Genomic DNA, 72,089 nt, shown 5'->3' with positions numbered 1-72,089 from the left:
GTAAAAGAAGCAGAGCTAGATGTAAAGAAATACCGTCCTGATAATAATATATATTGAATTTCAGATCCAGCTGTGTTTTAAGCTAGCTTTTCCTGGACTTCTTTATTACATGGGGTAAATAATTTTGTGCATTATTCCCTTTATAAAAGTCTAGTAAGAATTAGGATCTCTCATCATTCTTGACTAAAAACTAATTTGTCAACCATATGATACCAAGTTTCCTAATAAAGAATACAGAACTATGAATATCCAAATAATTCTTTCTACAGACTGTGCCCAAAGTGAATATCAATAATATTTTTAATATGCTTGCTAAAAAATAATTTATAAAAGCTTTAAAATTAGAAATTGAGGAGACAAATTTTCAATGCTTCTACCTCTATATACGGGCAAGTTCACTTTCATTTTTTTCCTATGAAATATTATAGTATAAAGTATTTGTGTTGAAGAGAAGGCACTATGAAAGAATATAGAAAGTCCATTCCTATCAAAATGCCAACAGCATTTTTCACAGAACTAGAACAAACAATTCCAAAATTTGTATGGATCTACAAAAGACCACAAACAGCCAAAGCAATTTTGAAAAAGAAAAGCAAAGCTGGAGGCATCACAATTCCAGATTTCCAGATACCACAAAGTTGTAGTAATCAAAACAATATGGTACTGGCACAGAAACAGACACATAGATCAACAGAACAGAATAGAAAGCCCAGAAATAAACAAATGATGATATGACCAATTAATCTTTAACAAAGGAGGCAAGAATAGGCAACGGGAAAACACTGTCTCTTCAACAAATGGTGCTGGGAAAACTGGACAGCTACATGCAAAAGAATGAAACTGGACCACTTTCTTACACCATACACAAAAATAAACTCTAAAGGGATTAAGGACCTAAATGTGAGATCTGAAATCACAGAAATCCTAGGGGAGAGCACAGCCAGTAAGTTCTCTGACATCAGCCATAGCAACATTTTTCTAGATGTCTCCTAAGGCAAGGGAAACAAAAGCAAAAATAAACTACCGGGACTACATCTAAATAAAAAGCTTCTGCACAGGGGACACCCAGGTGGCTCAGTCAGTTAAGCGACTATCTTCAGTTCAGGTCATGATCCCAGGATCCTGGGATCCAGTCCCGCATGGGGCTCCCTGCTCAGCAGGGAGCCGCTTCTCCCTCTCCCTCTGTGCCTCCTCCCCCACCACTCGTGCTCTCTCTCTCAAGTAAATAAATACAATCTCTAAAAAGCAAAACAAAAAAAAAAAAAGCTTCTGAACAGCAAAGGAAACAACAAAACTAAAAGATGACTGGGAGAAGATATTTGCAAATGACATATCCAATAAAGGGTTAGTATACAAACATAAAACTTGTACAACTCAACACCAAAAATAAATAAATAATCCAATTTAAAAAAAGGGCAGATTACGTGAACAGACATTTCTCCAAAGAAGAGATACTGATGGCCAACAGAAACATGAAAAGATGCTCATCATCACTGCTCACCATCAGGAAAATGCAAATCGAAACCACAACTAAAAAACTCACATACCACTGTATGTTGACTATACTGGAATTAAAAAAAAAAAAAAAAAGAAAGAAAGAAAAGAGGATATAGAAAGGCCATAATGAAAAATAAAGTCCATCAACAACAACAAAAATATTACAGTAAAGTTAGATGTAAACTTTACGGCACACAAAATGATATGAACACAGATCTAGTCATTTCTATTATACATACATATATAGCACACGATTCTCTTTAAAAATAGTTTGTTATTTCATCTTTGTATAATAGTAATTAAATCTATTGATACCATATAATATCATAAGTACCGCCAACTTTTTCGTTACTCTCAATTTCCTAGTGTGATGCTTTTATAATTTTCATGGTATTTTGCAATAATAATAAAAACCAACAACCTCTTCTCTATCTCTGACCCACTGAAACTACACTCACCTCCAAAACCAAGCCAGTACTATCAGGAAAAACTGTTAATTCAGTTTGGGCTTTTACATGTGCCCATTTTAAGTATTTTCTAGTCTTAGTAACACAATTTTTAAATTTTTGATTTTCACAAAAAATCCAAAACTTAATTACTCAATTCACATCTCTGTTTCACAGTTGTTTTAAGTCAGGGTCCCTAGAGGCCACCTCAGACAAAAATGTGTGAGCAGCCCATTTGCTAAGAAAGTGCTTCTGAGAGGCGGCAGTCAGGCGAAGCGGACTTGGAAGCGGTGGCAACAGCGCACGGACGGGATACCGGGCTCCAGCACCGGCTCCGCAAGATAAATTTGACTCAGAGTTTGTTCCACCCTAACACGAAGGGGTCAGGCTCCAGAACAACTTACCTCCCAGACTCTTCTGCCTGCTGCTCGGAAGAGGAAGAGTAGGTGAGACCCTTCGAGGGACAAGCACACCGAGGACGACCCGGAAATGGTAAAGGAATCCTGGCGGATATGGGCGGAGCACCGACAGGGTCCCACGCGGTGAAATTTAAAATCTCCAACGTTTCCCTTTGTTAAGTGAGATGCGTGAAATGGATGAACTAGAAGCCTAAGTCAAATGTACTAATTAGAAAGTGATAAAGTCAATACAATACCTATTAATTATTTAAACATTCAATTAAATCAAACAAAATGTAATCAAGTGATATAACATGGGCATTTTCTTGAATTTAAGTGAATGAATTTTATATGCATCTACGTCTAATCATTTAAATGGTAACAGATTCCTAAAAAATATGTACGTACTTTTTTTTAAGTGGCTAGTAGTTATTAAGCCAGATATTCATGGCTGTTAATTCATTTTAATTGTTTTTCACTCCTCTGTCTTTTTCTTTCTCTTCGCCCTCTTCCCTTTTTCTTATTCTCCAATCTTTCTTTTCTTCATTCTCCTTTTACTTCCGTCTTTTATTCCACACAAAATTACTAAACTATTCCTATTAGTAGTAGCACTACTACTACCACCATCACCAAAATCATCAAATAAAATTAGTTTGACACTTCACATATTAAAAATCATCAAATATTACTTAAAAATATTGCCACTATATCTCATAAACACACACACACACACACACACACACACAACACTAAGAGCTGTGATGTAATTAATGTGGGTGTAGATCTGTCCTTACATAACTGTGAAACCAAACTTGGGCTTAGTAGAAATGGAAGCATAGGGGGAATGTAGGTGAAGTTAGCTTTAAACATATATTTAATAATATGGATCAATAGGGTCTAAGAGATCTGTAACATTCAGAGATACAGAGGGAGGTTTGCCTTAGGCATGTCTCAGACTAATTTTGGTAGAGATATATTTTAATTATGTACACATGTCTACATTGAGGCGTTGGCTCCAATGCTTTGAAAAATAAAATAGTAAATAACTATAAGAATAGCAAGAAATCAACATAAGATCAAAGACATTGCTTTTTAAAGTATGAGTAAATGTACCAGCAGCTTAAAGATTTATATATGAGGTTTTGTTTGGTCATGAATTGCAGGAACACAAACTCTAATATTAAGTTAATTGCTGTGGGCTTAATTCATTACTTTAGATCAGGTCAAGTCCTACATTTATAAATTTCTCCTTTGCCTTTTATAATTAGTTCATCTGGAGAATTTAAATGCATTCTTTTTTTTTTAAATTTTTTATCATGTTATGGTAGTCACCATACAGTACATCATTAGTTTTTAATGTAGTGTTTCATGATTCATTGTTTGCATATAACACCCAGGGCTTCATGCAATAATTCGTCCCCTCCTTAATACCCATCACTGGCCTAGCCCAGTGCCCCACCCCCCTCCCCTCTGAAACCCTCAATTTGTTTCCCAGAGTCCATAATCTCTTGTGGTTCATTCCCCCTTCTGTTTATCCCCCCTTCATTCTTCCCTTCCTTCTCCTACTGATCTCCCTGCTATTCCTTATGTTCTACAAATGAGTGAAACCATATGATAATTGTCTTTCTCTGCTTGGCTTATTTCACTTAGCATAATCTCCTCCAGTCCCGTCCACGTTGCCGCAAATGTTGGGTAATCATTCTTTCTGATAGCTGAGTAATATTCCATTGTATATATGGACCACATCTTCTTTATCCATTCATCTGTTGAAGGGCATCTCAGCTCCTTTCAGAGTTTAGCTTTTGTGGACAATGCTGCTATGAACATTGGGGTGCACATGGCCCTTCTCTTCACTACATCTCTATCTTTGGGGTAAATACCCAGTGGTGCAATTGCATTCTTATCAATTTCAACAGTAAGAGAGATATTGGGAAAGTCCTAAAAGCTTGGCTTTCTAAATGTGGCTGAATATTTTAATGTTATGAGATGGTTGCCATAATAATTATGAAATTTATTTTATTTCTCATTTTTAAAATATTTTGGCATTATTATATTGTTCTGTTATGTAGCTATACTTTTATTTGGTTTTGGCACTGTAGTGTGTTAAAGGAATTGTCAACCAAAATTATAATGATAAGAAAACAAACATCTTTGAGGTATGCCAGAAATATCTAATTTATATGTAGAAAATAAATTGCTTATCTTCAGTTGCAATATTTTTCCTTATAGTTAACTCACTGAAAAGGAAATAAGCAAATGATTCAAAACATAATTTGAGAAGTAATGAAGTTTGTCTGAATTTACTTTTTATTTAAGCCATGGCTAAGTAGATTCAAAACAAAATATATAAATCTGCTTTTGAGTTTATAATACAAAGATTTCTTATCAAATTTCCAGATGGATAATTTATTTTTCATGCACGAATGAGAATTCCAACTTAAAAACATCAGATAATTCACCCAGGACCATTTTTAAAATCAGATAATTGGCTTGCACTTATTTTGGCCTGTATACTGAACCAAGATGCATCTCTTCAATTTATAGAGAAACAGAAGGTACAGGCCTTTTGGCAATTGTATCTTGTAGATATACTAGGCTTTTAACTATTGTGTTGTTAAAGGTGAACTAGTTCTTATTTTTCTATTTCATTTAAAACTTCAAAGCAATTGGAACAGTGAGAAAGCTGTATCAATTTGCAATCTAAAAGCCCTTACCCAGCTGCCTTCTGGGGCATATTTTAACATTCCAGCAATAGAGAGAGCTTGTTATATAATTTGTGGCTCCCCATAAACATAAAATTAGAGAGGTGTCTAATGATCCATATCTGCCCCACAAGTGTGGGAGAAGTAGGTGTTTTAATGACAATTATCTGATTTAAGAGTGAATAAAATATATATAGTAAGAGAAAAACTAATATTATGTACCTGTTTATGCTTTTCTGACCTGACCACATGTAGACCATATTTGCTCGAAGAGGGACCAAATTTGAGGGAGCATAATTAATGAAGAATTACTTAAAAGTAGGAGACAATTATGTACACATGCAATTTAAAGAGACAAAAGGTAGACTTATAAACAGACTCCCTCATTACCTCTGCCACTCTGGTGACCAGAACAGGACATTAAACACAGTAGCTACTCAATAAACATCTGTTGACTGAATGCATCATGGCAGGGGAGACTAAGATATGAACAACAGAGATGACGGAGGCAAACACTACTTCTTGGACTAATGGTGGCCTTAAAACTTTCTAGCTTCATTTAACTTCAACAAATGAAATAAGATGAGCTTCATTTTCCTCAATGGTAAGATGGGGTGAGGATATCTATTAGGAGAAGGTTGTTGGGATATTAATTGACACAGAACACAGAATACTTAGCAGAGTAGTTACTTAGTAATAGTTTCCTTCCTCATTAGGGTCTCAATTATTTAAAAAAATAATTTTCATCTTTGTTAGTATGCATTTGTAAGCATTTTGAAATCTCTATAAAATGGTAGAAATATAGAATATTCCAAAGTGCTCTAAGATGTTTTAAAATACAATATAGAAAATAGAATGCTCTCAAAGCATCTATTTGCTTTTTTGAGGATTGCTTTATTTATTTTTTTAGCTTGCTTTCTCTGATTTACTGAGAAAAAAAGATAAACATAAAAGGGAATTCCTCACGTCTTAGCATTTAAAGAGGGGAGTTATACTATGTCATAAATTTGATCATATTTCTGTCATAAATTCAATCACTTTTTACCAGAAAAAAAATAATTCCATTGAGAAGTTTTTCTCATTGTTTTCATACTAACATTCTTTGTATCCAAGTTCCTTACGAGGAAATAAAATAAATGTTCATTTTTTCTGAAACCGCATAACAACCCAGATTTTATCTCTTTTATTTTATTTAATCTGAAACATTATTTAATTGATTTGGGAGGGGGGGAAGAAGTACCTGTACAATTACAAATGGGACAATAAGAAATAATATATACTACTGAAAATATTTCTGGTGCAGTAAATAATGGACTGATCAACAGTGTAAGTGATTTTTTTCCCAATGTAGACTATAACAGAACTTTTATATAGAAACATCCATATATGGTAGACATCCTTTAAGTTTTTATGCAACCATCATTTCTAGAGAAATGCATTCTCTAGAGTTGTCAGAACTCTTGTGAAGCCCAGACAGAAAGAATATAAACACCTATGAGGAAACTACTCAGTCAGAGGAAGGGTGTACCATTGTAAAGAACTGGAAAACAGAAGAAAAAAGAGACAGATTAGAAATATATATTCATGGTCATATATTTTAAATTTTGGACACAATTACCTGAAGTCCTTTTAGGTCCAAAATCATTGCCATCATACAAAAAAGATAGGGAGCCAAAACATTACTTCATGTGGGTGTCAGTGGGTTAATGGCCCCTTATTAGCTATAACTTTAGATCTTTAGGTTCAAAACTCTGATTTGTCCGTCAGAGGAAGGTTTTCCTGAGTTAAAGTAGATAGAGCGCAGAAGGGATATGAAAATTACTTCCACATATTCTTTTTTTGAGGCTCAAAAATCACTTCCTTCTGAAAAGGGGAAGTAGAGACTGCTTTGCTTCACTCCAGCCCACAGTAATTCATTCCTTGAATCATTAATTCATTCAAAATATATTTTTCAAGCACTATGATTGATAAGCAGAGGAAATTTAGTACCAAGCAAAAGAAATCCTGTCCCTCATGGAAGTTACTAAAGACTGGAGATATAAAACACAGAACACATTAAACAAAAGTTATGTCTTGTGTTTTGAAAAGAAACATGCAATATGCTATCAGATGCATATTTGCATAGGAATACAATTGCAAGTGGAACATACTGGAAAGCCTCTATGGGAAAGTGATATTTAAGTAAATCCTTAGGCACAAGTAGGAGTTTTTCAGAACAGCATGAGTGTTGTTAAAAGTCCTACGGAAGGAAAGAACTGGTAGGACTTTTACTCTCTCTTTCCCCCACTTCATGTGTTGGAAGCTGAGTTAATCATAATCTTTCAGTTTATGGCACATTGTTATTACTGATCCTCAAAAAGCCCCTCTCTTGTTTTATTGATTCTTTCCTTTATTTGGATTCCCAACTCCAAAACTCCAGATTATATGCAGATGTTCTAAGGGGCTTGATGTTTCCTCTTTTGTTTACATGTTGTATTTTAAAGTGTTCATTGATATTTTATAAGCCCATCTCAATTTACATAAATCATATTTTATTTTGTATTACATACACTAGTATATCATTATTTTACTTTTTTGTCCCACTTGGCACTTTATTTTATAATCCATGTTGCTTCCTTAAATTGTAGTTTGATATTCCTTATTTCTACATAGAACTCAATGGTAACCTCTCTATTTTGCTTTTCTTTCCTCCAGTGATATCTTGATTATCTTTAATGCTTTGATGAAGTTCTCTCATCTCTCCCTTATTTTCTATGTTGCATAGCAGATTGCCTAACAACCATGACAGCAACACAAATTTATCCTCTTGCAGTTTCTGTAGGCTCTGCAAGGCTGGATTCTCTGCTCAAGGTCTCTCTGGGCTAAGGTCAAAATGTTGACAAGGGCTGTAGTTCTCCTCTGGGACTCTGGGCTCTTTTTCATCCTTGCTGGTTGTTGGCAGAATTCATTTCCTTGTGGTTTTAGGGCTAAAATCCACAGCTTCTTGCAGACCATCAACCAGGCTCCTAGGTGGCTCCTCGAGGCTGCCTCTAACAGTTCAAAACACCCATGTTTGCTTTCTTTCAGGACAGCAGAAGGGACTCTCTGACTTCCTCTTTTCTGACCAATCGGGAAAAATCTCTGCTTTTAGAAGGCTCAGGTGATCAGGTCAGGCCCACCCAGATTATTTAAGATCAACCTTGCCAAAAGCATAATGTAATCGAAGTAGTGACTCCATCTAATTCACAGATCTGGGGATTATGCAGGCATATATATTAAAGGAGGGGTGGGAAATCTTAGGGACCATTTTAGAATTCTGCCTATGACTGAGTTCTTTTGTATATGTTTTGTATATGTTTTGTTGTATATGTTTTGTATATACCTATGTAAGAGTTCTTTTGTATATACGACTAAGAGAGAAACTTCAGGGTCAAATGGTATGTGAATTCCAGATTTGCTTAAGAGCTGCGTGGATAGTTTGAGGATAGCCATTGTGACTACAGCATAGCGACCAACAGGAGAACATAAAAGACCAGGCTGGGGAGGAAGGCAGGAAACAAATTCCCTGTAACTTTTTACAACTATATTAAAGACTTCAGTAATTACTTCTTTTTTTAAAAAAGTACTTAAATTATATTTCTTAGTTCATTCTATAACTCATGCATTTATTCATTCATTTTACCATCAGGCTTTTGGTGAACACTAGAGAATGAAGGCAAATAATGATGATTATTTCCCCCAGTGCCTATTCATTTCTTTGCAATTTAAAATTGGCAGGTGCAGTGAATGCCATATTTAGCTATCTTTCCTTTTCCTCCCTTATTTCTCTTTTTTTCCTGCAAACTCCTGAAAAAAATGAAAGTAAAGGCGTCTTTTCATTGAGTCTACTAATATTCATCAGTCTCCACCTTTTCTCTAACCAGATATTTTTCCGTCCGTTTTTGTGTCTTCATAACATTTAGCTAAGAATGATTGAAAAGTGGCTTAAAATATCTGGTTTTAAAAGAAATCTAATTTTTAAGTTGACTTTAGGTACAAATTCTGTGGCAATATGAGAAACAACTGTCAAGAAAGGATATATTCAATTACTTGTGAATATCTAGTGTAGTGGTTCAATCATGACTTTTTATTTGTGTGTGTGTTTTGCTGTTTTATCTTTTGTTCAGGACATGGAAAATGACACAGATGGGTAGTTTAATTTGTGAACAGTGTAGAGTAACTTAACATAATTTACTGAAAACTTTCTAAAATTCTCAAGAAGAACCAAAGGAAACGTTGCCCACAAAAGCATGTTTAGTCAAAGACTATTGCAGAAAGAAATGTATTTCATACTTGTAAAATGTATGTACAGTAGTCTGCAAAGACTACCAAATTCTATATACACTATGGTTTTTTATGTACTTATAATAAACTTTAGTTTATAAATTAGGCACCATAAGAAATTAACAACTAATAAAATAGAACAATTATAATGATATACTGTAATAAAAGTTATGTGAATGTGGTCCTCACTTTCTCAAAATATCTTCTCTCTCTAAATACCTTCTTGTACTGTACTCACCTTCCTTTTTCTAATGACATGAAATGAAAAAATACCTATGTGATTAGATGAAATGAAGTGAATGATACAGGCATTGTGACATAATAGTGTTAAGCTACTGTTGACCTGCTGACCATATGTCAGAAGGAAAATATCTGCTTCCAGACTATTATTACCCTCAGATGAAACTGTGGTAGGTGAAACCACAGATAAGAGGGAACTACTATATTGCAATCATTTTTCGTTTAACACAAGTCTGTATTGAAATGTATTAATACTTGCTCCCAAATTAATTTATTTTCTGCTTCTTATGGTTTTGCACAATGAATTTGAAAAGAAACTTCCCCTTATTCCCACCCTGACTCCATGTCTCATAGTAGCTCTTCCCGTGGTCTTCAGGTACCATGTCACTCGTTGCACATTGAGACAGGTGACATATTAGTAACATCTTCATTGACAAATATACTACTGTTCTGGTATCAGGCTCATTGTTTCCCAAGCACAACTACATTACAATCAGAGCTTTATATCTTCATTTTCCTCAGGCATCTTATGTGAAAATTTTCAAATGTAGCATAAATCTTTTAATAAAAACTTACTGGCTAGATGCCTGTCCAGGGCTCAACTAAGCTGCAGAGAGCTGAAGCTGAGCTGCCAGGTATTGGAAAAGCCGTGAAGACAACAAGCCACAATGAAAATAACCGTCAAAACTTTAATCACTTACCGCAATGATATAAGCACGTGGCTAAACTGGAGACAGTGCTGATTCCATTCCCCACATTCCATTTTTCCAACAGCATAGCTCTAGTCAAGGTTCAGTTGGATCAGCACAAACAGATATGGATTTCCTCTCACTGCAGAGGAAACCCCAAACGAAAGGCTCCTAAGGTTTCATGGACCTGGAGGCCAGAAAAAGGGCAAGGGGGAAAGACTAGGAATAGAAAACTGCTAAGTACTGAGTCAGCATGGAGAAGTGTCTTCAAAGTTCTCTTCTCTCTCTCTAAGGTCGCTTGCATAAGGGCTCCTTACCCCACTAAGGAAGCCTCCAAGTAGGAGTGCCTGAGTGGCTCGGTCAGTTAAGCATCTGACTCTTGATTTCAGCTCAGGTCATGATTTCAGAGTTGTGAGATTGAGCCCTGGGCCGGGCTCCTGTCTGGAGCCTGATTAAGATTCTCTGTCTCTCCCTCTATCCCTCCCACCACCACCATCCCCCCTCACACTATCCACTCCCATGCACGCCCACTTTCTCTCTCTCAAAAAAAAAAAAAAAAAAAAAAAAAAAAAGGCCTCCAAATGGATGCTCCTGGGTTAGGAATGAAAATATTCATAGGAGCATGGCCAGCCAGAGGCCCCTGAGTCCTTGAGGGCAACTCCCTTCAGACACTACGGTGCACTGCCTGTGTATCAAACCTAGTGTGCGGAGGGCAGCTATCTCCTCTGAAGCCTGGCAGGTAAAGGCTTTGTAATTGCCTAAGGTATTTAGTCAGGAGCCAGACTCCTCAGGGCCTTAAAATTATGATGCCTAGACTCTTAGAAGTCTTAATTCTTGATCACCCTCTGAACTGGTCAACCTACTCCTCTTTCTAGGTAGAAATTTACTGCTTATGGTATCTAGCATTGTAAAATTTCACTATCTGATACCTTGCCTTCGCTCAATGTCTTTTTCTCTTTCTATCCATACCCAAACAACTTTAACTAACTTACTTTGAATACATAAACCAATAAACTGTTATACGTTAGACTTATTTTACCACATAGAAACAGGAAAAAATTTTTCACAAATAACTTTAAAATATCAACTCAAGTCTTATTTTAGGCTATTTGATACAACTAATTGGTTTCAGTGTGTTAGAATCTGTGCCAGTATTATATTAGCAATATTACACATATTATGTAACATATGTTAATATATTAACATATATTGTAATAATGCTCAATTTATATGTTTTACATAATTTTTATATCATTCTCTGAAATCATGAAGCACTTATATAATTTTTATTAAAATATTTTAATCATAAATTTCTGTCTTTATTATGAGATTTTTATGAATAATGTCCTCATTTTAATGTACTATTATGTTATCCTTCAATAAATAACCCACTGGTAAAAATTATTAATGAAAAATAGCTTGGAGAAATCATATTATCTTTTTTGGGGGGTCATTATCTTATTTCCAACCTCACTTATGGGGTTAATAACCCGTTAGAAGATTTTTTTGGATGACAATTTCTTGTAGTGGTCATTCAGAATTTGCTGAATTTGCTTTTTAGGTTTATAAATATTTTATAAATGGCGGCACCAGTGAGTCTGATTATAATGCGTACCAAAAGATAAGAAGAAGCAAGTCATATCCTCTTGAATAAAATATATATCCTTTTAAATATCACAAATGACATTGTTTCAATCAAGAAAATTGAGATCTTATTGGAGTAATACTCAGCATACTCTAGGCAAAAAATTGAAAACTTGAAAATATTTCAAGTCACATCATGAAAGTCTAGGTAGTTTCTGGAATGCTTTTGATTAATTTCAGTCTTTTGGGGGAAAAAAACTTCCTGTAAGACTTCAAAATTTTTCTTATCAATATTTCTATTTAGAAATGAGGAATAAAATACATATTTTCAGAGAGTTACAAAATATGAATAGAGAAATGATACTAAGTTTTATGAAAATAAGACTTCGTGTATTGGGCTCCATTCAATTGTCTATATTCTGAAAACAAGCACTATGTATATCTATTCTAATTTAGCATGTATTCTGACATTTAACTTAATATTGGAATTTCAAGACTTTCATGTTTTTCTTATATAAATCTTGATTCTATGCTTTTCCCATTAGTCATGATATATGGTTAAGTTGATTAAAAGTCTTATCTGAGAATATAATTGCAATTTCAAAATCATGTTCTAAGCACATGCCATTGCCTTTGAAAAGAGAGAAAATTAGATTCACACGTAAAGAGTCAGAGTTATAGTAGATAGAGGTGGTGTCAAAAGCCACCAATGAAGCATTATGTACTCTAATGGTTTCTGGGCTACAGAAATTAAGAATCCTAGATTTGAATAATAGTTATATGCAATACTACACATTTTATAGTTTATGTTAATAGGAATATTTATAATAAAACGATACATCTAGATGTTCCCAAACAAAATTCCTTTACCTAAGTTGTCAATAAACTCTTCAGACATGGGAATAGCATGAGCTAACCTTTGGGTGAGTCATAGCCAGAAACATTTTTACAGTCACACTTATTTGCCTATTTGGGTAAGACCTTAGAGACTTAATCAGGTCTATGCAGGAAGAGCAGATACCTAGATTCAGCTTTTGTCTACAAACTCATACAGAATACAAATACAAGATACTCCATTAAAACTGAGAGCTTTTTTCATTAGAAACTTGCTCACGAATTTTAAGTCAGATCTACATCCCTGGGAATTCTGAGCTGAAAAGTTTCATAAAGATTCTCTAATCTCATGTCATCTTTTCACAGATAAAAAATTAATGTTTAGAGAGTTTAAGACTCATCAAAATTTATGCATGATGACTCATCAAGTGGGTGTGATGGGACTTATGTAGCTAATGAAACTACAAAGCACTCCCAGAATCTGGATTTCTCCATTCCCTGTAACTGAATCTTGCTATGACACAATATTGATCAAAATTTTAATATTGCATGGATTTTACATCATCTCCTGAGATTGTGATTAATAAAGATATAATGGATATTTTTTATTCTTTTGTTATTTTTTCAACATTACCAGGTATTAACAATGAAGCTGGAGGAAATACTGATATGAAAGGAGTAAGTTTGTTTTACTGTCTTCCAATATATAATATCCTCTTTATGGATTACTGAATATGTTTTTCAGTGAATTATTTTGTTTTAGGCTATAAAGACCAGAATTTGCACAAAAACAAGTGATTGTGAGCATTCACTTGGATATGTTATACTAGATGATTTCTAAATTCTTCTCCAAGTGTAGTACTGTTTTATGATTTCACCAGTATATTTATTTAACATTGATTTGCAAGATCTTCATTTTAATACATGCTAGTATAACCAATTTATTTGCTGTTTTACTGTATTACTGAAAAACAATAACTTTCTTTGCCTGACACAGTTTGTAGACAGGACAAATTGTGGCAAATAATTAACTATAGGCTTCTTTACCTTTGTGTTCAAGTCTTTCTATTAATATATATTGCAAACATATAAATAAGCATACACATAAATATATAACTATATAAAAGTGTATATATGCAAATAAATATATAAATATGTAATAGAAATGCAGAAACCTGCTTGATCATACTTTTGATTTAGTATGTGTTAATTAGCAGTAAGCATGACTTATATATGCCTAACACAAATTAGTCATAAAACAAAATTTCTTTTCTGAGTACAAAGTTTCTTCTTTTCTCCAGAAAGAATCTTCAAACTGTGTAAATATTGCATCTTACCTACTGGATATTCCATCACACTTAGTGTTTCAAATAAAGATTTAACTGAGATTTAATTGGACACTTATAGAGTGTTATTGCTAATTGAAAATGGTACTTAAAGCATTTAATGTGAAGGACTGCTGATTTCTCTGATTAAAAATCTATCTCTGTGTAGACATAAGATCATATTATAAACTGTCTTATGTATTCAACATCAAGTTATCCCTTAGTTAAATGAGAGCACCTATGTAACCATAGGAGTTTGATACTAAGATTCATATTTCCATCTTTATTTTGAGGAAGTGATTTTCAAACATTTAATCTTTAACTCCTAAGAACTTCAAGATTCTTTTTAGTACTGTCTACTTGAATATTTTATGTTTATAATAACAAGTAAAGGCCACTTAATGATAGTGTTATCTCTAGTTTACAGAGACAACAAATAATGTAGTACAAATAACTTTCAATATGGAGGTTAGAATATTCTTTCCCAGCATTTTTCATTTCAGGTAACCAGGGACAAGGAAAGTAGTTTCTTTCAGTCTAGCACAGGGTTCACAGAGTATAGCCTACAAGACAAATTTAGCCTGCTGCATGTTTTGTGTAGTCTGAGAACTTAAAAGATTTTGACATTTTAAAAGTATAGTAATTTTTTTCTATAATTTTTAAATAATTTTTAATTTAATAATTTTCTAATAATTTTTTTAAAAATTGTTTTTATTTTTATTTTTAAAATTTTATTTATTTGTTTCATTTTTATTCTTTATTTTTTACATCCACATGTAGACATTATGCTCAGATTTAATCCAAAGCCATGCTGGGTTTTTTTATTTTTAAGTTTTTAGTTAAATTCCAGTTAGTTAACATACAGTGTAGTATTAGTTTCAGGTGTACAATTTAGTGATTCAATACTTCCATACAATACCCGGTGCTCAACACAGGTGCCCTCCTTAATCCCCATCACCTATTTAACCCATCCTCCTGCCTCCCCTCTGGTAACCAAAAGTTCGTTCTCAACGTTTAGGAGTCCATTTCTTGGTTTGCCTCTCTCTCTCTCTTTTTTCCCTTTGCTCGTTTGTTCTGTTTCTTAAATTCCACATATGAGTGAAATCATATGGTGTTTGTCTTTCTCTGACTGGCTTATTTTGCTTAGCATAATGCTCTCTAGCTCCATCCACAGCATTGCAAATGTCAAGATTTCATTCTTCTTTATGGCTGAGTAATATCCCTTTGTGTATATATACCACCTTCCTTATCCATTCATCAGTCAATGAACACTTGGGCTACTGTAGATTATACTGCTATAAACATTGTGTTGTATCCTTTGGGTATATAACTAGTATTGCAATTGCTGGATCATAGGATAGTTCTCTTTTTAACTTTTTTTAAAAAAGATTTTATTTATTTATTTGAGAGAGAGAGAGAGAGAGAGCACATGAGCAGTGGGGAGGGATCCTGATGCAGAGCTCAATCCCAGGACTCTGAGATCATGACCTGAGCTGAAGGCAAATGCTTAATGGACTTAGCCACCCAGGTGCCCTTATTTTTAACTTTTTGAGGAATCTCCATACTGTTTCCCACAGCGACTACACCAGTTTGCATTCCTACCAACAGTGCAAGAGGGTTCCTCATTCTCCTCATCCTTGCCAACATCTGTTATTTCCTGTGTTGTTGATTTTAGCTATTCTGAAAGGTGTGAGGTGTTATCTCATTGTAGTTTTGATTGGTATTTTCCTGATGATGAGTGATGTTGAGCATCTTTTTGCGTGTCCTATTGGCCATCTGTATGTATTCTTTGGAAAAATGTTTATTCATGTCTTCTGCCCACTTTTAATTGCATTATTCATTGTTTGGGAGTTGAGTTTTATAAGTTCTTTATATATTTTGGATACAAACCCTTTATCAGATATGTCATTTGCAAATATCTTCTGCCATTCCATAGGTTGCCTTTTAGTGTTGTTGATTGTTACCCACTGTGCAGAAGCTTTTTATTTTGATGTGATCTCAATAGTCTATTTTTGCTTTTGTTTCCCCTGTCTCAGGAGACGTATCTAGAAAGAAGTTGCTATGGCCAATGTCAAAGAAGTTACTGCCTGTATTCTCCTCTAGGATGTTAATGGTTTTCTGTCTTGTATTTAGGTCTTCAATCAATTTTAAGTTTATTTTTGTGTATGATTATAAGAAAGTGGTCCAGTTTCCTACTTCTGCATGCTGCTGTCCAGTTTTCCCAACACAGTTTGTTGAAGAGACTGTCTCTTTTCCATTAGATATTCTTTCCTGCTTTGTTGAAAATTAATTGACCATATAGTTATGGGTTCATATCTGGATTTTCTATTCCGTTCCGTTGATCTGTGTGTCCATTTTTGTGCCAGTACCATACTGTTTTGATCACTACCACTTTGTAATATAACTTGAAGTCTGGAATTGTGATGCCTCCAGGTTTGCTTTTCTTTTTCAAGATTGCTGTGGCTTTTTGGGATCTTTGGTGGTTCCACACACATTTTAAGATTTGTTTGTTCTAGCTCTGTCAAAAATGCTACTGATGGTTTGATAGGGATTGCATTAAATGTGTAGATTGCTTTTGGTAATATAGACATTTTAACAATATTTGTTCTTCCAATCCATAAGCATGGAATATTTTTCCATTTCTTTGTGTCATCTTCAATTCTTTCTTCATTGTTTATAGTTTTCAGAGTACAGGTCTTTCACCTCTTGGGTTAGGTTTAGTCCTAGATATCCTATGGTTTTTGGTGCATTGTAAATGGAATTGATTCCTTAATTTCTCTTTCTGCTGCTTCATTATCGATGTAAAGAAATGCCACAGATTTAATGTACAGCGATTTTGTATCCTGTGACTTTACTGAATTCATTTATTAGTTCTAGCAGGGTTTTTTTTATAATTTTTATTTTGTTATATTAGTCACCATACAGTACATCCCCAGTTTTTGATGTAGTGTTCCATGATTCATTACTGGCGTATAACACCCAGTGAACCATGCAATATGTGCCCTCCTTAATACCCATCACCGGCCTATCCCAATCCCTCTGAAGCCCTCAGTTTGTTTCCCAGAGTCCACAGTCTCTCATGGTTCATTCCCCCTTCTGTTTACCCCCCTTCATTCTTCCCTTCCTTCCTCTACCAATCTTCCTGCTGTTTCTTATGTTCCATAAATGAGTGAAACCATATGATAATTGTCTTTCTCTGCTTGACTTATTTCACTTAGCATAATCTAGTTCTAGCAGTTTTTTGGTGGAGTCTTTCAAGTTTTCTGTATAGAGTATCTTGTCATCTGGAAATAGTGAAAATTTTACTTCTTACTTGCTGATTTGGATGCCTTTTGCTTCTTTTTGTTTGATTACTGTGAGTAGGACTTCCAACACTATGTTAAATCAGTGGTGAAAGTCTACATCTATCTCTTATTCCTGACCAGAGGGGAAAAGCTCTCGTTTTTTCCCCCCATTTAGGATGATATTAGCTGCAGGTTTTTCATAAATGTCCTCTATTTTGTTGAGGTATATTCCCTATTTTGATGAAGGTTTTCATCATGAATGGATGTCCTACTTTGTCAAGTGCTTTTTCTGCACCTGTTGTAAAGATCATATGGTTTTTACCCTTTCTTGTACTAATGTGGTATGGCACGTTGATTGACTTGCAAATATTGAACCACTCTTGCAACCCAGGAATAAAACCCATTTGATCATGGTGACTGATTCTTTTAATATACTGTTAAATTAGGTTTGTTAGTATTTTATTAGGAATATTTGCATCCATGTTTATCAGGGATATTGGCCTGTAGCTCTCTTTTTTTAATGGAGTATTTATCTGCTTTTGGTATCAGAGTAATATTGGCCTCATAGAATGGATTTGGAAGTTTTCCTTCCTTTTCTATTTTTTGGAATAGTTTAAGAAGAACAGGTATTAACTCTTCCTTAAATGTTTGGTAAAATTCACGTGTGAAGCCATTTGGCCCTAGACTTTTGTTTTTGGGAGATTTTTTTATTACTGATTCAATTTCTTTGCTGGCTATTGTTCTCTTCAAGGTTTTTATTTCTTCCTGTTTCAGTTTTGTTAGTTTATACGTTTCTAAGAATTTATCCATTTCTTCCAGGTTGTCCAATTTTTTGGCATATAGCAGTCTCTTACAATTGTTTGTATTTCTTGGTAATAGTTGTTATTTCTCCTCTCTCATTTGTGAGAGCAGAAATAAATGATATGAAAACTAAAATAGCACAATAGAACAGATCAATGAAATCAGGAGCTGGTTCTTTGAAAAAGTTAATAAAGTTGATAAACTCCTAGTCAGATTTACCAAATGTTAACTGAACTGATGTTAGCTAGTTCAGTTAACTGATTACCTGATGTTAACTGAAATATAGTACTGCCACTCACAAACAGAAAGAAAAACGAACAAAATTAACCAAAAATTTACTTTACTCTCTGGCTTCCCTAAGTTTCCTTGCTTCCATGTTTTGTTTTGTTTTGTTTTGTTTTGTTGTTGTTGTTGTTATGTTTTTTTCTTGCTCTTTTCACAGTACTGAATGACCTTCTTATGGTCTCCAAATGTACAAAAGGCATTGCCTCACCATCTTTCCAGCCTGACTTAAATGTCCCTTTTTTTTCTCTTTATGTTTTACTTTCTTGCCTATATGGGATAAAATCTTTCTTTCCTTCATTCCTTTCCATTCTAACATATTTCAGTTTCTATCTAATGTGACAAGTGTTTGTGTTTGGATCTTATTTATTCTACTAGATAGAAAAAAATATTGAAAAAAACATATTTGGGCAGCAGCATTTGGCACACTAGCAAGTATGCTAAACACATGGGTATAGCAAATATTCAATGATTATTTGACGAATGAAAAAGTTCTAGCAATTTGATGAGTATTATCATATTATCACATAAATACCACCCAATTGATATTTACTCTTACATTTTACAGATAAACTATGTTAATTGAGTGTTCATTTGATTTTATGTGATCCTGATTTTATTCACTATGTGACCACACACACACATGCACACACATACACACGTGTTTTCTTCATCTTTGATTTCATATTTGTATTTCACTAATTTGGGTGGCACTTTCATAATCTGCATACATAGCTGAAATAAGTTGCATTAACAAACTATGTAAAGGCTGCTGCTTGCGGTTTCTCCATTCTGGGTATTGAGATCTTTACTAGAATATATGGCTTTCTTGGACTAGCTGATATAGTTAACCATCATTCGAAAGGTTTTTAATCTTGGGATTTGTACATATCCCAAAACAGTTGGTTGAAAAAGACTAGAAACATTCCTGTAATGAGAAATAACATTTTATATTAAGGAATTAAAAAAATATATTGAGTTCTGATATCAGTCTCTATTTACAACAGTAGCAGCATAGTGATAATCCTTAACCACAGTTTCCTGACTTATTCTTTTTTTTTTTAAAGATTTTATTTATTTATCTGACAGAGATAGAGACAGCCAGCGAGAGAGGGAACACAAGCAGAGGGAGTGGGAGAGGAAGAAGCAGGCTCCTAGCAGAGGAGCCTGATGTGGGGCTCGATCCCAGAACGCCGGGATCACGCTCTGAGCCGAAGGCAGACGCTTAACCGCTGTGCCACCCAGGCGCCCCATCCTGACTTATTCTTGAGCTAATCATTAAAACTATGCCATTCGCTATCCCTTTCACTTTTCAGTATGCCATTATTATTTAAGACTCTTGATCTATCTATGCTGTGTCTGTTTAAAAACTTAGAACAGTTTTAAATTAATGAATATTTAACACTGATTCATACAGAATTCTCTTCTATTTGTATATATGTTATTTTTATATTTGGTCCCCTTCTTTATTAAAATAACTCTGATTTTGTAGCTCTGTTCCCTTAACCTATAGACTTTATTCCTATATGTCTTTTATTCTCTGTCTTCTTTTAAACACATATTCTTCTGTGCGTTGTAGGGACTGGGAGTGATTTTTTAAATATTGTTTGGCTGGAAGAGTCACATTGTACGTTGATTACAGGTGAAAACTGATTTCTCCCTTGCTACACCATGTCAATATTCATGTGACACCACAAAGCATCCCAAACAAGTAATTAATTAATGGTATTATCAATTAATGACATCAATCACAATTTTATGCAAAAGTTCAATACAAATCATAATGTCATATGGTGATTACTAGTTTTTATGATAATGCATATAAGGATTAAACATTTGATCCTTGTTTTAGTCAACTCAGACTGCTATAACAAAATACCATAGACTGGGTGGTACAAACAACAGAGGCTTATTTTTCACAATTCTGGAGACTGGGAAGTGGAAGATCAAGATGACAGCACATTCACTGTCTGATAAGAAGCCTCTTCTTGGCTTGTAGATGGCTTTCTTCTTCCTGTTATTTTCATGTGGTAGAGAGGAAGAATACTCTGATTTGTCTTCCTCTTTTTATAAAGGCAGTAATACCATTAAGGGGACTCCACCCTCCTTACCTCCTTTAATGCTAATTACTTCCCAATGACCCACCTTCTTATACTATCATATTGGGAGTTAGAGTCTTAATTTACGAAATTGGAGAGTTAACATTCAGTCCATAACAATTATCATTGGAAGCGTACATATAAGAAAGTGAATTGCAGTCAACCCTGAAAGCTGCCAGCTGATCTGGGACTAAAGCGAGGCTATGATGTTCTCCTGCCCAGCATAAAAAGAACTTCACAGAGCATCAGATGAAAACACAAGATTGTGGTATAAGCATGTCCCTTCATATACAAAAACAGAAACCCTTTGCAAACCACACATATGAGTAAAAGTCTTCTTTTTCCAGCTAATTTTTTGGTTACTTCTTAACGGATTACAGCTTTAACCTAGCTCCATTTCTCCCATCTACTGAACGAAACTCAAATACCTGATGATAGACGTATCCTTCCTTTCTGAAAACATCCAATTCAGAAAACAAAAAGCAAAAAAAAAAACAAAAAAAACAAAAAAAAAACCCCAAAATCAAAAAACATCGCTTTCTTGAACCATCTCCAAAATCCACCTACCACAGGCTCAAATCCTTTTAAGAAACAGCATGGAAGCCTCTCAGTAATATCCCTCCCTATTCCCTATGGCATTCCTTCTCCTTGGAGAAAGTCATCAATCCAACTGTATCTGGCTAACTGTGTGATCCTAGTGGTCTTTAGCTGACGGACACAACACTGATAAGTAAATAATTTATTACGTATAATTATGTTGTATTATGTTAAATTTAGTCCAATATAAAAACAATTAAAGCATTCTTATACTTGTTCTCATATTGATGTTATATGACGACAGAATTAACTGGTTGGGAGAAGGTCATGTAAAGCTCATGTAAAGTGAAACAGCTTCAAGCCATTAGAAAATATATGCTGCTGCTGCTTCTTCTTCTTCTTCTTCTTCTTCTTCTTCTTCTTCTTCTTCTTCTTCTTCTTCAGTTTACCCTAAAAAAAATCAATGTTCATTTTAAAACAATGAATTGTGATTTTTTATTATGATATAAGGCTTGAAAACAATGAACCATATGCATAATCCCCCTTTTAAGAAACTATAAAATAAAACAGCATAGTTCAACAGTATATTGCATTCAAGGCCATTTGAAATATATTGTCCTGTGAAAAATATTTTCTTTTTAAAATTCTAGTAGCTAAGACATTAAACTGACACAAATAAATAGCTTATTTGTCTCAAGTGTCCAAATGAACTATATAGAAAATCAATTTTGGCTAAACAAAAAACAGATGGTAAATAATGTGATTACATTAAAATGACTATGATGGTCGTCGCCACATAAAAATAAGCAGTAGGCTTCATTTTCTCAAGTATGAATGCTGTAGACTAGAGAAAAGAATTATCACAAGGGAATGAGAGTAAGTCTCATGTAATTTCCTTTTATTACCCTCAGAGAAACCAGCATTATCATTATCATAAGCAGATGAGTAAAATAGAGCTCTACAATAAGTCATAATAGAAGAAGATCATTTAGAGAAAGCAGTAACATTGTCATTTTCTTTGAAATCCTTGAATGTGAATGAAAACAAAGGAAGTCTAATGAATATTTTAAATGAATAGCTTATTTAGTTACCTGAACACAAAAGATCTATTATCCAATGGCTTAATTGACTGTGTGTGCGTGTATGTTTTTTAACAACCCTGCTTATTGCTATATTGCTGCAAGCATTCTTCTGCAGAGTTTAAGTTGTATTTCTGATAGTCCTTTGATTTGATTCAAGCTCACCAATGTCTCACAACTCTGAGCAGAAAAATAACTATTTCTCAGTGGAACAAAATGAATACAAGACAAAATATTGTCACAATATTTATAATAATATGCTTTTCTATATTCTCATAGTTGCTTAGGGGATTATTTGGGAAAAGAATTTAACAAAATTTTCAATTATCCTGAGCAGTCAAAAATCATGATGTTCTTTCATATTTATATCAAATTGGTAATATATTCCTAGATTTCTGATTTCTAGTTACCTTTGATTATATCAATTCTTTCTTTTTCACCTTTTGCCTCTTTTACTCCTAAAAAAAATAATAATAAAATAAAAGAAGAAGAAGAGGACAAAGAAGATGAAGAAGAGAAAGAAAAATAAAAGAAGAATAATAAGGAATCTAAAGAATAATGAAGCAATTTCCTTTACAAAAATTTAAGAATAAACTAAGTAGTAAGACTTACATAGAAAAATAAAATTATGTATTGTATATCTTTCTCAGTTGTGCAAAGCTACCATCAACAAAAAAAAGATACAATCTTTCATTTGATTTATAATAAAAAATTTGCAATTAAAAAAATTCAAAACACCAAAGAAACAGCAAATTTATCATTGTCATTCCAAGGTTTTGTATAGTGAGGAATACCAAAAATACAATATATCTGGTTATAATGGTAAACAAAAATGGAAGAGGAGAAGTTGGAAATGCCAATCAGAGCAAGACAAAAATGAAGAACAAAAGAAAGTTATGTCCTCACTTATAATTTGACTACCCCTCCTGATTCTTTTTTTTGTCATTTTTCTGTGCTTAAATCAAGAATTATTTGCTTATTTGTTTTTTACTTCTCTTATATAAACATCTTCTCAAACTACTTTTTCCAAATATGTAATTTTTTCCTTGACTACTTTTCAGGAAGAATCTTTGCTTCAAATACATCAGCACAACACCTTCTCTTCATACATTTTCACATTCACTTTTTTGTATCTTTCCAATTTAAAGTCATTTCCTTCCTTTTGTTACTTGCTTCATAATGCCAGTTATTGCTATAAAACTCTTCTGTCTCATCTATTCTGAATATCTATTTCCCTGATTCTTCTTCACTTCATATAAAAATAACATAATAACAGAGCAGCTAGCTGTTAACTAAACTATGAAGGCAGAAAAAAAGCTGTATTTAGTACTGTTCACTCTCAAACACTCTTCCAATCTAAGTATCCCAAGTTTCAAATTATCTTTTGCAGAGTTGTTGAAGGGTAGTGATGAGGGAGCAGAAGGCTAGCTGAGGACAGGCAGAAGCTGACACCCCACAACAGAGATCATAATCCTGCAAGGGTCTCCCTCAGTTTACAAATATCTTAGCAATTTACAAGAACAAACCATTTCTACCAATGGCCTAGCTTCCAGAAAGGAATGTAGATACAATTAAATGTCCTTATAATCTGCAGCTAAATGACAGATACTTGAAGAGGGTAAAGTGTTATGTTCCTCCAGGAAGCTCCCAACTATCTTACTGTTAATGCCTTACTAGAAGGAAAAACCACCTTAACTTGACAAGGGCAAGGCCTCTGGTATCTTGTAGTTCCTCTTTAGCATATGAAAATTCTTTTGAAAACCTCCCTTTTCCTTACCTCCCCCAACTCCCAAGTATATAATCAGCCACCCTTCACAACCCTGGGGCAGCAGCTCTTTCTGCCCACCTCTCCTGTCCCTGTGCTTTAATAAACCACCATTTTGCACCAAAGCAGTCTCAAGAATTCTTTCTGGGTCGTTAGCTCCAATCTTACCTCACCGAACTTCACCCATATTCTAAAACCCCATCAGGTAGCATGGAAGTTCTTTTATAATAAACCCGTATGATCTGTAATAAAGTGATCTATTCAGTCACAGATCGAGTGTAAATGTCATATTGCTATGATATGCAAACCTCTTCAGGGAGTATCTATATTTGATGGGAGGAAGCAGATGATATGATAAAACCATGAAGGGTAATTTCTTCCTCACTTTATGTATCTTTGTAGTTTGGCTAATCAGTCTCCCATTTCCATGTTCTGGGCCGAGGAAACAGCCACAAATTGGATTATTGCAGAAAAGAAAAAAAAAAAAAAAAAACGGCGATTCATGTCTGGTTCCTAAAGCTTCCACGAGGAAGAATCATATTTCGTGGGTGCTTAACATTTTATTAACTAAAGCAAGCTATAGGTCTGTCTAACTTCAATGGGGGAACTATAATCCCATCACTTCTAAAATAAAGGTTTTGAAATATGTGGCATGCAGCAAATACTTAGAGCTTTATAAAGCCCCTTCTATAGTTAAAATTTTCTTGATGTGAGGCAATTTAAGTATACATCTAAGAAATTTTGTTCTGTACAAATCTAGATAATATGTTTAGGACAGTTAACATAAATATAGCCACTAAGATGTGGCACCTGGGTGGCTCAGTCTGTTAAGTGTCCGACTCTTGGTTTCAGCTCAGGCTCAAGTCATGATCTCAGTGTGGTGAGATCAAGCCCTGTGTGGGGCTCCATGCTCAATAGGAAGTCTGTTTGGGATTCCCTCCGTCTCCGTCCCCCTTCCATGTGTGGTCTCTCTCTAAAATAAATAAATAAATAAATAAAATCTTTAAAAAAATAGCTACGAGGAAAACCCTCCTTTTTGTTTGTTAGTAATAAATGCCCACTTAAAAGAAATTTAGAAAGACAAAAATATATAAATATGAATGCGAAGATCACTCATAATTTCATAACAAAAAAAAGATGTTAACATTTTGATATTCTATTCTGTGATTAAATATTCTAGAATTTTTAACATATGCATTTTCATATATTTCTCATTAATGGCCTCAAACTTTCCATACTGTTTTTGGGGTTCTTTTTACCTACTTTTATTCAAAGACATCTTTCCATGCTGCATAGAATTCTTTCAATAGCTATAAAATGGCTAAGCTTTTGTCGTTTAGATGGATTCCAATAATAATAAATTACGAAGCAGCAAAAAAATCTAACCCCTAATGTGATGGTATTAGGAGGTGGGGCCTTTGGTAGGTGAATAGGTAATAAGGCAGGCCTCTATGAATGGCATTAGTACCCTTAAAAAAGAGACCCCAGAGAGCTCCCTTGCCCCTTCCCATGTGAGGACACAGTGCATCCAGGAAGTATGCTGTCGCTAGACACTGAAACTGCTTGCACCTTCATCTTAGATTTCCCAGCCACCAAATATGAGAAATAGATCTCTGTTGTTTATAAGTCACCAGATCTATATATCCTGTTACAGCAGCCTGAGTGGACTAAGACAAAGTCTATGTCTGGACTTTCTAATCTGTTCCTTTGATCTCTAACTACATGAAAACCACACTTCCTTGATTACTGTAGCTTTGTAAAAAGTCTCGAAATTAGGTAAAGTGAGTTCTCCAATTCAACTCTTTTTTTTTTTCCATATCAGCTTGTCCAGTATAGTATATTGTCTTTTCATATAAATTTAGAAGTAATTTGTTGAAAAAAGTCCTGGCATTTTTTTTTATTATGTTCAATTAGCCAACATATAGTGCATCATTAGTTTTTGATGTAATGTTCAACTATTCATTAGATGCATATAACACCCAGTGCTCATCACAACAATGCCCTCCTTAATACCCCTCACCTGGTTACCCCATCCCCCACCCCTCTCCCTTCTGTAACCCTCAGTTTGGTTCCCGGAGTCAAGAGTCTATCATGGTTTGTCTCCCTCTATGAATTCCTCCCATTCAGTTTTCACTCCCTTCCCTTATGGTCTTCTGCACTGTTTCTTAGGTTCCACACATGAATGAAACCATATAATTGTCTTTCTCTGCTTGACTTATTTCACTTAGCATAATACCCTCCAGTCCTGGCATTTTGATTGTGCTTGTGCTGACTCTTCAAGGCTCTTCATTGCTAGAGACAGATCAAGGAGGGCAGTAACCACCCTGGCAGAGGTAAATGTGTTCGATCATCAGGATAAAGTAAGGTTAATGTTACATAAAGGGATAGAGAAAAATTTGTTTGGTATCTATGTAGCCCATGGAATACCTCTTGTCATTTTACTAACCAATTTTGATGGTTAATGAGCAACTGTGCCAGCTAAACCTGAGAAAGGGATGGTGACCAGGGGCTTAGATCCCACATAAGCCACCTAAACTAGTCAACGTGCTAGTTGAGGTTGAGGGACATCTGGAATGGGTAATAAAACAGAAAGATAATAAATGTTACTTACATTTTCCTGCTAGCTGCTGACACTGAGGCTATAGTTTGTCTCACTATTCTTCCCCATGTAAATTTCCCCAGGTAAGAGATAAACCAGAATTTTAAAGACCTGTGCCCAAGGCCAGCTTACTATATGAAGTGTTGCTGCATGAAGCCGAGGCTGTATTAATTGCTCTGGTATACCACAAAGATCCTCCTTTAAGGATCAAGGTGGATCCCAGTTACTGGGAATGTTGCCAGCTAAAGTTTTACAATTTTGTTTCCCCCCGGGAATTACTCTCAGCCAGAGGGATCTGCCTGTCCCAAAGTCAGCCCCATCTGAAAACTGATTCATATGGGGGATAAAAAGACCTGGCCCCATTGCTTTAGCTTTGAACTTATTTGAATGGCTGGCTATTCTTGCTTTACAGACACGTGCCATAAGTCTTGGTTGCAAATGCGTCACGGTTCAAACTCTTTTGTAACCTAATCCTGCTGTCCATATTCTGTATTTCTTTTTATGTGTGTTGTTCCTTGAAGCATTTTGTAACAAACTCCTTCTATGTATATCTTGATCTCAAACTATTTTACAGGGATTAGGATCTGATAAAAATCTTCCTGTCACAGTTTTTTTGAGGACTTAGCCAAAACGTGCCAGGAGTAAGATAATTAGCACATTTCTAGCATACAGGAGTCATGAAGGAGATAGTAGCTAGTATGAAAAAGCTATACAAACACACACACACCACATGCATATGTAAACTTAATTAACTTTCATTAATTTTATTCATACTTTTACCCAGATATATTATTTAAACCTCTCAACAATATCTGAAAAGTTACTATTTCTGTAAAATCAGATGATTGCTACTGCTTCCTTTAAGTTCAAGTGTCTTATTTTATAGATTACATTGCAACCGGACATTTATCAAGAGCCAACATTTATAAACTTTCTCCACATTTGAAGACATTTACAAATGTAAATCCATATGCCTTAACAATGACCCTATGAGGTAGGATCAATACTGCTCCCATTTTACAGATGATGAAACTGGGACACAAAGAGTTTTGAGCAACTTACCTAAGGACACGCACTTAGTAAGGAGTCTGATCTTGAAACAGCACACTAGATCAGGAATCAGCAAATTTTTTTGTAAAGGACCATACAATAAATATTTGAGATTTTGCGAGCCACATGCAAACTCTGTCACATAGTCTTTTAAAAAAATTTTTTTTACTACATTTTAAATCAAAACAGTATGGTACTGGCACAAAAATAGACACATAGATCAATAGAACAGAATAGAAAACCCAGACATGAACCTATAACCATATGGTCAATTAATCTTCAACAAAGCAGGAAAGAGTATCTAATGGGAAAAAAGACAATCTCTTCAACAAATGGTGTTGGGAAAACTGGACAGCCACGTGCAGAAGAATGAAACTGGACCACTTTCTTACACCATACCCAAAAGTAAATTCAAAACAGATGAAGGACTTAAATATGATACAGGAAACCATTAAAATCTTAGAGAAGAATACAGGCAGCAGCCTCTTTGACATCTGCCATAGCAATCTCTTACTAGATACATCTCCAGAGGCAAGGGAAACAAAAGCAAAAATGAACTGTTAGGACTTCATTAAAATAAAAAGCTTCTGCGTGACAAAGGAAACAATCAACAAAACTATAAAGCAAACTATGGAATGGGAGAAGATATTTGCAAAAGACATATCCAATAAAGGGTTAGAATCCAAAATCTATAAAGAACTTATCAAACTCAACACCCAAAAAATGAACACTGTAATGAAAAAATAGCAGAAGACATGACGTTTTTCCAAAGAAGACACACTGAGGCCAACAGACACATGAAAAAATCTTTAACATCACTCATCATCAGGGAAATACTAATCAAAACTACGATGAGATATCACCTCACACCTGTCAGAATGGCTAAAATCAACAATGCAGGAAACAACAGGTATTGGCAAGGATGGGGAGAAAGGGGAACCCTCATGCACTGTTGGAATGAAAACTGGTGCAGCCACTCTAGGAAACAGTATGAAGTTTCCTCAAAAAGTTATAAATAGAATTACCCTATGATCCTGCAATTGCACTAGTAGGTATTTACCCAGAGAATACAAAAATACTAATTTGAAGAGATACATGCACCCCAATGTTTACAGCACTATTATCTACAACAGCCAAATTATGGAAAGAGCCCAAATATCCACTGACTAATACATAGATAAAGAAAAGATTCCACTCATATGTGGAATTTAAGAAACAGATCAAACGAGAAAAGGGAGAAGATAAAGACAAACCAAGAAACAGATTCTTAACTATAGAGAACAAACATAGCTACCAGAAGGGACATGGGTGGGGAAATGGGTAAATAGGTGATGGGGCTTAAGGAGGGCACTTGTGATGAACACCGGGTATTGTATGGAAATTGTGCATCACTAAACTGTACACCTGAAATTAATATTACACTGTATGTTAACGAACTGGAATTTAAATAAAAACTTTAAAAAATACACTCAAGGTATTTGGAGTCAGACATTCTAGATTTGAATTCTTGCTTCTGCAAATTAATACTGATATGACCTCAGTTAACATTGCAATGTCTGTGTTTGCTTTTGTGTAAAAGATACATAATTCTGTGTGAAAGGCAGAATTCTAAGATGGCCCAGGTTTTCCACCCCTTGATTTGCATGCCTTGTGTAATCCTGTCCCCTTGAGTAGGGATTGAATAAGTGAATAAGATGGGATAACATTCCTTTGATTTTATGTTATGTTATATGCAGAGATCTGGCAGATGTAATTAAGGTCTCAAGTCAGTTGATTCTAAGTAAATGAAAAGGGAGACTCTCCTGGGTGAGACTAACCTAATCAGGTATGTTTTTTAAAAGTAGGTCTATGGGGTGCCTGGGCGGTTCAGTCAGTGAAGCCTCTACCTTCGGCTAGGTCATGATCTCAGGGCACATCTCTCCGCTCAGTGGCAAGCGTACTTCTCCTTCTGCCTCTGTGATCACTTTAGCTCTCTTTCAAATAAATAAATAAAATCATAAAATAAAATAAAAGTAAAAAATAAAAGTAGGTCTGGAGGTCAAAGTCAGAAAGAAATGAGAGATTTGAAGCAGCAGTACATAGTCTTCTACTAGCCTTGAACCAGACGCTAATAGAAAGTTATTACTATAGTTCAACCAAGAAGTAATTTATAATCTTTACACAAAGACAGATGGAGTCTTGTTGTGTTTTGTAGCTTGTTTTGGTAACTTTTGTAGTAAATGTACAGTAACAATACACCCTCAAAATTAGATAAGCTTACTCTCTTAGATTTAAATTATAATCTATCATGCCATATTGCAATTAAGGCCTGTGAAATTCAAAGATTTGAACCATCATAAGCAATATAAATCTATGCCTCAGAATTTTAGGAAAATCCAAAATGCAATTGATTTGACCAAGTCTTAGTCAGAGAATTGATTGTATTAAAATATTTAAGCTACACCTAATCAATAGATATAGTAATATACCAATGGTGTCGGTAAACTTGATCTCCTAGGGGGCAGGAGAAAGCTCTGCTATACAGCATTTGCCAATTCCTGTGGTGTAAATACTCCCGCCATGGATGATTTCAAGGTGGTTTAATAGCCAGTTTGCAAATTTCTGAATATTTAAAAATCTCCTTTCCAGAACCTGTCTCAGTCAGCTCTAATACCACTGAAAGTTATTTTTTTAAAAAAAGACTTGGCAATAGCTAAGATGCAGAAATGACCTAAATTTCCACCAACAAATAACGGACAAAGAAAATGTGGTACACACACACACACACACACACACACACTGGAGTACTATTTAGCCTTAAAAAGGAAGGGAATTCTGCATATGTCACAACATGGATGAACCTTAAGAACATTATGCTAAGTAAAATAAGCAAGACACAGAAAGATAAGTATTGTGTAATTCCACTTAAATGAGGTATTTAAAACAGTCAAATTTGTAAAATCAAAGACGGGAGGCTGTGGCTACCATAGGCTGGAAATGGAGAGAAGAGGAATTATTAAGCAACAGGTATAAAGTTTCAGTTAAGTAAGATGAATACACTCTAGAGATCTGCTGCACAATATTGTACAGTCAATAATGCACACTTATGAGGATAGATTTCATGTCGTGTTCTTGTTATAATAAAATTGAAAAAAAAAAAGACTTGGCAAAATACAAACCATGAAGGGGAACACAAGAGCAAGAGTTTGTCAGTATTCAATCAAAGTCCCACAAGGAACTCTGGTGCTCAGCAGATGAGAAAATACCTGTTTCCCTTCTAGGGCTATTGATAGAACAGGTGACTGTCATGCCTGAAAACCTGATCCCATGTAATCAACTCTTTTTTCTTTGATTCTGTGTTCATAAGGAAACATTTAATGATAATATGGAGTGTTTGAGTGTGTGTGTTTTGACATGAAGAGAATGCAGTGATCAGTCAACAGCAAGAAGGTTGGTGGAATGCTGACCTATTTGTTAGTTTTATTTGTGGCTATAAATACACTCACTGGTATTCTTTTTATACCAGAGTCTCTTGTAAGTTTGATCTGTGCAAGATTCTTCTCCAGCCTTCCTGAATCACAGCTCACCGGGGAGCTAAGAAATAACACCAAAAGAAAAAAAAAAAAAAAAAAAAAGGACAGATCACTGAATGATGGGCAGACCTAGGCCTACATATTCTCTCCTGGGTTCAGCCAGAGATCTGGGTCATGTCTATTGCAAATGGGAAATAGAAAGTGAAAGACTATTATTGGATCACTTTAATATTCATCATAGCTTAGGATTCATTGCATGAGATTGGAGAGGTATTATTAATCCATTTTGAAATAAGGTGGAAGCGTTGAGGAGATACTAATAAATATAGGAATACTTTGAATTAACAAAATATGTTTTTGAGGTATTTGTGATGAGAAATACTTGCAACTAATTCAATATGTGTAGTATGTAAGTGTATCATAATGAAAAATTACATATGATAAAATATGAATGTAGGTATAGAAAACCCATTGAAAAATACAAAAACACTCTGTAAAAGTAAGGTAACATTATTTAGGCTACTTAAATTCTCTGAATCACTAAACCATTATTCCCCATCTTGAAAAGCAACTACAGAGTAGTCAAGAGTATTCTTTGAATAGATGAGAACATGAATTTTTATACAAAAAGTTGCTACTTTTTAGGTATATTATCATAGTCATTTCTGCATACAGAAGCCCTTTAAAAGTGAATTATGGTAACAATATACATGATGAAGTTTCACAATAGACTTATCTTATAAAATATAAAGCAGATATAGGGTGTTTTAGTTTACTTAATTCTTAGTACTATATTTCTAGGAAAGATGATAGCAAATTTATTACTTGGCATTTTTCTGAAATGCTTGAAATTTAAACATGTTTTTTAAGCTCAGCAGACAAAATAAAATAAAAGCCTCATAGCTGACTATTACGAAAGTAAATGGAAAGATTGGCTCTTGTGGAGTGGCAGCCAAAGCTTCTGAATAGGTCTGTAGTACCGTCGCCAGAACTCTGAGACATCAGATGCTCATCATGTACTTCCCACTTGCTACTGGGATTGTTCCATTAGGTCTTTATAAAAATATGTTTCCTGGGATGCCTGGCTGGCTCAGTCACTAGAGCATGTGGCTCTTGATCTTGGGGTTGTGAGTTCAAGCCCTACATTGGGTAAAGAGATTACTTAAAAATAAAATCTTAAAAATAATGTATTTCTTTTATTTTAGCAATATAAAATCAAACAAGTGATATATCCTATATACAAATGAATGCATTTTCAGGCTAATTAAAATTAATTGATATAGATTTTTCGTTAGTAAAACAAAAATACGTTTGTCATTACAAAATATAACTATGAATTCTTCAAATATATGAATTCTTCAAACACACAGAGTGTCCTTTTGCCATTGCTAAAATTCTTATTTTTCAGTGACAAAATATCCTCTTTGATAAATGATGGTATGTCCAGAATGCTACACAAGATATTCCTTGTCTTACTTACTCTACAAATCTAACAGATCTTCACTTCAATTTTGTAAAGTATGGGAATAAGAAAATAGGATTGAGACATACATTGAAGATTGACTGACAGCACCAACAGGTGAAAATATTCAAACCCCACCTGCCCATGTTTGGCCTGCTTCTGCTGAGTCTAAAAAAGTAAAGACTTAACTTACCAGACTCTTTTCCATAGAAAGTTGGCCTTATAGAAAAAGTCTCCAAATTCTCTCAGTTTACAGTGTCCTTAGTGTTTCTGTAATTTTTTCAGGTTGCTTATAATGAAAAAAAAACAAAACATAATTGTTTTGTTTATTAAGTACTTAGTTCCAAACAACTATATATGTGTTTATGTCTTAATTTAGTAGATGTTTGAAAAAAATACATGTACATTGAAGAATAAAATGCTATTTTATTACATCCTTAAATAACTATATTTATTAAGGTGATATGTGTCTGTTGTACACTGAACAATTTTATTTGTTGCTTGATTGTGATTACAATTGTGATTACAAGTTAAATTTGCAAATGAAGACACATCCTACACATAGTGAAACAGATAGGATAAAAGAGCTTGGGACACTGCTGGCATAGTTGAGCCACTTCACCAGTCCTAGAAAGCTCATATGTTGCACGTTTACTATGTTAGAAAAATAAAACCATTGTTATGTAGGTCTCTGTTAGCTGGTTTTTCAGTTATTTTGGAGGCTGTATTGTGGTTTTAAATAATGCCATCCTAATGTTGGAAAAATTATATTATTATTTTTCCAGATAATACCAACTTTTAGGTTCTCTCTTCCATTATAAATTCTAACTGAATGCTGTATCCATGAATGAACGTTACTTATACATTAATTTTTGTCCTACTGCCTTCTTGAATTGCATTTTGGTAGTTCTTGTAAAATAAGCCTATAAATAAATCTATGTAAAAATTTTTTTGTTCATATCACACCATATACTAGGGTAGTATGATCTGGATGGAAAAGAATATGATAAAAGAAAATTAAAGACAAATGAAAACATAGAAAATATTTATACTATTTAGCATAGACAAATGGACAATTTTCAAATAACTAGATATACCTATTTCAAAAATAACTAAAATGTTTTAATTCTACATACTTCTTTCCAATTCTCTGTATCCGTGTTGAAAAAGGCACAGAAAATTTCATCTATTTAAAAATACTATTTTGACTTTGTACCTAGGTTGATGCTTATATACGTAAAAATTTCACAATTAAACAGCAATTAGAAAATTACAAAAAGAGACTAGAAACTATTATTTACTTTTAAAAGATCAGATAGATCTTCAGTAGTATTTAAAACGTCAAGGGTTGTTGGGTTTTCACAGCTCCTTCAATTATTGTTCGCTTTAGTTACCATGCTGTATATCACCTCCCCAGAACTCACTTATCCTATAACTGGAAGTTTGTGCCTTTTGACCACCTTGACACATTTCACCTGCCCCCTTCCCCACATCTCATCTCTGGTAACCACCAACATGTTCTCTGTATCTACGAGCTTGGTTTTGTTTAGATTCCACCCATAAGTGAAAGCATACGGTATTTTCTCTGCCTGACTTATTTCACTTAGTTTAATGTCCTCAAAGTCCATCCACGGTGTTGCAAACAGCAGAATTCCCTTCCTTTTTATGGCTAACAATATTCCATTGTATGTATATACCACATCTCTCTCCATTCATCTGTCACTGTAAACTTAGGTTGTTTCCATGTCTTAGCTATTGTAAATAATGCTGCAGTGAACATTGGGGTGCAGATATCTTTTCAAGATAGTGAATTTGTTTCCTTCAGGTATTTACCCAGAAGTGGAATTGCTGGAACAGATAGTAGTTAGTTCTATTTTTAATTTTTTGAGGAAATACCATACTCTTTTCCGCAGCAGCTGAACCAATTTACATTCCCACCAACAGTTCACAAGGTTCTTGTTTCTCCATATCCTTGCCAATACTTGTTACTGCTTGTCTTTTTCATAATAGCCATTCTACACAGATGGGAGATGATATATCTCACTGTTGTTTTGATTTGCATTTCCCCAATGATTAGTTTTGTTGAGCACCTTTTCATGTACCTGCTGGCCATTTGTATGTCTTCTTTGGAAAAATGTATATTCAGTTCCCTTGCCAATTTTTTATTTGGATTATTTGCGGGGTTTGTTTTGTTTTGTTTGCTATTGAGTTGTATGAGTTTTGCATATACTTTGGATATTAACCCCTCATATATGATTTGCAAAGATCACTCCCTTTCTGTAGGTTGCCTTTCATTTTATTGATGGTTTCCTTTGCTGTGTAGGAGCTTTTTAGTTTAATATAACACCCCTTGTTTATTTTTGCTTTTCTTGGCTTTGCATTTTGTATCAAATCTGAAAAATCATGGGAAAAACTGATGTCAAGGAACTTATCTCCTATGTTTTCTTTTAGGAGTTGTATGGTTTCAGGTCTTATATTCAAGTCTTTAATTGATTTTGAGTTGATTTTTGTGTGTAGCATAATACAGTGACCCAATTTTATTCTTTGGCATATTGCTGTCCAGTTTTCTTAAATCCATTTATTGAAAAGAATATTCTTTACCCATTATATATTCTTGTTTTTTTTTTTTTAACCATATATGTGTGGGTTTATTCCTGGGCTTTCTTTTCGTTCCATTGATTTATGGTTCGTGTTTTTATGCCAGTGTTAGACTGTTTTGATTTAACTATAGTTTTGTAATAGTTTGAAATCAAGAAGTGTTGTGCCTCCAGCTTCATTCTTTTTCTCCCAAAATTGCTATGGCTCTTTGAGGTCTTTTGTGATTTCACACAACCTTTAGGATTGTTTTTTCTATTTTTGTGAAAAATACCATAGGAATTTTGGTAGAGTTTGTATAGCATGGACTTTAATGTTATTAATTCTTCCAATCCATGAACATGGAAGCATCTTCCTTTAAAAGAATGTCCCACTTACTTGCAACAAATTGGTCTAATAAAAAATTCACAAGTAGTATTCCAACATATCACATAAAATGGATCTTCCTTGCATTCTGAATCAGGTTTTGATAGAATGATACACTTAGCTGACATTAAGACAAAGAAAAATGATACAAACAAACAAAAACACCAGGTCTGTTTCATGCCTGCACTTAAAATTTACATCATGGACATTACACATAGATAAAACATTGACTCTCCCTGAAGCCATTTGAGTTTGGACAATAGCATAATAGATACTCCACAGCTCAGATAGTAACAATAGTCTCACAATCATTTAGGCAATTGGTGGGAGAGTCCTTGGGTATTTGCATAACTTTTATTTCTGGATCATAGAAATGGACAATGTTGCCTTGAAACAGACTTAAGTGATTTTCAACAAAATGAACAAAAAGCACTTAGAGTTTGAAATTTTTTCCCTCAATAGGATGAATGAGAAAAGTACCAGTTATAATCCCAGTTTTTTACTAGTTTTTAAAATTTTACACAGTATGAATATCTTTTTAATTTACCCTTATGCCTTTCAAAAATAACCTTTTTAATTTCAGTCTCTTCTGGTTGATTCTGTATAGATGAAATGTCTCTTATTGTGTTCCCTTAGGAGGAAGTTATTTTAATATAAATGGTGCCTGGATATTTTTTGAACAAGATTGTTTTCAACAATTAGCTTTTATTGACAGCAATAATAGCATAATTATATTAACATGGTGACAGAGTTCTGAAGCTAAAAGTGCTGCTTAGGAATCATTTATATAAATGAACATTGTAGTTACTCAACGCAATCTGACTGAAATAGTATTTGAAATTTTATTTAACCTCTTTAATTTGACACTCAGAATATATTGGCTATGTTTCCACACATGGTTTTTAAAATGATCATTTGAGGGTAATGTGTGTGTATGTGTGTGTGTGTGTGTGAGAGAGAGAGAGAGAGAGGGAGAGATTTTTTTTTGTTTCTCCATATTTATATTTCAGTATAGTTGTTAGCTAATTCACTCTTAGAGTCCAAAAGCATATGCTTATGCTTCAAAGAAAAAAACTAGCAATAACAACAAAAGAATAATGACAAGTAAAAGACAGTTAAACTACTTAAAATCTTTGGAAATTATTATAATTTAATAATATACAATCTGGTTTTAGGGATGCTTTAGTATGCTTCCATAATATAAATGAACATTGCAGATTCTCACAATAAGTTTTATGTAAAATTATGTTTTATATCACCTTACTTAGGGCCGGGATATATGTGCTTTGTTTTAGAAAGCAAATATGCTATTGTTAATTCAATCCTCATAAAGGAAACATCTGATAACACAGTCATGGAATGATCAAATACAAGAGTCAGCCATACACATCTATTTATGAAAGCTCTCCAATGCTGCAAAAACATAGCTGTAGTCAGTAGATCTAGGGTGAATTCATACTTTTTTTCTTGCCTTTGTCTGATCTTGAGAAAGTAACTTCAGTTCTTTAGGTCTCAGGTTTATTATTTACAAAATAATACAGTGTGATTACATGATTCTAAGCACACCCCAACTTTAAAAACTAAGCATAAATATGAAAACAGAAGTTCTAGAGATAAGTATATATAGCATACATATTCTAGTAATATTGTGGGAAGATTTAAATTCATTCTTAAAGCAGAAAATATTCAACTAAATGCTATCTAGAGATTTGAACTCAAGGTAGAGTATTTTAGATTAATTATACATTTTTTAAGTTTTAATTTGAATTCCAATTAGTTAACATACAGTGTTATGTTAGTTTCAGGTGTACAATATAATGATTCAACACTTCCATATAACATCCTTAGACCATAAATAGATTATCTTTATTTTTGAAACAGTATCCAAGTTTATATTCTTTTCTGACCACAATAAATGTCAGACAATATATAAACAGGTGTGGTCATTAGTCCTTTGAAATTTTTCCCATGAAGAATTGTTTCTTCTTCTGTGTGACTACCTGGACTCATGATACAGCCATTTGGTTTTAACAATGTCTTGAAGAGCTAATATTAATCACTTCTCCTTATAAATGCTTTGCAAAGTAGTTATTAAAGGCAAACCTGCTTTTGTTGGCCACCCAACCCCCATCCCCCATACAATTTCCTACCTTGTGATAAATAAGACAGCAGCATATGATGTAGCAACTAAGCAGATTCCAAAGAAACTGTTGTAGTGTTTAAAAATCTCTTTATGTGTTTTATTAGTACAATAAAAAAGCAGCTTATTACATGGTATTTTAAAGAAAATTGCCAAAGTTTTCTAATTGCTATTCACTGGCAAAAGCCAAATGATAGTTTCTAGTAATAGAGAATACAGTTGCATTAGACATGTAAAAAGCAATAGTTATTAAAATTCACTCTTTATAATAATAGGGAGCAAGCAGGTGTCTAGAACATAAAGTAACAATAGAAAATAAAGAACATATTTGCAATTAGAAATTAGTAGTACATTTTTATATGTAGATTTGGAAAGCATTCTTTGTGTAATAAACCAGTTTTTTTCTCTGTGTATGTGTGTGTGCACAAAACTCACACAAAGATGCAGTCACATACTAAAGATTTTTTAAATTTAATAGGTGAATTAATAAAAACATGAGATTTAATTTAAGAAAATATATTCAATAACATAATAACATATTTGATTCCAAAGAATGCTTTATTAAATGTACATTTTTGACTCTCAGAATGTCTATAAAACATAAATGTCAAGCAGTTACCTGACTGATTACTAATTAAACCAAGAAAGCCCAATTTGAAACTTCCATATGTATTTGATCTTTAATAACATTATGTAAATTGGGAAATAGCAAATATTTGAATACAATGACTAAAATTTAGTGGGTTATAGATAATAATATGAATTGTAACAGGCTTTAACAAATTTGCATCATAGAAAATATCCCATTCATTTAAGAATCATAACATTGAAAAATAATTAATCAGAGTAGAATCCTGTTAATACTTTTGATTTGAAGAATCATTTGTTAAGAAAGAATTATGTCATATTTATGAAAGCAAGTATGAGTTAGCTCAGCAAATCAAAGTTTTCCTCATCAAATAAAAATTCTGTAAGCCTTTGTGTGGTCTAGCCAATTAGAGTTTGCAGAGAGACTTAACAATGCCATGAGTCCTTCCTATGTGGATATACTCCCTTGGCCTTTCTTCTCCAGTTCTGTTCACTTTCCTTATTTTTGTGATGTAAGCAAACACCTCTTCCAGCCCGATGTCTTAACACCTCTCTTTGTAGGTGACGGGGCTCCAAAGAAAGCTAGAGCTGTCAAAGAGATAGTTTTCTTTAATAGAGAAAGATAATAAAAGTTTATAATTTAATATGTTTTCTTTTATCTTCACGGCAGCTTCCTTTAAGTAAATGTATATCAGTTTGCTGGGGAGGAGGTAGTGTAAGGAAGGGAGCAGTAGAGTCTGATTTTTTTTTTTTTAAAGATTTTATTTATTTATTCGACAGAGATAGAGACAGCCAGAGAGAGAGGGAACACAAACAGGGGAAGTGGGAGAGGAAGAAGCAGGCTCATAGTGGAGGAGCCTGATGTGGGGCTCGATCCCATAATGCCGGGATCACGCCCTGAGCCGAAGGCAGACGCTTAACCGCTGTGCCACCGAGGCGCCCCTAGAGTCTGATTTTTTTTAAATTTTGGCCTTGAGACGTCTTCATTCTTACGCTTAGATGATCATCCTGTTTGACATTCTTCGTGATGTTTCCCAGTTAGCTTGTCTGTCTGTGCCCACCAATGTCCCTTTTACCAAACTGAAATTTGAGAAAAGAAAATTGCTGAAGAGACATGTGGTCTTAAGTCGTAATTCTTTTTTCCTCTAGGCTTTTGGCTCTAGTAGGGTGAATAAGAACCACTAGATATTAACCCAGGTTGACTTCACATTGAAATCCACTGTGAAATTTCTGACTTAACTAACCTGGGATGGGACCCACAAGTCATTTGTTTTGAAAGCTCCTGGAACAACTGCATCAAAGGCTGCCATTGTTGAACTAAATAGAACTTGGTTTATCTTGAACCATGATATTTCTGAGCAATCTGAAAATACCATATTATTCCATTTGGCTGCAATCTTTAAAATACCAGAGAATGTGCTATTTAGCAATCACAGCAGCCTAACCATTGACATATTCTGCTTCACCGGAAACCAATTTAATGTTGCAGGTACCGCCTTGATGCCAAGCCCGGCTCTGGCCACATCCTAGTTATTCAGTTTTCTCTGTATACCAGCGTAAGCATCATCTAGGAATTTGTTAGAAATGTGGAATTTTAGGCCCGACTTCAGACCTACTCAATCAAAATCTTCATTTTTAACAAGATCCCAAAGCAATTCACGTCCCAAGATTGATTCACATTCAATCTTGAGAGGCACTACTCTAGAGACCATCTCAATTGTGGTTGGGGAAATTAATCATTTGAACTCACCAGGAGTTCATTGTCAGAGTCCACTTAACAGCATAATTGCATCATTTCTGGCTCCCCAAGTTTACAATTTTATTTAGAATCTGGACCATATAAGTGTATCTTTATTCACAGAGGGAGTCATTCACAGCTGCCACTTCTTCATTTTCATGCCTGATCAGTTTTACCAAGAAAGAGAATCCAGTGGTGATGTTTATAGCTGTTTGAGCTGTCGGGTTTGTAAACTGGTCCCCCATGAACTTGATCTTAGCTCTTCCTGACGTTCTAAGCCTTACTTTATCTAGGGATGGACTTTGGGGATATTTCTTCCAGTATGAAAATACATGTGAGATATTTTTTACCCTCACATGGATGTGTGGTTATGAATTCTAGCATACAAATAACAGTGGAAATCCACTTTGCTGTAAAGCTCTTTCTAGAGCAGGATGGTGATTCAATTCACAAATGGAACTTTTGTGTTGTTCGAAGTTCAAATACTCCCTACAGTTTGACCATTATAAGCCAGCATTTCTCTTCCTCTGAGAATGTCAATTTCTGTACTGTTTCGGTGACATGCTCTAATTCCCTATTAAAATTTTCAGGTTTCTAGACTCTACAAACAAATCCAGAGTTTATCTGACATTAAGTCCCACAACAGCATTCAGGTTCCCGAATTTAACCCATCTGTGCTGGAGTAAGAGGACATTGTATTTTGCATTCCAAACATACTGGTTTTAATCTTCATCATTTCTTCAGAGAGATTTAATGTTTTTGGAAATTGGGTTTCTGTATAAGCTCATTTGAAAATAAAATCCCTCTAGAAGTTTTGCAAGGATGTAGTTAACCCTACGTAAGTTGGTCCTTTTCCTATTCGTTCTGGTTGAAATATAAGATTCTTCCAATATTTGTGAATTCAAACTTAAGAAAAAAAATTTTTTTAAAGATTTTATTTATTTATTTGACAGAGAGAGCCAGCGAGAGAGGGAACACAGGCAGGGGGAGTGGGAGAGGAAGAAGCAGGCTCCTAGCGGAGGAGCCTGATGTGGGACTCAATCCCAGAACGCTGGGATCACGCACCGAGCGGAAGGCAGGCGCTTAAGGACTACGCCACCCAGGCGCCCAAAACTTAAGAACATTTTTAATGTTTTAATGCAACATAATTTATATACAGAAAAAACTAAATATTGTTTCCACAGTTAATGAAAACTTATCCTTATGAAATTAATGGATCCAGTTACCAGAAAATTTTGAAGGAAGAAGAGTAAAGGGATTTACATTTAGTGATCAATTTTCTTATTATACAAAAAACAAAAACAAACACCAAAACCTACTATGATATGCATTAAAGTCTCACTTGAACTTTTTGTCAAACTTGTAAGAGGTTTTACTATTCCCATTTTACAAATAAGAAGAGTGTTTCTGGTTTAAGTTTCACTGGTGCAGAACTTTTTAGTCATCTGACTTTGTCTAATACTAAAGGAAAGCCATTTTTGTGTTCCTTTCATTCACTGATTCACTCATGCAACACATGTTTGAGTGGTTGACAGAGAGAATTGCATCTAAAAAAAGAGAATGTTTCGTCTTCCAATGCTTTCATTTGTTGTACTGTGTTTCTTTGAGATTTGACCCTTTTGAGAGTGAGGAAGAGGTGGCCAGGATTTGTTCAGGTTGGAGGAGACATTTCAGGCACTGCCTGAAAGAATTTCCTCTAACCATTCTTTGGAAATGTGGTTAAACGCACTTTACTTTTGAGATAAAAAGATTTCTTTTAGAACTTCATATTCTACGATGATATCTTCAAGGCAAAATGCTGACATAAAGACACTTCTGCTGCTCAAATTCTGTTTCTTCTGCAATTTTTTTCAGTATAAGTATTATTTAAATGGCACAACATACTCAGAATATGAACTCACATAATAATATTTTATTTGAATTATTTCTGGGTTAGGACATTAATCATGATAGTTTAGAAATATTTCAGCTGATCTTAGTCCATTTTATGAAAAACAGGATAAATATGTTTTCAATATATCTTTTTCTTTTCTAATGAGTATTAATAAAGAATCTGGAAGAAAGTTTGTTTCAAGTCAATTACAATCATTTTACAATTTAGTAGTAATTCCTTCTAAATATTGGGAATAGAAATATTCAACTTTTAGCTATATTTATGTGCAAGCACAGAAATGCAGTTACTCAAAGTCATTCTCCATCATATCAATATAAAATATCAGCAATATTGCATCTCATTTCAAAATGACTTGGCAAATCAAAACATATCTCATATATATAACATGCATATATACATATTCTGTTTGAGAAATGTAGTTCTATTAATAAGGATAGCACTGTCTAAAAAGTAAAATGAATTTCCAAATACTTCTGATATGACTACAATAACAGAAATTATTATTATAACTCCACATGCTAAGCCTTTGATATTATAAGTATAGAGCATATTCCTCATAAGATTTTAAATTTCTTGAAGAAACTAATATTTTCTCATGTTTTCATAATGTGTAACATACTGTAAATACTAAAAAAAAAACATTTTTATGAGTTAATGATTCTCTTAGCTTATAGGTGAATGTCTGTTGTATGACTTATCCAAAAAATCTACCTTTAAAATTCCTGAGCTGCTTCAAATCCAGGAACCACTCTTCCTCCTTCTGCAATCCATGCCAATAGGTCACATTTAGATTAGTTATTACTTAGCACTCTACCACATTTTTTGAAAAGCATACAAAAAATAAAATACACAAAATAAAATAAAATACACAAAATAATTTTCTTTAGTAGTGAGACCTCAAAGGCTTTCAGAAATCCCTGATTATATCCTTCCCCCACTACTTTTATCAGTCATTCTAAACAATTACCAATAATCTTTGACACCTTTTCCTATCCCCTCCTTGACTGCAGTGGATTAGCTTTGCCTTCTACTTAATAAGAAAATGAAAGCTATTAATGAAATTTATTTTCTACTCCACTTCTTAGGATTTATTCCATATATAATCATTTCATCTGGCTTAAGTATCCACTAATTAAAAGAAGAGGCTCTCCTCTAGTTTGCTAATCCCTAGTTTTTATTTGGAGTCCCAGCCCTCCTGTTTCCTTGGTGACCCTTCTTTTCTCCATCTTTTCTCTTGTTCCTTCAATCTCTGTTGAAAGAAGAATCCTATTGATTCTTACCTTTCAAATTAGTTCTTGGTCTTTATATTATAAAAACCAGTATCTTATCACATAACCTTACTGTTCCTTATCTGTGATGCTGTATTTATTGTCCCACTGGATCTTTATATCTAATCACCCTTCAACCTCCCTCTACTTTATCCTCATCACTGCAATTAGAACAATTGTTCTAAAATGCAGCCAAGAACTCTAAGCCTAATACAACTATCTCCCTAGCTTCATAGTTCCTACGCATGTTATACAGACCCATAGTTACAAGTTCCATAGCTATGATGGCATACACCATTGTGTCTAACTAAAACGCTTTGGCCCTTCATCCTCCGTCCCTTCTACTCTCTTCCACACATCTTCCTCTGACTCACTTCAATGTATCCTTTGAGAACAGCTTCTATTCTTCAAATTTCTACCTATTCTTCAAATCCTGCCTTGACTCTGTAATTTGAATATAATGCCACCTTTCTTGATTCCCATCACATTGTGTGAATATCTCTATCAGAGCATTTATGAACTTAATATTTAATGTATTGAACATGCTTCCTGCTTTCCCTGCTAAGGTGCCAGCCCCTAAAGAACAGGGACTTTGTAGCTCCAGGGTCTTGTATGGTATCTGACTCATCTAAGTACTCTACTACTGTCTCCTGAATGATAAATGACTAAGTGAAGCCCTTGCAGTGTGATAGCTCAATTACAGTTATTTTCACCATCATGCAAAAAACTAAAGGATTCACCATTTTCCTAAATTGGAGGTGTGGTGAAGTTGGAAACTGGAATAGTACAGTAAATGAACAATAAAAAAAAAGCCAAGCGAACAAGAAAGGCACTCCAAGCAAAGTCTTGGTTCTTACTCTTCCATCAGCATTTTGTATTAACATCCAGTTCGGAAAAGAATGCGTTCTAAGTGTAAGGATGTTTTTGTTTTTGTTTTTGTTTTAAGATAGTGAGTAGAAATAACTCTTCACAAACTCAGGCTTGCTTCTCATTTTCAGAATGTGCCCCTTTAAAATAAATCTGTAGTTGCTTCTGTTATAAGCAAAATGTAACATGATAGCATTTACAGCATGGCATATTTATTTTAAGGGGCGGGGCCTAGACTTAAATGAACACATTATTTTGACATGTATTATTTAAAGTTGTCAAATGAGACCACGTTTGTCTTTCTTCATACCTTCTCTCTCTTCTCTATGTAGAACCCACAGTGAATGTATCTAGGACATTGAAACTAGAAGTGATATACAGTTAATATGTCTAAGAAAGTTTTTTGACATAAATATTTTTCAAAACCTGACTTGCCTTAATTTTAAATTCTCTGTGCTGAGAATTTTTGTTTTTTAATGATAAGATATAATAGAAATAAGAAAAAAGATATAATGTTAACAATTCACTATGTACCACTTTTTCTTATAATGAAGGTATTTATCACCTCAGAATTATACTATTCAAATAAAAATAATAAACCCCATTATCCACACTATTAAAACACCTTTATATTAGTCTAAAATGTCCCTTTCAATACTGAGCTTTTGTTCTCAAGTAAAATGGTAACAATAGACAACCAGGCATTAAGTAGACATTAGGACAAATATAGGGCATAAATGAATGGTTGATAGATACAAGTTCAGGTGTAATGTAATTATTTGGTCTTACTTAACTAGCGATTAGAATAACTTTTTCTGGTCAAAATGAATATGAAGTAAGTAATGTTTGCAGTTTATATCCCTCTTGAGCTCTGAGATATGTGACTTGCTTGATTATTAAAGCATTTTGTAAATGTTGAATATAGCTCTAGATATTTTCAATTTATTTTCAAAAAATTTGAAGGTAGCTTTTTACAAAGACTGTGTTGTTTTATTTTTCATTAGCAACTCCAGTGGAATTTAAATGGAAAGACTCTTACAGTCTCTAATATTTTCCTAATCAAATATAAAAATACTTTTCATTACCCATTACAGCTATATTGAGGGCACAAAAAATAAAAGGGAACTATTACTTATTGTTCAAAGTATAGGAATAAAACACATCCTTATGTATCAACTACTCTTCTGGGATATAAAATACTTTATCATTCCCTCCCTTTCCTAGGTTATCTATGTAATTATCTTGCACTTCTTGAGAATTAAAGGCTGACATGGGTCTATGTCCCCGAATAGGGACTCAGGCTGACAAAATCTATGTGAGTATTAAAGAGACTAGGTTTCATTATATAAACCCCCAGATCCTAAAAGAATTAAACTTTGAGTCTGCTGTGTGAAAAACATGTTAAATATGTGATTTTTTTCTTCTTTTCTCCAAGTATGAATTTCCTAACTGGCACTTTATTTCCAATATTCCATCTAGAGTGGGGCTGTCACAAGGATGATGCTGTGAGTGGCATCTTGTAGAGTTATGAACTACACAAGCTGTATCTCTGTATGTGGCAGCCTTGGTCGGAAAACATGTTCATATTCCATATAACCATTTGGTAAAGCCTCTGTAATAAGAACAAGGCTAAAAATTCATAATTTTTCTTTTTATTGTATATGCTAAAATTAGGGAAAACATGTATGGCCTTAAAATATCCTAACTAGCCTTCAGAAGCATTTAAAAGCAGGATCACAAAAATTCAGGGCATTTTAAGCGCTATTTTAGAGTGTGTTTCATTAAGAAGTACTAGAAAATTACTCGTAATCTCCAAAAGACAAACATCAGAAGTTTCCCCTTTTGAATGTATATACATTTTAAATTTCAATAACAATGAAATATTAGGGCTAATGAGTTGTTATAGCAAGATAGTAATGACTAGTTTTGGAAGTTAAATGTTACCATAATAAATAACAAAACTCAAATATAATATTTTTGTGAATGTGGATATTTTGCAACGTGCTGCCAATAATATTCCCTAAGATTTCACGAGTCAGACTGGTCTCTCTTTTCTCTTTTAACTGATTTATGAAACATGGCTACAAGGAAGAGATTCTTAAAGCTGACAGCCATGATTAAACATCACTTTAATTATTTCCAGTTTTTTACATTTCTCAGACAGAAAACAAAATTAAACATAACAAGTCACACTTACTTGTTATAAGAATGAGTATCTTCATGAGACTCATATTTCCAACCAACTTCCACATAACTTCACCGTCATGGAACTTCTTTTTCATCTCTTACCTAGATTATTTTCCTTTTCTTCCATTAATGGCCACTTTTTTTTTATTCCAGTGTTTATTTCAACTACACACACACACACACACACACACACACACACACACACACTTTTTTTCCTCTTAAACATGTTCAAATTAAATAACATTTTACTTTTTCAGTTTAGAATATAAGATTCTTATAACTCTATAGAGTGTCCTGACTGGACTAGCTAAGAGGTCATGTAGTATAGTGCTTAAAGCTTAGGCTCTGGAATTAGACTGTAAAGTTTTAAACCCTTGCTCCAGTCCTTACCTGTGGTATGACTGTGAGCAACTTATTTGACTTCCCTAATGCTTTGTTTCTTCAAATGCTAAATGATACTGGCCATTTTAATACTTACTATATAAGGTTCTTGTGAAGAATAAATGAAATTGCAAATTCCCCACCTCAATACATGGTATAAAGCAGTTATGTAATGACTGTTAGTCATATAACTTATATCTACTGACTAATTAATGCCTGAGGGTGTTTTGATATTAATAATTCTGAGAGATATTTATAAATTCAAAGGTTTAAAATATGTAAGCCATATAAGACAGATGGCAACCAGTAAATAATGGAAAGTTGTGTCGGGTACATATTAGAACTCTTGCTCTTTACAGGATAAAGGAGCAGAGGAGAAAGTCATTGCTCACTCCTCTTGGGTGAATGTCTCTGCTTTCATTAAAGCTGGGTAACACCTTTAGAACTTAGATTTATGGAGTTCATGCCATTTATATGTGAAGGGGATAGGTCCATCTGGCATAAATCAATTCAGTCAGTCACCTTTGCTGATTGACTCATTATAAATATCACCACAAGCCAAAGGTACATGACAGAGAATAAATGAAAACCATTTATGAAAGCAGGCATAGAACAAAGAAACTGATTCAAAAAGCTGAAGAACATTATATTCCTAAATGTTTATAAATGCATCTAAAAATGTTAACAGAAAATATTACATGTAATGTTTTACATTACAGATTTTTAAGGGATAAGGGTCTCCAGTCAATGATAAAAATTCTCTTTTGGAGTGTAACTTCTTTCTTTCTTATGGCTTGACAATTTCATAAATAATTAATTCTAAGGTATAGCAAAGAATATAGTAAAATCCACAAATGTAAAATCTTTGGCACTCATCTACTGGTAGACATTTGTAAACCTCCATTTAAAGGCCAAAAAAGAAGACAGTTTACACTTAAGTCATATATTTTTTTATCAGTATCCTAGCATATGTAGAAAGTACAATATAATTTATTTTAGACCAACTGAGGTAATGAGACTTAGGTTTTAGTGCCGGCGTGAGCAAATACAACTTAGTAAGTACAAAGGTAGAATCATACTCATGATATGACAATGGCAGCTTAAACACTTCTATGATTCCACATTTCCCCCTCTCCATCCATCTGGCTACTATCTGTTAATCTTTAAGGATACAACTCAAGATCCATTCTTCTCCATAAAACTTTTTTGATCTGTCCAAGTATAATTAAATTTTCTACTTGTCATGAACTTATGGTTCTCTCTATACCTATCTTTCATGGGGTCTGTAACACTATATTGCAATTAGTTCTTTACATAGAAATTGCTTCCAACACTACAGTAAACCTATGAGTGCAAGGGGTCTTATTTCCTTATCTCCTAGCAGAAGAGATAGCTGAAAGTAAGTACTTAATATCTCCTTGCTGAATGGACAAATGAATGAATAAATGACATCTAACCCAGTCTAATCATAGTAAGGTACAACAATTGTTTGAAGGTAATGATTATCTGAGTATTGCATATTGTGGTTGGGTATATGGTCCTAGAAATCAAGAGCAATATTTGGGCTTAGCATGAGCACATGGGCTATTTTTGAAACCCTGAGTATAAATGAGTCTGACTTGAGAAGGTTAAAAAGAGGCCATGAAGCAGTCAAAGAAGAATGGCAATGTAAGCATTAAGTAAGAAGGTGGAAATTCTAGTTAGTAAAGAGGTTAAGGACATAGGACTTTGCTTAACCATGGGCTGGTGTGGTGGTGCCAGAGAGCATAATGGAAAAGGAGTTAGAAAATGGCCTCACTGAAAGGAAGATCTCTGTGTATAAAAGACAATGGAAGTGTTAACTGGTGGGGTTTTTTTTGTGTGTGTGTAATAAAGACAATATAGGGATAATCAAGGATAGTGACATAAAGTGAGTCTTCCTTTGGACAGTAACCCAGAATGTCAGAGATGGAAAGTCTGATGAGATTAGATTTTAGTAGATCATAAAGTTAATCACTTTGGGATCTTGTAGGTAGAAATAGCCCAAATTATTCCAGAATATTTAGTGGCAACTGAATAGTGTGTAGAGATAACCCTTGTTGTATGGTACTCAGAAACCTTGTAGGAGAAAACTCACATTCTGATAACAACTGGAGATCAGCTGTAATCTGGCAGGCAGAACTTGAGAAAATGAACCCTTGAAGGGAGGTAGGGAAGGAGGGAGAGAGAGAGAGAGAGAGAAAGAAAGAAAGAAAGAGAAAGAAAGAAAGAAAACAACCAGCCAAGCAAGAAACAACCCTGTCAAGGTGATGTCTGACACAACAGGACATGCTCAGCACCAAGAACTGCACTTGGTTTCCTGAGCACTGAAAAAATATGTCTGAACACTTCAATCCAGCTATCCATCAACTTAAAATCTAAAGTCTATGGATACTGGGATGAAGAAGGAGACATTTTAAATAAAAGCTCCTACCTTCCCTGCTCTCTTGTTTCCTCCTTCAGGACACTCCTCACTGTGTTCCAAAATAGCAGGATGCTAGAATAAAGAACATCTTCCTACAGGCCACCCAGAGATGTAAGCATAAGACACTAATTATAGACATATCCAGTAAGGAATTTATTGAATAGATTAAATGTATTAGTAATTCAAATGCCAAAGGCAGGTTTATAATACCATGTTAATTATCCATCTGGGAGGTGGATAAGAAAAAACAAAAGAGGTAAAGCAAAAGGCTGAGTGGCAAACTTTGACATCGAAATTTTTGTATGACCTCCACTCTTTGGGAACTACTAGAGGAATATGAATTCTGGAGGAATATGAATTTTTAGCAAGCTCAGAGCTTCTAATTATGTAAGTAGAGCATGGATCCTATGAAATCTTTTAATGCATAATGGTGAGTCTGGTCCAGGTATCCCATCACAGTATCTTTAAAGAAACGTTGTTCTAGAGTAATAGACAAAAAATATTTTCAAAATAATGTTGAGATGTTATTTGCCTTTTTTATTTTGTTGACATTTGCCTTGGTGAGGCACAAATGATGGTGGGTTAAAATGCTGTGCCATGGGACAAATCAGGTTGGAGACACTAGAGTGTCCTAGCAGTCGTATTCTACAATGACACATATTCACAGTTAGAAAAATTTTACTTAAAATTACTTTAAAAATTTTGCTTAAAAAAGCATATTTTATGAAGCAGTAAAATTATTTGTTTTATTAAATCTTTACCTGAGTATACCTATTTTTAATATTCTGTGGATATTGTATTAAAATATGATTGTTTAGAGTAAAAAATACTTCTTTGATGTTCTGTGTTCTTGGATGAACTTTTTTGTTTTGTTTTGTTTTTGCAAGAAATATCATTTTTACTTGAAAGCCGTATCTTTAAGAAATGAAATACAAACCAATATCACTCTTCTCATTTATTTTTATTTTGTTTGGAAAACATATTTTTTTAACAAGAGTGTTTCATGTAAAAAGTACATTTTTTAAATAAGTAAATAAGTAAATATTTTTATATGCTCTTTTTTAATCTCCAGTATGGTAAATATTAATAGACAAAATTCACATGAACTATATCTTTTTTGGGGTTCTCAATAATTTTTAAGAGTGTAAAAGGATCTTGAGACCAAAACATATGACAACCATTATGCTAGAGGGATAAAAGAAGGGAAAGAACATGAAGGTTTGAAAGTAGTCAGAATGCTGTGTTTTATGTTGAAGGTCAGTTTAGTTGGAGAGGATATAGAGTGCTACCTCAGTTAGCAAAGGAACTAATAGATAAAAAAGCTTTATCTGGAAAACCAGAGTTTAAGACTCAGGAAAGTTCAGATTAGATAGGGCGAACATGTACTCTGGTTTGCCTAAGATAGCACCAGTTTGTGTTTGTCATTATACAGTCATTCCATTTTCAGGTGTTCTCATGGTTACAAACAGGACCCTGTATAAATATATTTCTATTTCAGCACAAGCTAAGTTGTCTGGTGATGTTAGAGACCTGTTTCCACCAGGATTTAGAATATTACTTGTGGGTTTAGGGGCAGGGGTAGCCCTAAACTATTTAGAAGTTATATTCTTCAACTGTAACCTGATTTTTTTGAGTTGTTGATATGAAAGGTATTTTTTGGCTATAAAATTATACAAAGTGTTTATTATTTATTCTATGATTTGTTATCCTTCACTTTTAAAAAATTGTAAATACTATTTTAATACGTGATATGACTTAGAATCAGACAACATGGGATCAATCCCAGTTTTGATCATTAATCATCCAATGACCGTTGATGGGCCACTTACTTTCTTTAAAAAACTGTATTTCTTAGGATATTGTGAGAATTAAACAATTAATGGTAAAGTTTGTGATATTGTTTTATGAATACCAGGCATTATATTTGGTTGGGATGATGAAAGTCGATCAAGTTTTACATTATTTTGTGCCACTTTTTAAACTGAATAATTAAATGAAAATTTAAAGACATATCATTCAGATGAAAATAATTTTCTATCTATTGCAGAACACAAATGTGGGGTGGGAGTGTGCTAACTTACTTAATGGAGGAAAAAAGATGAACAGCTGCGAATAAGTCTGTGATAAAAAATATGCAAAGAAGGAAGACTGAATTTAATTCAGACCTAAATCTGCCAATTCTAATTCACAAAGAGCACGACACTAAAGGCAGTCAGTTAATGGGAGCATTAAGTGAAGTAACACTTCTAGTGTTTGCTTACCTTGGAAAGGTATTCTGTCTATTGTTTAAGGATATAGTGGTTTGACACATGGCTAGGTAAACATATAGCAATTTTAAACAGAGTAGACTAGTGTGAAATCAAGGTTAATATTTACAAATAAGGAGTATCTATAGTCTATCTAAAGTGGCCGTATTTTAACCAAGTTGAAAAAAAATTAGAGTGTTAGAGGCATTACAGATATTCTAGAAGTTATCCTACTAGCCTGAGGGCAAGAATTCACTGTGCACCCTTTCTGAGCCTGGAAACGAGTATAGGCTCATCTTTCTTGCCCTTTAATTAGAACAGGACCCGTGCTTTCTCCTTTGGTCACTGTGACCCTGGGATCTAAGGACTAAAAAGTCAGATTATAGACTAAATTCTTAAATGTCTGGTTGAATTGCCTCAACATTTAGTGGAGTTAAAAGATAAAAGAATATGAGATACTTATGATAGAGCTAAGTTGGTGAACCCGGTAATGCTGTTAGGAGTTAGTTGGACAGTTATTGGACAGTCATTCCATTTTCAGGTGTTCTCATGGTTACAAACAGGACCCTGTATAAATATATTTCTATTTCAGCACAGGCTAAGTTGTCTGGTGATGCTAGAGACCTGTTTCCACCAGGATTTAGAATATTAGTTAGGTTAGTTAGGGCCAGTGTCCCCAATAAGAAAACATGGAGTCGGGACAGCTAAGACAAAACAACACTAACATCCTGTTTTGCAGCTTAGATGAGACCATCAACACATGAACATTAACCTAATAGGTAGATGGATGTGTGATCAAAGCGCTGATTGACAAGCCTTAGCACACCCTGGTTGCTTAAGATAGTTTTGTAAAAGAGCTCATAAAAATCCCTAGACCTAGACCAATGGCAACCCTCTTGGGTCCCCTTCTTCTTCAGGAGCTTTGTACTATCACACAATAAACTCTGTTTTGCTGCCCATCACTCTTCATCTTGTCTACCTCTTCATTCTTTGAAGCTGCATGACCAAGAACTCCAGGTACTAAAGGAAAAGAAATCCTGAAACAATATGAGGGGCATCAAAACAAATGCTTTGTTTGCTTATTTACTTACTTACTGATTTATGACCCTTGGTTTGTACAAATTGGATTGTACAAATCTTGAAGTTAGGTATTCCATCTTATGCTTTTGATTTTATGTTTCCTTTACTCTTACAAGAGGAACTTCATAAAGTGAGAATTTACTGAATAATTCATTGAGAAGATATAAGAATTTTTCAAGTCAATTTATACTTAGAGAAATACTAAAAGGTCTTAGTTTTTAAGGTCAATGCATTTAACTAAACACACATACATGGAAAAATCAAATAAAAAATATAATCATGTATTTGCCATTCAACCCTTTGTTTCTCAATCTTTTAGTAGTCTTTACATGACTGTTGGAATCTGCCAGAAACAGAAGCAAGAACAAAATGCTATGCCGGTGTTGTTATTTGCCAAGATACCTATCCAGAGGGGCTCCTGATTGCCTCAGTCAGTTAAGCGTCTGCCTTCAGCTCAGGTCATGATCCCAGGGTCCTGGGATGGAGCCTGACGTTGGGATCCTCGCTCAGTGGGGAGTCTGCTTCTCCCTCTGCCTCTGCCCATCCCCACCACTGGTGCTCTCTCTCTCTCTCAAATAAATAAAAAATAAAACCTTTAAAAAAAGAGAAGTATTTATCAAGGAAAGTAATTAAGTAGGCCAAACCTCGTGACTTCCATAAAAGTTTGAGAGATTCATGTTTAATTATAACACCTCAGTCTTATTGCCTAACGGAATGCATCATTATAACTTATTCATCCTTTAGTCGAATAGTTATTTTAAAGGAATGTAGATTTTTTCCTTAATTATGCACAAACTATTAAGTAATCATACAGGATCTTTAATTGCTAGAAAACAAAACCCTCTCACAACACTGTTTTTAATTGAAATTACAAAGAAGTTGAGTCCCAGAGATTTATTGTATTTACTTTCATAAAATTGTGCATAGAGGTGCTTACAAAGGAGAGAAAGAAGAGAAAATAGGACAGAAAAAGAACAAGGAAAAGAGTAGGGAGAGAGGGAATAACAAAGGGAGGCGAGAGAAAATAATGAAATAAAAATTATTTAAATCTTTAATATCGTTGTGTTAAAAAGAATACATAAACACAAATATTGGATACGAAGATTAGGTAGCTCTAAGAGCTAATTCTTAGATAATATTACATTTATTTACCTAAATTATTTAATATTAAACTGTTAGGATTTATGTGAATCAATAAAATAAACCCCTTTTCTGCATCCGTTCAAATCTGATTAGTATCTAATAGCAGATAGAAAACCAGAATATTACCAAAAAAAGAAAATCAAAATAATTTTTGGTGATGATATTTTGGTTCTGATACCAAAAGCAGATATATCAAAAGGAAAAATAAACAAGTGAAACTATGTCAAACTAAAAAGCTTCTGCACAGCAAGGGAAACTATCAACAAAACAAAAAGGCAACATTCAAATGAAAGAAGATATTTGCCAGTGATATATCTGATAGGGGGTTAATACCCAAAGTATCTAAAGAAATTATACATCTCAATGATAAAACAAAAACAAAAACAATTCAATTAAAAATTGGACAGAAGATCTGCATAGACATTTTCCCATAGAAGACATACAGATGGCCAACAGACTCTGAAAAGATGCTCAACCTCACTAGTCATCATGGAAATGCAAATCAAACCCACAGTAAGATATCACCTTACACCTGTTAGAATGGCTATTATCAAAAAGACAAGAAATAACAAGTGTTGATAAGGATGTGGAAAAAAGAATTCTTATGGACTGTTGGTGAGAACATAAATTGGTTTAGTCACTATGGAAAACAGTATGGAGTTTCTGCAAAAGATTAAAAAATAGAACCACCATGTCATCCAGCAATTTCACTTCTGGGTATTTATGTGAGTTAAATGAAAACACTAACTTGAAAAGAGATAAGCACCCCCACGTTCATCGCAGTATTATTTACAATAGCCAAGATATGGAAACAAACTAAGTGTCCATTGACAAATGAATGGATGAAGAAAATGTGGTATATACATACAATGGGATATTAATTAGCCATAAAAAAGAATGAAATCTTGCCATTTGTAACAACATAGATGAACCTCAAAGGCATTACGCTAAGTAAAATAAGTCAGAGAAAGACAAAAACTGCATACTTTCACTAATTTCAGACTAATTATTGAAACATGCCTTAAATAGAAAGAACATAATATTCTTAATACTGAACCACAGAATTTACTGAACCTGTTTTGTTCTAATGACAAATGAGGATCATTGCAGCTGTCCCTTCCCTTCTTGCTGAATGTGTGTAAGTCAGCTTCTTAAAATTTAATAGCATGGAGAAAAACAATAGAATGAATCACAGATCTTGATCTTCCTTGAATTTCCTGGCTAGGATTCTATTCCAAGGCCTTTGTAATTGTTCTTTCGTCACCTGGAATATTCTTCCCATGGCTATACGTATGATTTCCTCCCTCCCTTTAAACTTTTGGCTCAGATACCACTATTTCAATAAGAACTTCCCTAACCGCTATATTTAAAATAGCTACAACCCCCTTCCATCCATATAAATCCAATCCCCCTTTCTGCTTTATTTTTTTCCATTGCACTCATCACCGTTTGAAATAGTTCATATTTTACTTATTTATTTTGTTCCTGTCTTTCTAACTCTACTAGAGTATAAGTTCTATGAGGTGTAGGATTTTTATCCGATTTACTCACTTCAGTATTCCCAATAATAAGTATAGTATTTGGCACATTGTAAGTATTAAATAAATACTTGCTGAATGTATAAAAGCTTTCTGAGGCAGAAAAAAAAAAAGAAAGTAAGAAAAGATGAAAGGAAGAAAAAATAAAGTGGTATGGTTCTTTCCTCACATTGACCATGAGGGTAATTCAGAAAAGAGAAATAGTTCAGGCAAAATTCCAGGGATGTTTAAAGAAAATCCCTCTCCCCAAAAGCCAGCAGAGTTTGAAGTGTTCCCTTCACATTCTCTAGCTCTTTGTTCTCTTAAGTCATTAGGCTTATCAATTAATATCTTAAACTATTCGGTTTAACAGCCTGGGTTTTTTTCTCCTTCATGATCTGGTGGAAGATACAGAAGTACAATAACAATATATATGAAACTCAGCTTTCCAGAAGAATCTTCTAACTGAAATAGAGATGAAAACCAGAAAGTTATTTTTAAATTTTTCTCAAATACTCAGGGGCGCCTGGGTGGCACAGCAGTTAAGCGTCTGCCTTCAGCTCAGGGCGTGATCCCGGCGTCATGGGATCGAGCCCCACGTCAGGCTCCTCCGCTATGACCCTGCTTCTTCCTCTCCCACTCCCCCTGCTTGTGTTCCCTCTCTCACTGGCTGTCTCTATCTCTCTTGAATGAATAAATAAAATCTTTAAAAAAAAATAATTTTTTCTCAAATACTCAAAATGTGTCACTAATTTGTCCTATAAAAATCATATTTTGTCAAAAGTGAGCCTTCACAGAATATCATTCATTCATGTTTACATTAGACAGGATTTTAATGAAAGCGTTGGTACATTTTACCAATCCAGAGCAAATTAGAAATAGCACAGTCGAAGGAGTAAGAATAGCTGATACAGATCAATAAACACATTGAGGGTGACAATAAATTGTTCCCTCCTTTGTGGCTCTACTGTACCTTGTAAATTATTTCTTTTACAACAATTATTTTATTTGCTCACATTCCTTGCTGTGAGTTGCTTCAGCAGAAGGGTGTGTTTTACACATTTTGCCTACAGCGTATGTACTACTTAGCCAGGCGCCTGTCAAATGGTGCTCAGTAATATCTCATTTAAGCAGGTTTTAAGTAAATGAGTACATTTAAACTGTAAATTGATAATTGTCTCTTCACAGAGACAGGTTGACCCCCCCCCTGACTGAATGAGAAATACTTCAAAAGAGCTGCTGGCAAATGGGTCTGCTGGGGGCACATTTCAATGGAAACAAAGAACCTCAGAAAAACTGCCCAAGAGGCAGACAGGAGAGAAGTTACTTATCAGCTTTCATCATGGAAATAGCTGTGTTCATACTCTCACCCATTAAGAGCAATCTGGATATTTTTTTCATTTTTAAACATTTTCTTTTATTACAAAAAAATTTTGTGGCATAGTGTATGGACAATACCTTTTTTTTTTTTCCAATGTATGAGACAGAAAACCAGCACTGGCAATGTTTCATCTGGTTCTCTGTGCGCTGAAGATGCCTTGTTCCTGGCTGGGTTTTTTGGAGGAAATGCTGAGCTAGCATTTGGTGTGCAGGGTATTTTTAGGGGTCAACAAATTTGGAAGGGATAGAGAAGAAGTAGAATTAAGGAGCAGAAGTCAAATTGTGATACGTGCCCATGAAGCACTCATGGGTCAAAACCACTGAAAGCTTAGGAGTTAATATTGGTATTTAAAACATGCTTCTTTGGAACTAAATGACCAGGGATTTTAGGTGCTGCCTTGGTCAGTTACTGGATATGGGCCATTCTGAGGAGGACCTGGTTTCTCCATTTGCAAGAGCCCAACAGAGGGAAAAATAAATCCAGTATAACAAACTTTTCCTTGTCAGGGAAACATTCTCTGTCTCTTGAAACACACACACACACACACACACACACACACACACACAAATTAACTGGAATTGCTCATTCATTCCTAAGTGCAATCCTGATAGATGTGAAATTTAGACCAACTGGCCTCCAATCATGAATTAATAGGACCAAATAAGACCTTAAGTTTCAATAGTTATTGTATTCCAAAAAAAAGTTGATGAAGGTTACTTATAGTGTTCTTTTAAAATTTTACTAAAAGTAAAAATACAAAGTACATATCTAAAATAAAATTTACAAAAGCCAGGTAAAGTACAGTAATTATCTTGTAACTTCTGTTTCTTACCAACTCTTTAGAGATCGTTGATAATCTTTTGCTTTATAATATTAGAGAAATTTAATGAATATGTATAGTTGCAGATGTTAGAAAATTGCTGCTGCAGTGGGAACCAGATACATTACACAAACTAATTTGCTTTTTTATTGTCGCCTGAAATGCTGTTATTTTACATGAGGATGTAACTATATAAATTCAATCAATGGTTGCTTTTTAAAAAGAAAAATGAACTTACATGTTTTGATTAAAGAGAAAAAAGGAGTTTTAATGAGTAAATAAAATATTTCAGACAGGAGGTAAAAACTAATACATACCTATTGTTTTTCACCTTGATCACGAAAAATATTTAAATAATATGCTTATCAACAAAATAACAATTTATTGAAAAATTAAACTCAAACCTTCAACTTTGTACTTATTTACATGGCATGGGTAAGGTATAATAAATCACAGTGAGTCAAATTGCAACTTAATGTAAATGCTGAGAATTAGCCACTAAAAACTGGGATGGCATAATGGCTGGCATCTGTTCAGATTGGTCAATGCACATAATGCTAGTTGCTATCTATGTGGAATGTCACCTGGCTTACAGAATTTAGTAAAACTGTACTGGTGATCTGCCATACCAACTGCTTGAAAAGGAATTCTGAATTGTCATAACATGCAGTGATTAGATAGAAAAATTATAAAATTTAAATCAAGAAGGTTTTAGTATCAACCAGTCTGGTCATTAATACGTCGTATTTATTGAACCATATAGTTTTCAGTCTACTGTACTAAGTATAACTGATTTTTTCCTTTTTAATTAGAGACTGTGTGAGAGAAAAAATAAAGTGTTTTTTCATTGGTAATTTATAATCCACTATAATGAAGATGACAATGACAAATAAATATTCAATTTTTAAAATCAATCTACTATGTATGCTATACATTGTTATTATATTAATATTCATTAAATATGAATCAAAACTTATTACTTTTAGGTAAAGGCATTCGGTGTGGTATTAATGGAATAGAGAATAAAATCTAAGCTTCTTAATTTTATGTGAATATTAAAAGTTATTTGATATCAATCAGATCCTCATGGGCCATCAAACTGAATAAATAGTTCATTTCCCCAGAATATACTCCACGCTGTCTTGCCTTTCTATCTTTTTCATTCCAGTTATTTTTTGTGCACTGAACTGTTCCAATGTCTGCTTTTTCTCTACATTTCCAATCTTAATTATTCTTCAAAGGCCAGTGGAAATGCTGCTTATAAAGGTTTTCTGGTCCCTCAGCTGACAATGCTCTCTTATAACTTTGATCATTCAACCCACTTGTATGCTTATACTATCTACTTTACACTCACTAAATTTTGTGGAAAGTCATCATTCTTACCAGAATATAATCTCCATATTGGCATGAAGAGTTTATTTTCTGACTTTGTGTCCTACATAACAACACCACAATGCCATTGTCTGCACTTAATGAATATTTATTGGAGAAGTATGTTTATTACCTACAAGCACCGAATAAGTATTATGATATATAACCTGAAATTTAAACTCAGATTCATTTATATACAGTCTTCTTTAACCTTATGTAAACTAAGCTCTGATTAGATTTCATGGAAAAGAGAGAACTAGTATGTGCATCTACACATACATTACACACGCCGTAGACATATATTTAGTCTCAGTACCTTTAAGTGTTCTTATATTTAACATTCTTTATAATTTAGTAATTCAATTAAGAGATCACAAATAACCATAACTCAGTTAGTACCATGCACATAAATAATAAAAAAGCACTATTATCCTGAAATCCTTACATTTTTAATATTTGACAGAGTGAATGAAATATAAGAACACTAATCAAGAAAAATATGTTCTGACAAATGAGACATTTATGTGAAAGAGAAAGGAGAAAAATAATTAGAATGAACAAATACCTATATTCATTTGGAAACCAGTTACTTTCAATCATTGTGTTAACACAAAAATCCATATTAAAAATTAATAGCAGTACCATACACCCTTTCTAGGAATTTAAATATTTTAAATCTGCAAGTCTTTGAGAAGGAATTTTATTTTCACCTATATATACATTTATACACACACATAAACATATACATATTTACCTCATTTATAGTGAATATGTTTCAGATAACTTCTATACTATAAGAAACACTCGATTATAGTTATTGTGAACTAACAAAATTGAAAGATCAGTGCAATTGTGAGCAATGTCCAGAAAGTTGACAATCAATGGAAAAATGCACCCTAATGAAAACACAAACTAGATTAAGATAGTTCTTACTATATCTGGGGATCCAGAGACATTTCATAAACTAAAATTCATGTGCATTATTAATATTTTGATTTACAGAACTCATCTATTTCCCAGACCCCCAGGCACATGTAGTACAAGAACACCAATTTAATTAAGATAACGTTTGAAATTCAAGAGCCAAGTTGGTCCCTTTTACATTAATAAGTTCTCCTTAAATAGATGCCATATATCAATTTCTGAAGGTTTACAAAGACAGAATTGTTAATGAGTTGCAAATAACTGAGCCTGGGGTGAAAAACATCATTGTCTTTGGGTGCTTCCTAATACTCTCATGGAGGAAGTTTCCTCTTTCTCTCAGGTGAGATGTATTAGAGATTTAACATCCTATAATGAAACTACCCAGCCACAGTCATTCATAATGAAGGAGAATACTTGGTTATATAAGAATGATGAAATTATTTATTTACCCCTTGGGTTTTAGCTATAAAATATCACAATTCACACATAATCCAATGCAAATGGTTGTTTGGAAGGTGAATTAGTTTTCACTAAATTCTTTGAGGTTCAAGAATTGTGTTTTCAAATAATCTATATATCATACACAGTATGTATTTGTTGTATGTTTTATATATATGTATATAATATATATGAACTAGGGTTAAGAAAACTGTTATAATGAGTCTTTAAAAGTTCAAATAAGATCCTCAGAAGATCAAGACACATACAGTCTATAATACATCTTGTCCAAAAAGAGATGTTAAATAATACTTGAAACCTCTAGGAAATATACCACGGCAGTCTTAGTGACACTTTGGCACACATAATAGAAATTAAAAGTGGAATGAAGGCTTAATAGACAACACAAGATTAACTTAAAATATTCTATTTATAATGTGACAGATACAATTTTAAAGGAGAATAATCAAGAACTTTCAGAGTAGCAATCCATATTATGATAATGCAAAAAAATTTTAAATGAGAAAATTTTATGCAAGCAATATATTTATAATATTAATAGGAATAAGCAGATGCTTTAAAACATAAAGTATTTATTAAATTATGGTTTCACTTACCAGTCACATCTAAAGTCAAACACCGGTAACCTGATTCAAAATTTTATTATCAATATTCTTTTTTTTTTTTTTTAAAGATTTTATTTATTTATTTGACAGAGAGAGAGACAGCCAGCGAGAGAGGGAACACAAGCAGGGGGAGTGGGAGAGGAAGAAGCAGGCTCACAGCAGAATAGCCTGATGTGGGGCTCGATCCTATAACGCCAGGATCACGCCCTGAGCCGAAGGCAGACGCTTAACCGCTGTGCCACCCAGGCGCCCCTATCAATATTCTTAACAGAATATCAGAGAGCAAAGATAAACATAGAAAGACTTTAAAACTGATAAACGTAGCAATTAGACTATATCTCACTGAAAGTTAATAGAAGTCCTTGTGTTTATTCTGGTATATCTATCCACTAAAAAGAAATGAGCCATCAAACCAGGAAAAGACATGGAGGAAACGTAAATGTCTATTACTAAACAAAAGAAGCCAGTCATCAAAGGCTATATACTGATGACTGCAACTATATGAAGTTGCAACTCTTTTTACTGTTTCCAGAGTAAAGGTAGGTCTATTTGGTTGCCCAGGCTTTGGTGAGAGGGAGGGAAGGATCAGTAGAACACAGGAAATTTTTACGCACTGAAACTATTCTTTATGTTACTGGCCTGGGGGATCGATGTCATTATACATTTGTCAAAGCCCAAAGAAAGTACAACACCCTAACGTAAAGTATGGACTTTGGGTGGTCATGGTGTGACAATGTTGGTTCATTGGTTTTAACAAATGTTCCACTCTTATGTGGGATGTCGACAGTGAGTGAGTCTGTGCATGTGTGGGGAGGGAAGGGATATGAGTCCTCTCCAGCTCTTCAGCTTTGCTGTGACTCTAAAATGCCTTTAAAACATAAAGAAATTATTAAAATATATCAGCAAAATATAATAATTAAAGCCGATTTTACAGACATGTAGCTGGAAAATGATACTGCTACCAGAGCTACATAATAAAAATTGCACGTCAATTTATTAATTCATCTTTCCCTAACTTCCTATTCTAAGGTATACACATAGATGGTTGGTAAAAGGGATAGTATGTACTTTATAATGTACAAATCCTAAATTTGGTGGGACAGCAATATACATATATTTTACCTAAATCATCCAAGCAGTTTTTATTTATTAATATTCATAAATGTAACATCTCATCAGAGATTTCAGTTTTCCTCTGCTGTTCAAATGTGGAGTATAAGGAGAGCCTTTTGCATGTCAAGGTAGAAGAAGCATAGATCGCCCCTACTACCTATATTTACCTGCTAGAAATAAAAATTAGTTAAGTGAAAATGATTATCGTATATATCTTCTCTCTTCCTTTTGAATGAAGCCTAACAAAAGTGACAGACCTGAAATTACAACCACCAAACAAAGCCAAGATAGTGGTTGCCCACGTTCATTGGCAAATACGGCACAGGTAATATTGTGAGTTGGGATGTCATCAAAGTCAAGGTGGTGGAGGCTCATTCCTGTAATGACTCTGCTTTAAATGTAGGTTTTCTAAAGCAACATCTAAAGGTATGACATCTGCACAGCCCAGAGCACCCAAATCTGCCATCTCCCCACATTCATTTTTCTCTGATGACCAGGTCTCTTTACCAGCTGAAGTGGAGAGAGGAGCTCTTGGACCCACAGGCCATGGTCTGCATGCTCCCTTTCTGTGCACTGGTCCTCTGTTTCAGACATTTTAGAGTCATTCAACTTCGTTAAAAGAAATTGGGAATTCTGGAGTTTCCTGACTGCTTTCCATGTTGGCTGTGTTGGTGGTGGTTGTGGGTGGAGTGATAGTAGCAGTGACATTGCTCGTGTTACTATGCCAGGCCGCGTTGTTGCCGGGCTGCACTGCTGCTGTTCCAGCAGCAGCTAGCTGTGCAGCGGTACCGGAGAAGCAGAAGGGCCGGAAGAATTAAGCCGTCCTCATGCGGATGTAAATGGTATAAAGAAGGCATTAGCTCCAAACATTTGTATTCAGTTAAGGTGGTGGCAAATAAATTATAAAATATACTCTTTATACATTGTGGGGAAATGTCATGTAATTTCAAATCTACACATGTTTAGTCCGGGAAAGTATTTATTCCCCCTTTAAGGAATACTGGAAGAGTGTCATCTCTCGATAAGAAAAATTTGCTGTAGTGGGGAGATGTGGGCAATTGGGGAGGAGGGAACTATTGATAATAATTAATACAGTTATCCCCACACAGTTTCATAACTCTTATGGATTTTGGGAAATTTTGTAGTCAGGTAACTTGTACAATTCTGAGGAAGATTGTCTTTCATTGATACAAGGACATCCTCTGGATTATTTTCAAGAAAGAATTAGCCAAATTGGAACTAAAATCTATTTTTAAATGTTCTATTAATTCTCCGTCAAAATTAAATTTTTAATGTATACATAAATTTTATATGTGTATATATATATAGGTCAAAATTAAATTTTATATGTATATATAAATTTTATATGTATATATATATACATATAAATACATATACATATATATATAGGTATTGATGTGTATTGTGTGTGTGTGTATTTCTCATTAGTCCTAGGAAGACATGAGCAAATATAACTTATTTGATGTCTATTGTGTAAAATTAAAGGGCAATTGAAAAATAAGTAATTATAAATAGGCAAAATCAGCAATATCCAGGATAATCCAAGATTATATCTGTATTTTATGTTCAGTTGATTACTAATCTTAACTGTATCTATGAAGCATTTACAACAGTACAGAGATCAGTGTTTCACTGAATTATGATGGGCAGAGTAATGGCCACCTGAAGGTGTCCATGTCCCAATCCCCAGAACCTGTGAATTTGTTATCTTATATGGCACGGGGAATTTGGTAGATGTGGTTAAATTAAGGTTATTGAGAAGGGGAGATTATGGTGGATCACCTGGGTAGTGTGAGTGTAAGGACAAAATTCCTTATAATTCAAGGAAGGGACAGAGAGTCAGAGTCGGAGAGAGAATGAAAGGTGCTACACTGATAGCTCTGAAGAAGTGCTAAAGCCAATCAATGAAGGTGGCCTCCAGAAAGGGGGAAAGAAAGGAAAGGACTCTCTCGAGGACTCTCTCCTAGAATCTCCAGAGGAAAGCAAACACCTGAAATCAAGGTCCTTAATTTTAGCACAGTGAAAAGCATTTCATACTTCTGATTTCCAGAACCAGAAGGATAATAATTTTATGTTGTTTTAAGCCACTTAATTTGTGGTAATTTATTACAGCAACGACAAGAAACTAATACAACTGTCTTGAAAATGCGGCCTCTACAACAGTGCTGCTCCCCTTCCTCAAATTCATTCCTTGTGGCCAGTGATCTTTTTTCTGCAGATGATACAATATAAAATACAGCAAAACAAAATAAATCTAGTTATTAATAGAGTAATGGCAAATTTAGTGGTCCAGGCACTGTACTGAAGGTAACATGTATTATCTCCGTAAATTACAGATTAGTTCCACTTTCACGTGTGAAAACTGAGGCTCAGAGAATTTAAGCGGTTACTCCTACTCACACAGCTGATACGTGAGGGAACCAGGATTTTTAGCCAAGGGATCTAGCTCCACATCTAAGCAGTCTTAATCATGTAGCATAATCCCTGCGGTTCTCTTGCTTTAGACACTAATCATTTTTGGAGGTCTCTTGAGGAATTTAAAAATATGTCCTTATGTACTAGACAAAACCAAACATGCATATTTCCTTGTATACACATTAGAAATTTAACATATGGGGCACCTGGATGGCTCAGCAGGTTAAGCGTTTGCCTTCGGCTCAGGGCGTGATCCTGGCGTTATGGGATCGAGCCCCACATCGGGCTCCTCTGCTATGAGCCTGCTTCTTCCTCTCCCACTCCTCCTGCTTATGTTCCCTCTCTCACTGGCTGTCTCTCTCTGTCAAATAAATAAATAAAATCTTTAAAAAAAAAAGAAATTTAACATATGCACATCTAAAAAGAAATTAATTGATATGTGTTGTCTTAGTTCTGCTTTGATAAATATCAGAGACTTCTGAAGGAGATGGCAGGACTGAAAACAATAGAATTAGTTGAAATTCTGCTTAGTGAATAGTTAGATAATCAAATGCCCTCCTTAGGGCAGTGCAGTCAAACAACATGCCTTTTTACATGACAGACAAAAATTGATTTACCCTGTGAAAATATTAACCTGAGAGGGTCTGAACTTGGGGCATCAGGACCAATCAGTCTCAGGGAAAAAGGCTGGGCTGGATATCCTAGAGGGTATCCATTTTCCCAGTTTCCTCCCTTTTGAATAGTGACCGTAGCATATTGACCACTATGGAATGGACCTGTCCATTCAAACCTTCTTCAGGTCCCAGTAGCTGCTCTTTTCCCTTGCACACTGATTCCTAGGGCTAGTAACAGCTCTCTACTAGTCACCAGTTATTTGATTTTCCTTGTTTATGCCTGTAAGCCTGTTATGACAATGTAAATAATCTCACTATCAAACTCTTTTTTAATTTATCCAGTTTGAGTGTTCCATCTTTATTTTTTCCCCAGAGCAATCAATGACTGATAAGCATTTACTAAAGGTATGAAGTTTAAGTCAAAGTCAGACTGCTGTGAATCATTTCCAAAACTGCTATCAAAATCTACCAGAGACACTAATAGTAGCACATTTAATAATAAAAAAGTCACTTATTTAGGTATACATTTATTTAAATGACCATGTAGAAATTTTTAAGTTTCGTCTACATTCACACAGAATAGAGAGTAATCAAATTTTATGAAAGCATGTCACTTTCTGAGATTCACATCTGGGAATGTGCTTCTTATTAGGTGAATTTATATGTAGAGAGATATATATTTATACAATGTATATAACAACATATAAATATTTGAGGTTTAATTATGGTTTAAAAATGCACATTTTTCAAAATTGCCTTTTATTAAAAAAACTCTTTTTTATTAAGTCACTGTCCAACCTTGAACAGCTTACTAGGTTTTCTGATTCTACTTTCTTTACCTGTGAAATTGAAATAACAACGTGATTTGTTATGGAGACTTCTCTTATCCATGCAAAACCTCTATTTCCAGGAATACCTCCTCATCCCTTGTAAATTAACTGAGGATGTACAAATGGTTTATGGGTGATGAGAGTAAGGCATGTGGTCACTTCTGGCCCAAGCATCTAATCGCTGGTGTGAAATGCTAAAGGGAACTATTATTGTGCTCTGGCACCAGGAAAAGCACTTCATGTTGAGATTTTGGAGTTGAAGATTAAAGTAACTAGGTTCTTGGAGCACAATGGCCCTAGGGAAGCACCTGGACCTGTGTCAAACTTTATGTGAATGGGCAATAGATATGGCGTTAGTAGAGCCACTATGATTATTTTACCATTACATAAGTTAGCCAATATTGACTAAAAAGTTATGTTTTATAAATTTATTCTATATTATCTAAATCTAGTTTAAATATTTACTTTGATTTCTTGAATTCTAATGGAGTACATATTTTCCTAAACAAAATAGAATTATTAAGCATAAATAGGAAGATATTTTCATTAGTATTTGGTCAAGCCTGTCTACTTCATAAACAAGAAAACTGATGTTTATACAGGCAAAGGGATTTTTCCAACTTGGCAAAAAAGAAAGAGACAAGCAGGAAGACAGGAAATAGAGACACAACATGTAATGTCATAAACGCTGTTTTATAAACTGGACCATGTCAAAATTTCTCCACATAGACCTGACATTGATAAGTTTTTCATTAACTTCCACAATTGGTTTTAATGCAATGAAATGAGAAAAAAATATGTACTATGTATGGAAATATGATATATATTTTAGTTATAAGTATAGGAAATGTATGGTCATGATCATAAATATAAATTTTCATTATAATAAGATGTGAATTACCATTAATTTGCATATGAATACAGAAGGAGGTTGAAATGATCAAATGAATAGAAGGAAAGTCTGGTGTATTTTTCATATATCGTTGAAAACATACTAAACAATATTCAATGCAAAATATTAATAATCATACAATTTCTGTCCAGTCCATTTTTTTTGTCAAAGAGTAAATTGAATTACATATGTAATATAAGTTTGCAAGATGTTAAAGTGACTTGCTAGAATTCTCATTAAAATGAAAAGTCAAAATGAATTAGAAGACATTTAAAACCTTATTTCATCAATTTATTATAAATTAGGTCTTGAAAGCTAACAAGAAGCTTTGGATCAGAGTGAAGGAACTATTGTTGTTGACCTTGATTAAGTTTGAAAATATTTACTGGGGTTAGGAATAAAAGTTCTGAGTCTCTTTCTGAGCAACTAATTATTATCAGTATTTTTATAAATATTTTCCATGAAATTAGACAAATTAGATATGAGTTTATCATTTCACACAGAAAAGGGCATTTGTAATTAAAATAAGTGAGATTCTCTATAAAACAATTGGTTTAATGTCAAAGAAGAATATGGAAAATTCATTTTTTCTATTAGAATTAAATGAAGTTGACATTATTCCTATGAATTTAGACAATTATGTTCCTAATATAAAAATGATTGAATTACGTATTTCATTAGTGACTTTTGCTAAATACCTTCCATATTATAGTTTTCTGTTCAACATTATTCTCAGGAAAGTCTTGAAATAATTCTTAATATATGGGTTCTTACAGTTGATCAAAAACTGGTAGTAATATCCCATAGAAAATAAGCAAAAGGAGTTTGCTTTGAAGAAATCCAAGACCAAGGATGAAATTGCTTTCTTAATGCCTGTTGTTGGAAAGCAGCCTGAATTTTTCCAAATTCGGGTTAGATATGAAAACAAGCATTGTTCTGGGCCTAAGTAAAAAATACCCTAGGTCCAAATGAAAATCCAGTTTCTTCTAAAACTACTCTTCTATGTTTAAAAATGATTTTCCAAGAAGCATAACTGTTTATTTGTTTGAGTGAATTTTAAAATGTGCTACTGTTATCAGTATGTCTGGTCATTATTTTAAAATCTCCTTGAAAATTAGACACTTGCTGGGGCGCCTGGGTGGCACAGCGGTTAAGAGTCTGCCTTCGGCTCAGGGCGTGATCCTGGCGTTATGGGATCGAGGCCCACATCAGGCTCTTCCGCTATGAGCCTGCTTCTTCCTCTCCCACTCCCCCTGCTTGTGTTCCCTCTCTCGCTGGCTGTCTCTATCTCTGTCGAATAAATAAAAATCTTAAAAAAAAAAAAAATTAGACACTTGGAAAGGAGCAAATATAATTGTGAAAAATTCTAGTTAGGAAATTCTATACAACAAATTCTTCTCTGCAGCTCAGTAAATTAAATCATTTACATTAAATACAATTGTATTTAATTTCCAAAGTCAAAGAGGTAAATTAGAGGCACCGGTAGCTTAGTCAGTTAAGTGTCTGCCTTTGGTTCAGGTCATGATCCCTTGGTCCTGGGATCAAGCCCAGTGGGTTCCTTGCTCTGCAGGGACCCTGCTTCTCCCTCTTCCACTTCCCCTGCTTGTGCTTGAGCGTGCTCTCTCTCTCTGTCAAATAAAATAATATCTTTTAAAAAAAGAGAGAGATAAAGAGAAATTTAATTTTAGTATGAGACTTTTAGATCTTACATTTAAGAGTCACTGGATTTTAAAAATATGTATTTTTACAATTAAATACTGTGTTTTCAATTTTTAGATTCCTAGGCCCCCAAAATCTTCACCATTTTAAATAAAATATATCAGTGATTTATATTCATATTTTTCATCAGACATATTTACATGTAATGTATTTCTTATTTCAGGTAGAGGAACCCAGCATGTTTGTATTAGTTTGCTTGGACGGTTCTATCAAAGTACCACAAACTGAGTATGCAGTTTAAACAGAAATTGATTATCTTACAGTTCTGGACGCTTAAAAGTCTGAGATCAAGCTGCTGACAGAGTTGATTTCTTCTGGTGGCTTATTAGGGGGAGTCTGTTCCATGCCTCTCTGCTAGCTTCTGGTGGTATACTGGAAATCTTTGGTGTTCGTTGGCTTGTAAATGTATCATTCTGATATCTGCCTTCCTGTTGACATGGTTTTTCCAAGTATGCATGTTTCTCTGTGTCAAAATCTTCCCTTGTTTCCAAGTATACGGTCATACTGGATTAGGGCCAATGCTAATGACTCCTCTTGATCATTTGCAAAGACCCCATTTTGAAATAACGTCATATTCATAGTTACTGAGAGTTAGGACTTCACATCTTTTGAGGGGGCACAATTCAACCCATAGCATATTTAAAAATGACTAATCAAGCAATCAGTTAGAAGCATTATCTGTAAGAGCTGTGGGAAAAAGAAAAAAATAATTATAATCTGAATTTGAAGGTAGGAATTGTCTGCATGTAAAATCAGGGCATAAGGACTTAAAGTCAGTGGGAAAAAAAGTTGGGGGGTGGGGTTGCTTCTGTGTCTTTCTACCTGTCTTAGCTTCCGTAAACCTATCTTTATTTATAAACATAATGCAAATAATAAGAGCACCAGCCTTATTGGGCTGTTGTGAAAATCAAATGCATTAAGCATGCAAAGTTTTTAGCAATATGCCTTGGGGGTTTACTAAATAATAATAAAAATAATGTAGCAATAACAATAATTAACGTTAAATCAAGAGTAATCCATGAGTACCAAATTTTAGGTGGGTAAGTCATTAAAAATTAGGTATCAGTGTGCAGTGGTATATTTCACAAAGACTTCTTAGTAAAAGGGGTTAGGGTATTAATTGTGTTGATAGTTACTAAAACCAATTCAAATTCAGAATCCAGCCTCTCTACTTGGTTTTTCTCACACACTCTGCTTTGCTTTTGAGTGCAGCAACCTATGAATCATCCTTACAAGTTAACAAGGTTTTCTGATAAATCACTGAGGGCATATTCCCCTTGAAATACTGCTGCTCATATATGCAGCTAGTTTATTTGGATCACATAAATTCTTTGGCCTAATTGGATAAAGGGTGAAATATTACTCAAAATCAGAAGAAAAAATGATTTTTTATGCATCAAAGAACAAAATTCAATGTGGTATTCAATATAATGTTTAAACCAATTTTACTGATAATTTGAAAGAATATTGAATGTACTATAGGTGAAGAACACATTAATCCATCAGTTCTTTATCAGAGCAATATTATAACGTTCCATCTGTTTAAATTTGTGTCTTTTACTCAGATATATTATCTAATTAGTTAGCAATTACACCCTGGTCTGTGGTCTCTAAAAGTGCCATGAAAAAAGTTTAAATAATTCAAGTTCAGTTGTAAAATTGCAATAAGCCGGGGTAGATTTTAAACTTGAAATTCAATTTCAACCTGGTCACAGACTGTAATAGAGAGCATAATGGAAGTGCTATGGCACCAGAGATGTTTTATTATTTATCATGGAATGTAAATGACTTGCTGCACACCATCAACATAAGCAAGTCACAGCAACTGTATTATGGGCCTGAGAGTTATTTATTAGAACAGGTGTTGGACTAGCACTGAAGGGTGAGAGTTTGTACCGTTCTGTGAAATTTTATTTATTCTTTCTATCCACCAAGGTCACTCCACATGTTCACTGTTTTCAAATGACCTGTTAGTATATAATATACACATTTCACAAAAGGTTGATTTTCCTCCTGGCTCTCCTTTGTACACATCCCTTACAATGAAGTTTCTTACAGTGTTGGAACAAGTTCGATGAACCAGCCCTGAACTTTTCAACCACCACCTTGAAGCTTGAAAAAGCACAGTAGTAAGTTTAAATATCTTACGAGGAGGACCACGGAGCTCAAGCCAAATATGACACTGCTTTTGTACATGTATCATCTGTGGTCTGAAGAGTACTATTTCTATAGTCTAGAAATGATTATGCTTTGGGAGGAAACATAGCAATAGAACACACTAAGAGACTAAAGTACATAACTATAATTGGTATCTCATTCATTTAGAAGTAAAAAAAAAAAAACTTTCCCACAGACTGCAATGCTTATATTATCTAAATTGGAAGATCTTTCTAATATCACTGCATACGGAAAACCAAATAACAATTAGCAAAATTCTTACAAAGCATCAATCTAGAGTAAGAAAAAAATGACTTCTTTAGAGAAATAGTCCACTCAGGCAATTATGAAGCTTGTAAAAGTAGTTCTGTCCTTTTTTCTGAGAGCACAGTGTCTCTTTACCCTGAATTTTAATGAATAAATTGTTCACTTTTGACCTGAGCTTTCTATTTTCTGAGTCATCCTGACAATCTCTTTTAATCACATATTAATTTTTGAATCAGGGCTTAATAGGATAAATCAAATTTTCCCATGTGACATTATTATTGTACTCTAATTGTACATTTTTAAGATTAAAATTAAGTCACTTTGATTAGAGTTTTGGGAATCCAAGACTTTAAAATTCCTTTCATTTTAATCAATTGGATGGCTAACCACATCGGTGCATAGATTTTAAATGTTTAAACCTCAGTGATCATCTCTTACCTATATAACAATGAAAGTATTTGTCTGCAGGACCTCAGATTGAGTAAAGACAAAATGTATTAGAAGTCCAAAACCTTAAACATAATGAAAGTTTTAATGTGTCCTGGGATATAAAAACACAAAAGCCCATCAAAAGACTAAAACAAAGATGAAAGAAATAAGAATTTACAGGGCAAGGCAATACAACCTTTATGATTATAAGATTTAAAATATCTAGCAGTTTATAATAAGGGACAAATCGAATAAACATAATTTTACTTCTGAAATCATTTCATAATGGAAATTCAGATTCAGTCATGTTTGGATTAGGAATAGAGAAGTCACTCGGAAAATACATCCACACATCAGAAAATGATTATTATTCCTTAGGATATTACATATTAAATTTGTCAATTACTAGATCTGCCATAGTCTGTAGGACAGATTAAAAAACAAATTCTTACTGCATTAGAAGAAACAGCTAAAGCGTTTTAATTTAAAACCATCCTTTTCATCATTATTTTGAAAATTTTCTTACTATTTTAGACAAAAAGACTTCCCACAGTTATCATATGCTTTCTTTTGTAAATTAAAGTTAAGCATCAAAATAACCTCAAATCTTTAGCTTAAATACCAAATTACATGTAGTATATTACTTATTACGTGCTTATGCCAATGCACATACTCAAAAACACATCATATAATATTAAAACATATGTTATAATGAACATTGTAGGCATATGATTATGGAACAGACAAGAAAGTAATAAATAATACAAGTGTGGGTTTTCCTTTAAAGATTTATTTATTTATTTGAGAGAGAGACAGTTCGAGTGAGTGAGTGAGCAGGGCAGGGGCAGAGGGAGAAGGAGAGGGAGAATCTTAGGCAGGGTCTACGTTCAGGGCAGAGCCCAATGGGGGGTTCGATCTCATGAGCCTCAGATCATGTCCTGAGCCAAAACCAAGAGTGGATCCTTTAACCGACTGAGCCACCCAGGTGCCCCACAAGTGTGTCTTAAGGTAGCTTTATATTTAATATAATGAGAGGGGGCATTCTGCTTTAGAGAAAACTGAAGGCAAAATTTTATGGCACAGTATATTTGATCATTTATAAATAATACCAAGTGTAGTAGTAGCTGAGGTT

This window comes from Ursus americanus, chromosome 4 (assembly GCF_024610735.1).
Source record: "Ursus americanus isolate L20-20 chromosome 4, mUrsAme1.1.p, whole genome shotgun sequence".
Classification (NCBI taxonomy): Eukaryota; Metazoa; Chordata; class Mammalia; order Carnivora; family Ursidae; genus Ursus; species Ursus americanus.
This window is presented reverse-complemented; position numbering follows the sequence as displayed.